We start from the raw sequence: 70,151 nt of genomic DNA on the forward strand, positions 1-70,151 counted from the left end.
AGCAGGACGCCAACCCTCTGGACCTCCAGCGGTGAAACGTGGTGAGAAACGCCTGATTTACATCTTTTAGTAGATCTATATATGTTGTTATGTTTTCCATCCGGCAGCCAAAGACTTCTGGGATGTTTTGGTGATCAACACTTCTTCAGACATTATGAAAAGTTTTATTTGGACTTTTGCTGCTTTTCACAATAAAATGTTACTTAACGTCTGCCCTTCTCAGAAGCAGCTTTTATCTTTTAACTGGTTTTAAGCAATAACAAAAATATTTTTTATTCTAAGATCAAATTAGTTGTAATAAGATATTTAAATATCAGATAATCTTATGAAAGTTTTGACCAGCAGCTCAGTTTGTTAAAGTTCCCTTTTTTAAACATTTTTAATCATAATTGTGATATTTTATTTAAGGCCTTCTATATAATTACCAGTTAATTATGAATTAATATTATTATAATGATATTAACTGGTTTAACGCCACCATAAAGTTAGATCGATGGTAAACAGCGCCCTCTGCTGGCCAGCGTGACTAACTGCATGTGTCATTTATTCTGTCATCTTTTGATTTTCTTGTTTTATTTTGAGTCTCATTTAATTTCTGTTCATTTTCAGCCGTCAGAGGAACAAAGTGTTTAACTGAAGTCATTTTTGAATGTTTATATGAGCTTTTATGAGAAGCTCCTTTAATGTTTCATCTTATTTTCAGAACATATTTAACAGAAATTAGAAGTTTCTGTTTACACACTGAGCTTATTCGGACCTGAAACTGTTTTTTTAACCTCAGATCTTCTTACAGTCATTTAATTTATTAACTTTTTAAAAGAAAACTTTGATTCAAAAGATTTCTGAGTCTAAAGAATGGAAACAGGAAGTTCAATGTCACAAATGAGGTGCTTTAAAGTCAAATCCATAGGTACGTTTACCCATAATGCAACTCCAAATAACCCCTGAAACTCTTCCTAGTTCCTCTAAAGATGCCTAAGTGGAACATTACAACCTTCAGTAGAATAAATGGGTATTAAGTCTAACAGCAGACTGAAGGAGATGTTTGTGCTCAAACTGCCTGAACTAGAAACTAGATGTTTTGCATGTTTTAAATAAAAACACTTCAGCTCTGCTGCTGCAGCTCCTGTTTTACATATTAATCCTGAAACTCTCCATAATTCTGAGCCAAGTGTATCTTTAAAAGACCGAATGTGGGTCATCTGCTGCTGTTAACAGGCTCTTGTAGATGACAATGCAGACATGCTCAGAGTGAGGCACAGCCTGTAGATCCACTGTGTTCAATCGACTTCAGAATATTTAGCAGGTTGCACGAGAGCAGGAGGTCTTATTTAAACACACTCGAGTCATAGCGTTTGGTCTCTGGAGCGCCGAGGAGTTAAGTGGCTGTAATGCATCTGAGGGCCGCTTAACCTGCAGCCTCAGCTTCATTCTTAGAAAGCGCTCGGAGGTGCTCACACCCGCTGGATTTATGGAGCTCGGTCACAACCGTCTGCAGCCGTCTCGGGCTCTGCTTCCATTTCCCTCCACGCTTCATCTCCATCCTCAGCTTCACGGGCCACAGTGATGCACTCGTCCTACATTTCTGAGCGTTGTGACTGAGGCAGAGGCTGCAGAGCTTCACCATCAGACCAGGGATCAGGTCTGATCTTCAGATTTAATCACGTCTTTCACCAACGTCCAAAAGCTGATCGTAAATATGCTTCACTACAGCTTACGTAACGTGTGTGTGTGTGCGTGTGTGTGTGTGTGTGTGTGTGTGTGTGTGTGTGTGTGTGTGTGTGTGTGTGTGTGTGTGTGTGTGTGTGTGTGGACCCCGGATGGGTCACTCTGAGGAACCTCAGCGCTTCTCTTCCTGTTTGGCTGAGCTGATGGCAACAAGCATAATGACCTCACCGTAGCTCACGGTCATTGGCCTGCAGACCCGAAGCGTCTCCACCAATCACACGCTACTCTGGTGACGTATGGCCCCAGCGGCTGTTCTGATTGGTGCATAGGAGCGTGTTTTAGGATTCCGTGTCGTCTCGCACTCCTCTGATTGGCTGAAGCTAGACTGAGCATGAGCACCGGGGATGTTTTTCTTTATTTTGTTGCTCCTGTTGAAGCCCAACCTGTGGATCAGAGCCTCAGACAGGAAACGGAGCGGTCACGACTCACCCCGAGGCTGCTTTAGAAATGCGCACTTTCCGACCTGAGTAACAGGTGTATTATTACCATGCTGTCACGTTCTAGTCCAGTCGTGTCCTTTCAGACGACAGACCCTCTAGAGGAACGGAGGAGAGGAGAGCGCGACAGACAGGCAGGCAGACAGGCAGAAAAGCTTTTTTATGCATAAAAGTCGCAGACTCACAGACCTCCCATTGGCCGCCGCAGCCTCGCTCTTCCAACAGCTGTTCTCTGTTTTCCCACACTGTGATTGGCTGCGCCTTCCTGTCCATCAAATTTACTTCGACGCGTAGCCCCGCCCCCGCCCGCGTATGGCTCAAGCCCATTGGCTACTGTACGCATTCTCCTCCGCTATTGGGCGCGTGAGCTGGTTGTCAAGGCTCCGGGGCTTCATTCACCATTTTGCGACTGTAGAGTAGAATGTACGGGCAGGAGTTTCTCCTCCTTTGAGTTGCTTCGGCGCAGAAACATGAGCGCTCGCTGACGGGCAGCCGCGGACCGCAGGCCCCCGTGCCCTACTTGACCCGGCGGAGGAGCAGCCGGGGGCAGCCGAGGAGCTCCGGTGAGTGGAAGGGTCCTCCTGCGGCGCTGCAGCGGGGCTTGTTGTGCTTCGGCTTCGTGCTGCTAGCTCTCCGTGTTTACCGTGGCCGGAGACCGAGTTAGCGGCCGGTCCGGTCCTGTCGGGTCTCCCGGCTTCACGCATAAAAAGTTTTCCACTTGACGTGCCCCGCTCCCGCCTGCTGGAGGAGCACGTTTCACGGCTGTCCGCGGGCCCGGCTGTTGACACTTTCTCCTCCTCTAACGCAGCTCGGGACAAACTTATAGCTCAGCTTTCAGGCGCGTGCCACTCTCGGATTAGCCCCAAAAACACTCGTTTCTCTTTGGGTTCGCCGAACCGGGAGTCTGGGCCCTGCTGGAGGGCGGTGGGGTCAGGATGTCCCGGGAAACCGGTTATTTCCCGGTAACCGTGAGGACAGGATTTCCAAGCGGCCTCGTTTATTTGCGGCCTGCTTGCCGCACGCCACGGCCTGCAGTGTTGTGGAGTACAACCGGTAGTAACTGCGGTACTACGAGGGCTTGACTCGGTACTATTCCAGCTGAAGGAGAGGTGACGACATCAGCGCTGGTTGTTTGCATGCTCTGGGCCTTGTCTAGATGAAGTTAACAGCTGTTATCTGTGGATTATGGGATGCACAGCCCTGTAGTAACCCTGCTGTAAAGTTGTCACGGAAAAGTTTCAGACAGCAGAAGTGGATTTAAAAGTCTCAGAAACACATTTCCTAAAGAGAGACCGGCTTCTGCTTCCGTCAACTTTTAAATTCTACAAATATTTTCGCTTCTCTGAAAGCAAAACAGAAAGAAAAGAGAACATTTGTGGTTTTGAAAGATTCCAGTGCAGACTAAACAAATTCAGGTGTAACCAACAGAAAGGTTAAAGCTGCAGCCAGTGGCTCATTAGGGTCGCTATGGTAACCACACACCCTCATCTCTGAGACCTAAAGAGCTCTGGCCGAAAAGTAAATCTCAAGACAAACCGCTTGGGGGGCAAAAGCTACAAGTCGTTTAAGGCTCTGATGGTCACGTGATGTCACTTCTGAAGAGAACATTAGAGGTCTAATCGACCTACAGCCTGTGGAAGCTCGGGGGAGAACGCGCTTCAGTCTGAGGGGACCTGAGAGCAAACAGGTTGTGGGACAGTTCAAAGGTTAGCGTGTGACACCATCACGCGCAGCTTATGAACGTGTTATTTTAAAAGAAAATCTTAATTTTTTAATCTGATTGTCTGAAATCCACCAAGCTCTGTTTTTCATGCGACCCATTTAAGCTCTGATTGGTGTTTTTAAGATGTGGAACACCAAAGGAGGCGGGGCTTTCTCCATCATAACACATCGTTATCGATGGGACAGATCGTGCCTTTATTTTACGAGTCTCGTCTACAACTGACCGCAGCCCGAACCGTCCTGGTGGAAACTAGATCTAACTTGGAGGTGCGGAGCACTCGTTTAATCAACGCGGTGGTCTCTAGTCGTGCTCGGGTGGCACAAAGCTCAGACGCACCCGTGACAGGAACTAGCAGTGACCCATATCAGAGGAGAGCTTATCGCGGCAGGGTTGGAACTCTTGGACATCTCTCCTCTGATTGGTTAACACCAACATGACTCTTCCACTGACTCCGCTTGCTGTGTTGATGCTTCATCTCCACAATTGGCCCAATTTTTTAAACATCATTCGAAAGTGACGAAGACCGCAAGCTTCTGATTGGTCAGGACGCCACTTTCTGTAAATATGTCAACAGCACCGTCAAAAATTAAAATGATATTTGGCGGTTGTTACGGCCACCGGCCTGGCCTCTAGTGCTCCAGGAGCCAGGGTTGTTACGGCGGCGGACACGGAGCATCACCGAAAACATCAGAAAATGCGTTTATTCACCCGTGACTGAAAGAGTACAGAGATACGGAGCAAAGCTTTTATTCGCGGGCGGAAATGGCGAGAAACGCGGGTTTAGACGTAGCGGCCACGTGAACGGGGAGGAGAATCTAGGACAAATTAATCCACCTGATAAAGTCTCTGAAGTACATAAACACGTTAGTAACTACAGAACCGTGGACCGGATACACGAGTGTAATGGTGGCAAGGTGCCACAGAGAAGCGTTACGCCCTCTGTTGTCCTAGCAGGGAATTGTTTCGGAGAAGTGCGGGAGCAAACGTCTCTGTCAGAGCTGATGGAGGATTATAAATCAGGCTTAATCCTAGTTTCACCGTCGGTTTTCTATCAGAAGCCACTGCAGCAGATAGGTGTAGGAGACTATTCTTATGTTCAGCCTGCATGAAACACTCAGAGTGAGCCGTTAGAGCCAGAGATAATCATTAAAACTAGGGCTGCATAATACATCGTAAATATATCGTTATCGCGATATCAGCATGCACGATATGCATATCGCAATGAACGGTCAGCTCAGATGTTTGCTACACATCACGCATTCTGTCAATCAAACGGGAGCATGATGTTTTTTTAACAAATCAAACAGAGCTCTTCACCCGTTTGGCCAATCGGGTGGGTTCTCATAGGTTCGATGCCCGCCCCCGAGGTGGGCGGCACTTCATTTTGATGGTTAGCGAACACCTGAGTTAGCTTAGTTCTGCTCTTTCTGCTGATTCTGCTTTTCCCGGGATCCACCGGTCGCCTTTCTTGTTCATTTTCTTTTTCCCTTTCCTCACAACTTTTGCTTTTCTCATTTTTATGATTTTTTAAATTTTTGATTTTGATTATTTTTGTTCCCGAGTTAAGTTTTTATTTATCGCAAGTAATATCGTCATCGCAATATTAATCACTGTTATCGAATATCGCAGGTTTTCCTAATATCGTGCAGCTCTAACTAAAACAGGATTTTTCACTGTTCCACACCTTTAATCTCCAGTTTTAAAGGTTTACCCAAACTGAATTATTCAGCCGTCGTGTTTCCCTCGTCTTGCATGACTGCCAGGAGCTTTCTGCTGCCTGTACGTTTGTCAGCTCATACAAGAACATAAGTGTTTTTCTTTAAATTAGATATGATTAATCTTGCGCTCCGCCAGATGACTGCCGGAACACTCCTGGCTCCACGTTTCACCCAGAGGAGTGTGTGTTGCATCAGTTTGCCTGTAGCTGTTATCGCCGGGCCCGTGGCTCTGACACCAGCTGTTGTACTCTGTACACTACTGCGTGAACACATGTAGCATACCTCCATCGTGACCAAGTAAGGCCAACTGCCAAATTATTTTATGACTTCAGCTCTACGGTCGTCTGTCCTAAATAGGGATTTACATGGAGCACAGCGATGGCTGCGAACTCGTCACGCGTGCACTATCACCACACAGATGTCTGCTGTGTGTGGCCTTGAGACGGCTGGGACGGCGATGTTTAAAGGCAGCAAAAGGGAACAGGGACAGGAGACGCGGGGACAGACATGTAGGTTGCCAGACACTCGCTGACGAGTCGAGAGGCTTAGTAGTTGATAGACAAGCAAACAGAAGCGCTCTGACGGGGAATATCAGCAGCAGTGAGCCGCTGGGCGAAGATGACGGAGCTGAAAGCTGCTCTGCTGTGATCCTCTCCTGTTTACATGTCACTAACATCTCAGTGCTGCCGTGGAAACGCGTGTTCAAAGAAACGAGGCAGAACATGCAGCAGCAGCTCCAACGACGAGTCCTGCATGCTTCAGCCTTACAGCAAACACTCTCATTAAATAACGAGTTCAACAAGTCATCAGATCAATGCTTTCCAGCGCCTAAACTGGGCCAGAACCGTGAATGAGAGTGGGAGATGTTCTGAATGACTCCTGCGTGCCTCAACCATTATTCCACCTTTCTGGACGATTGCAGCACAAAACGAAAATGGAGACTTAAGTGGAGGTGAGAGGTAAAAAATCGATATCTGCAGTCGGGGACTAGAAGGAAAGTGTAATAGTAGCAAAGAGAGAGGGAGGAATAAAGTAACGGGAAGTTAGGTAATGGTCTTCCACAGGAAATGGAGTTCGTAGGGGCGGATTGACTCCGCTTTGAAATACACAGATAAAGGTCGCCTTGGAGAGAGAGGCAGAGAGAAGAAAGGGAGGGTTTCAGTATGCGAGCGAAGGAGGAATTCCCCCGCCTCTACTGCCCCGGCCAAGAAATAGTGTGTGAGTAAGGAGTGCACGCACAGAGGCTTGTCTGGGCAAATCGCAAAGCACTCCTCACTATTTCCATGCTGCGTTGTAAGCCTGCAGTGTGTTTACCCGACAATATGGCCTCCTGTTCTCTGCGTGTACCTGCTATGGGTGCAGGCTTTGTGTAATGTGAGTAGGACCTGTTATATAACGACTTAAAGTGTAACGAGTAATCAGATTACTACTTCAGTTAATCTTTTAGAAGAACGTTTGCATCTTTTGGCTTCCTGTTCTGGATCCAGCTTTGTGTCCTTGTCTCCTGATGAGCCTGTTCATGTTGTATACAGTCATTAGGCTTTGTTTGTGTCTGAATGCCGAAGGAGGAGCCCACGCTGTCGCGTTCATTCTTTCTGTCTTGTTCTCTTTCAGAGTCTCAGGTGGGCAAGTGCCGAAGTCACGCAACCAAAGACGAGACAGGATGAGAAAGAGAGGCCCTGACAGAGGAAACACATAGACAGGACGCAGGGAAAACAAGGAACGCCAAGGAGATTCTCTGGGATAAATAAATAAAAACAGTTGTTTGGAGAAGAGGCAAGCCAGATAAAAAGATGAAGCCGATAAAAAAACAGGGCCGGCGCTCCCCTCAGTCCACCCGGACCAAAGGGGCGAAGCGTCGCGGAGCCGGGGATGCCTCCGATGGAGGAGAGAAAAGAGACTCGGGTGAGAACAGAGACAGAAGCAGATCCCCTCAAAACCGAACCCCCTTATCCTCGTTCTCCTCCGGTTCCCACTCAGAGTCATCTCAGGCTGGTTTGACGAGACTGCGGGACGCTTCAGACGGGGAAGGGCTGTCAGAGATGCCGATGTCGGTCATGATGGAGTCTGGGAAACTGTTGATGTCTCCTGATGAAAGGTCTGGGAGGACGGCTCTGAGCGGCAGCGGCAGCCACTGTGACAGCGGGGCTAGCAGCTGTAGCAACAGCAGCACACCGAGCGCCAACAGCAGTCCGAACCCCGCCTCCAGCCGGAAAACAGCCACCTTTAAGGCCCGCGTTCCTAAGAAGAAGTACACCTCTGAACACTATGCCTCGGCTACTGCCAGTAATCACAGCAACCCTCAGTCCACTACACCCCCTCCCAACCCTCTGAGCAGCAGCGACCTGAACCAGGGCTCAACGAGTTCAGGAGTCAATGCCAGCGTTTCACATCCTGATGGCAACGGTCAGAGCAGGAACCAGATGGAAGACTTCAGCAGCAGAACAACGAGGAGGGAGGAGCCTCGGGGCTCTCCAGGACCTCCCACACTGTTGCTCGGAGGCGAGAGGCCCCGAGGAGGTGAAAGGCCCACAGACGGAGAGCGAGTGTCCCCTAGTCCACTGCCTCGCTGTTCCTCAACAGACACCGCCAGTGAGCACTCGGCTGACCTGGAAGTGGTTGGCGACACGCCCATCATAGCACAGACATCATCTCGCTCAGCGCCCAGCCTGTCTGATGCTCTCTCGGACACTCTGGCCAGGGGGTTAAAAAACCAGCGCGTTCTCGCCCGTCAGTTCAGACGACAAAGTTCTGAAGGAGGAGGCGAACCAAGAGAGGAATGGAGGAGCTCAGATTCTGTGTTCCGAGCTGGAGTGGTCCGCAAGGTCAGCGATGAATTTGGATGTCTTGAGGTGCAACTGAATGGGGAGAAGACCCTGTGCCGTTACCCTTATCGACATGACAGCCCACCAGGAGTAGTGGAAATCATCCTGGATGCACCACCCCCTGGTGTCCACACAATACCTATTGGCACGCAAGTCTGTGTACCATTTGGCAATGAAGAGGGTAGCGAGGGCCAGTGGTACCGAGAAGGTCTGGTGACCGAGGTAGACACACACCCCGCCGTGGCGAATTGCTATCGTGTCCTGTTGTCAGAGGGAAGACATCGCTCTGTGAAGGAGGAAGACAGCAGAAGTGCCACCCAGGCTGTTTGGGTCTCTCGGCACACTCTCCGTCTGCTGGTGCCACCATGGGATCTTGATTTACCCTCTGGTGGGGGGCACGAAGAAGAAGAGGGTGTCAGAGATAAGGAGGAAAGGCGTGAAGACAGAGAAGACATAGACGTGGAGCAGGAGGTGTGTCGTCTGAGCAGACAAATGACCCCTGGCATGGGCTCAGTGTTTAGGAGGGACGTGTCGTATCCAGGCATGGTCCCTGTTCCCTCCACTGTAGGCCACAACATTACCTCACCAGTGACTCCAGCGTCGGTGCTCAGCTTGGCTCCTGGCCGAGAGTGGGAAATTGAAAAAGATTTGGAGCGGGAACTTGTGAGAAAACAGAACAGAGAAAGGGATGGCAATGCAAAGCAGCAGCACCACCCGTACATGCCCCTCACCCCTGAAGAAGACATGGAGGTGTCCCACTTCAACATGGTCCCAATGGGGGCGATCATACCCGGGGCCAAACCCATGACAGTTTCCCAACATTGTCAGATTGTCTCTAAGCCCCCGTCTGGCTACCTCAATCCTCATTTACCTGTAGTGAACATTGGGATCCCCCCCCACCTGGCCCTGAGTCACCCTCCTCCATCTAATGTCCGGTTAGGCCTTGATTCAACCAGTGCAGCAGCCAGTGCTGTCATCACTGCCCAGCAGATCCCTCCTCTCCCTCCCATCTCCTCCTCCACTACGTCTTCCAGAGTAGAGAAGACCCCTGGAGGAGGTTCTGCCAGTGGTGGAGGAGGGTCTGGATCTGGTTCAACGTCCTCGCGTTCCCGGACTCCACTTACAGCTGCCCAGCAAAAATACAAGAAGGGAGATGTAGTGTGCACGCCAACAGGCATACGAAAGAAGTTCAATGGGAAACAGTGGAGGAGGCTATGCTCTCGAGAGGGCTGTTCAAAAGAGTCTCAGCGACGAGGATACTGCTCCAGACACCTTTCAATGAGGACCAAGGAGATGGAGGCCAGTGGAGGTGGCCGAGAGCGCAGCGGAGCCAGCAGTACAGGAACCCTGACGCCGTCCGACCTGCGACTGGGCGGTGGGAGAGCCAGCTCGGAGTTCGACTGGGATGAGACATCGCGGGAAAGCAGTGAAGCCAGCAGTCGTGGAGGAGACTCTCGTCCACGCTTGGTCCTCCCCTCTCTGCTGCCCCAGGAATTCAACTTTGATGAATGTGAAGCAGCAACGATGCTGGTCTCCCTGGGGGGCTCCCACTCTGGCACGCCATCATTTTCCCCGGCCTCAAACCAGTCGCCATTCTCCCCTACCCCTTCACCCTCACCTTCCCCCTCGTTTTTTGGCTTCCGCCCTGCCAATTTTAGTCCCATCAACCCCTCTGCTACACGCCGCAACAGGCAGCTTAGTGGCACTAAGATGGGTACGCCAGGAACTGAGCGAGAGCGCCACCTTTCAGGGATTGTGCCATCATTTCAGACCAACCTGACCTTCACGGTCCCCATTAGCCCCAGCAAGAGGAAGCTGGAAACTCACCCGCCCCCTCCCTTGCCTGCAGTTCAGGACTACCAGGCCAAACAGGACCAACAGCAGCTGATGAGTGTAGGGGGCGCCATCATTGGAGACACAGCTGCCTTTAGAGTCCTCTCCCCTCAGAGTCAACCCACAACCCCTTCCTCACTTTCCTTCCCACATCCTCGCAGTGTCAGCAGGCCATCCTCCTCTGCTGCCTCTACACCTCCACCCATGCTGGTCTCCCCCACTCCTCCTTCCCCTCTGCCCCTGGAGCCCTCTCCACGCCGCATCGTTCCCCTCCGCGACTCCCCGGTTATTGTCCGCAACCCAGATGTCCCCCTTGCAAAGTTCTCTGACGGCCCGTTAGCGAGGAGAGAACGAAGTAGGTCGAGGGATCAGAACCAGCCTCAACACTCAGCCCCCCCAGGCCTGCAAGCCCCCGTCCCCATCAATGGAGCCACCACCAATGGGGCGGTTCTCCTGCGAAACCCCACCTCAACCCTTGTGCTGGTCACCTCCAGTTCGGTAAGAAATGATGTTTTAGTTTCAACGATGAAGCAAAACTGAAGACTAAATCCAGACTTCTCTTAGGAGCACAGCTGGTTTCGATAAAACTGTTGAATGTTTGCGATGATCTTTCTCTTCCTTTCCATGTTTAGTCAGGGTCCATCTGATTGCCCAAACCACCTGTGTGTCTGCCTGTCTGACTATTTGTCCATAATCCGATCGATAGATGTGTTTCTTAGCATGCGGTTGGATTTATTGGAACCCAGCGTGAACTTTGCTACGGTTTTTCATGAACAATGCTGTCTCACTCATTGATTGTGTTGTAAGACTTTAAAAACGCAGAGAGTGTTTAATGTCTGCTGATTTCAGGTCACTTTATGTTTTGTTCCAGTCCTTGACTCCAGGCACAGCTGGCCATCCCGCTCTCTCCAGCCCCTCTACTCCCAGATCTATATCTGCTCCGTCCGGCTCGGTCCTCTCCTTGTCTGGTTCTGGAGGCAGGGACAGGAAACCCGAGGGGCACCAGGACACCTCAGGGGGGGCGCTGCCGCAGCCAGTGGCCTGTCACCCCACCCCAACGGCCCTGCTGCCGCTAATACTGCCAGCCGAGTCACCTCACCCCGCACCGCGCAAGCAAATCATCATGGGACGCCCCGGCACCGGTAAGAGACTCCAAAGGGAGCGACGGAGCGCTGGGCTTGACCTTTGTGAAAGATTCTGCCGAGTCATAATCTAAAGAAGGAAAGGTGTTCAGGATGCATTTAGTGCACTCTTGTCTTTTTACAACTCACTTCAGTATCTCTCTTGGGTTGCAGCAGCGTCATCGGGGTGCTCTGGTAATGACTCATGTATATTTTACTACTGTTTGTAGTACAAGAAAGTAACCATTCACAAAGTATTAATAGTCCTTGTGTTTTGTGACTTTTCCTTTGGGCTGCTCTTCTTTTCTTAGAAATGCTTACATTTTACTCACAGAATGAGCGCACAGAGTTGTTGTGTGAAGCGCTGCTGTAGGGGGAGGGGCTGTTTTGGATCTGAGCTTAATGCAATCAGAAATACAAAGTTGTATTAAGTACAGATAAAATGCTGTTTTATTAGTCATCAGAGGTAAATTTGACCCAAACGTGTGTCTCTGCTGCAGATTTGTCTTTATTTTAGTGCTATGCGCTGTAATAGTTTGAATATTTAAGGTAACAGAAAAGCTGCTGAGGTCTGCAGGGCTGTTAGAGAGGAGCTTAATAATATTTAAAATACCAAATCTGTGTGATCTTAATTAAAGGTGGAAAGGCGGAGTTTCAGAAGGAAGTGGTGCACCCGCTGCTATGCCAGCGCTTGTGTACCAATAACTTATAATAGTAAAAAATTAGAATGTCAACATTTCCACGTAAAACACCGGATGTTTGTAAGGAAAGACACAAAGACGGATCTTTGAGGTTTTTGAAACCAAGTCCTTCATGTCTACCATAATTCATGAGCAAATTAGTACATTTCCAAAAGTTTTCTTCTATATAATTTTTTGAATTGTACAACAGTTTTACATTTTTTTATGTTTTCCTCTTCCACCAAACCGCTCCTCGGACTGAAGTGGTCATACTTTTTTGTGCGGTACGAACACATGATTGTCTCATGTTATTTTGGCCTCTGGGCAAATAATCTCCTTCGCTCTCCCTAAAATGTTTTTGTAAGCTCAGTGGAAGACGTTGATGTTTCATTTTATACATTATTTGCATGAGTTATATTTAACAAGATCGTTGACCTTAAAGAGCAAGTCACCCTCAAATCAACTTTTTTTTGTTGATAAACTATATAAATGAGTGTAATAGCTCTGTAGACGCGTTCAGTCAATAATTTGGCACTTTAGTTCATCTTAGTTAAAATTTAAGTAATCTGCCTAAAACTGTCAGCGATGCACCGTCGTCAGGCAAAAACTCGGCACTGCATTTGAATTTAAATCTGCCATCGCTATTGGCTAAGGTACACTATGATGTTAGATGGTACATTATGATGTCACAATGCCGTGTGTGTGTGTATTTGTTAGCGGCTCCGCCCTCTCGGTCCGCTAGGCAACAGCATGTGTTGTATTGTTCAAACAGGAAGTGGGAGTTGAGTAAGAATCTGGCAGGGGGTGACTTGCTCTTTAAGCAGATTAGATTTTAAAAATAGATGACTGGTATGCTCATAGAATCCTACATTATGTATTATTGTTATTGCTTTGTTTTGAAGATTAAATAACAGCTGTAAGGTGGCTTTATAAGTATTTCCCCACACCTCCATACAATAATTTAGCAGAGAAATGTTGCAGTTGGTTAGAAACTTCAACAAATAATCATGATAAAATCGCAGTTTCTTTAAAAAAAATCCAGATATGATATTTTTGCCAGATTGTGCACCCCCGCTGCTACGTGTTCGTCGTGTTTGTGGGCAGATTGTGCCGTTTCAAACAAGGTGAATGTTACAAATGATGTATAGCGCAGGAAAGAAAATGTGCTATAGGGAACTCCAGGTGCACGGGTTCATCGTGTCCTCTCTGCTTGTTTCCATGCCAACTTTGATACATGGCAGTACGTGCAAGCTCGGAAACGTGAGTTACAGAGATGGTTGAGTTTAACCGAAGGATTCTTGCGTCTGGATTTGTGCAGAAGTTGTGAGTTCGATGGCGCTGGAGGAGTAATTTATAGATGATCATAAACAAGTTGTGCGACTCAAAATTCTGACTTTAGCATTTCACCCGTTGTGCATGAATTAAACTTTATTTAAATTTGGATGAAACAATTAAAAATAAATGTTTTCTGAGGTGTGAAAATCACCAGTGATTATATACGTGTTGCTCGGCAACCATCCAAACCCGCTGCCGTGTGTAATTAGTGACTCAGTGTGTGTAGTGTCAGAGTTATCGAGAGTCTAGTGTGAGAGTGTGTGTGTGTGTGTGTGTGGGGGGGGGGGGGGGGGTCTGTGTGTGTGTGAGAGATAAGAGGTGCCTCACTAAAACTTTTAGAGTCTACGAGTATTGACATGTTTGGACTCGATGAGACTGCGAGGGCGAGGAGGAGGACACTCACGCCGCCTCCACTCTGATACAGACGCACTCATCTCCAGACAATCAGCAGCCTCAGACTGAGCGTTAAGGCCCGCTTCAGCGTGATGTGAATGTGTTTCAGCAGAAAAGGAGTAATCGTATTGCTGGTGTGTTGTCATGGATGCGCTGTTTCACTGCTAGAGTTAGTTCAGTAATCGTTCAGGCCTGAGCTGATTACCGGCGTGTGCTTTTCTTTCTTTCAGCCCGTCACACCCGTCGGCCTGCTGCTAATGGCGCCCTGCCCACGTAGCGTAATGTTTTCCTTACCGTGCATTTTAAAAACAGCTAGGCCTCCAGCATCTTCAGTCAACACCGGCTCCACGGCTGAAACCTCTCCTAAATATAACCCGGCTCGAGCACAGCTGCATTAGCATCACGCGTTTCATTACTGCTCCTTTTGCATGCATCTGCAGGCCTCGGTGGCAGAAAGCAGCACGAAGGCTCTGATGTGGCCCAGGGCACATCTTGTTTTAGGGGCTTTTTTACATTTCTGCACCAGCGTGCAGGATTATTAACATGGATTTGTGGACAGATGGTTTACAGTTTGTTCTCACTTCTTAGAGCAGGTGTATCTTTTAATGAGGTTTCCAGCTGTAGAACAATGAGCGTGTGATATTCTTAACCCTCTCAGGTTAAAAATAAGTTTTGATAAAAGGACGAACAACTAAGTCCTTCAGGGGTACTTCTGAGTTAATAATGCTCATGAAATACGTACATGGAGTAACCAGGTAGGAAGGTTTTAACGTTGCAAACCTGCAACGGCTGCCTCCAGAGGGTTAATGACAAACTTCTACTGTTAAATCTTTTACTTTACTGGTCCTTCTTTTCACTTCCTTGTGGTGTTAGCAGGAGCTAAAAAAGCTTCAGATTTTTATTTAGTTTTACTAACCAACCTTTATTCTGTTGTTTTGCTTTTTTAAATGACTTCACTTTTTAAAACATCCCCAAAATGTAGTAAAACAGAAAGCTAGTAAACAAATGTAAACATTAGCATCACAAATAATCCCTGATAATTCTGGAAACCCAGACCTATATTTTTCCTCATTTGCCATTTAAATTCTTGCACATAGCAGGATGTTATTCTTCTAACTAGAAATACTTTGGATATGTCAGCAGGCGTTGTGAGAAGGGTTTTAGAGTGTTTGAGCTGAATCCGTTCGTTACATCTTTCTGTTCAAGTAGGTTGTTTGTTAGCAAGTTTTATTTTTAAATCACAGTGAGAAGGGGTTACTCAAGTCTCTTGTTTCTGTTTTCAGCTGTTAGCAAGCAATGGATATTAGCGAGTGCTGGCTGTTAGCCAGTGTTAGCTGTTAGCAAGCATTAGATATTAGCGAGTGCTGGCTGTTAGCCAGTGTTAGCTGTTAGCAAGCATTAGATATTAGCAAGTGCAGGCTGTTAGCCAGTGTTAGCTGTTAGCAAGCATTAGATATTAGCAAGTGCTGGCTGTTAACCAGTGTTAGCTGTTAGCCAGTGTTAGCTATTAATGAGGTTTAGCAAGTCTCTTTAGCCGTGGCCCCCAAAAGGCCTGGAAACGGACCCGTCTGTGGGACTGAGCTTTGAAGCTGACTTGTATCAAATATATAAATATTACATACTTATAAATTATTACTTTATAAAGGTAAAAGCCTTCATGTCCTTTTCAAGTACAAGGCATTGCATTTTAGCTATAAGACCTGTTTATAGCAAGTCAGGTCTTAACATTACACACACACACACACACACACACACACACACACACACACACACACACACACACACACACACACACACACACACACACACACATCATGTTTGCACTCTATTGCACATGGTGACTCGTTTCTTAAAGTGCAGTTTACATGGAAGGGAAGTTAAGGTGGCACACACAGAAAGCAGCACGTTTGCAGAAAATTATCTTTGCATTCAGCACATGAAGAAAGGCAGATTATGTTGATGCTCATCTGTTCGGTAATGTTTTTGTATAAAATAACTACAGGAATAAAGAATACATGTTAGTATAAGATATACGAGGTACGAGCAGGAAGAGGATGAAGCTGTAAACCATAATCAGCTGACAGACTCTAGCCATGAAATCCCAGGAGAATTACCTACTCTACTCCACTCTACTCCACTCTACTCTACTCTACTCTACTCTACTCTACTCTACTCACACTTGGGCTCATTCTGACATTTTCCGAGTAGCTTAACCGCCGCTGTGGGTGGAGGCACCTTAAAGTGTTGAATTAGCGCTTCCACTGGGTCACATTTGGACTCTCGTGCATCTTCAAGAGTCCCGATAATAAAGGGCGGTGTTTATCCATAAATAACATCATAAATTACTTCCTGTTGAGATTGTTCTGTGAACTGTCATTAGTTGCAAACAGTAAAAAATACCTGGAAATGAATTTCCCAGAGAGATAAGGAAACACAGACTAGCTGTTTGTTGCAGTGGCGTTCGTGGAATCAGTTTATCACCTAAAAGCTTCTCAGTGAGTGAGTCCATTAGAAACCATAGGACAGCACTGTCCCATAAGATTATGTGTACGCAATAGATGACAGATATATTCAGGAATCCTTTCTGGGTTAAAATGTTAGGGTGCGTAGAGCATGAGCGCAAAGTCTGTAAATATTTATGTAACTTTGTTGATGCAGCAAATTCATAACATAAATGTGGCGCTAACTCAGACAAATTCATCTCAACAGAAGAGCTCTGTGGACCAAACAGAAGCATTTTATTTTGAAATATGTGTGATGAAGGGTAGATTGACTCCTTTGGCAACTTTTGAGGATGTTAGTTGTTTTGTAACACAACAAACAAACGATCACCAGTAGAGAAGCTAGCTCACCGTTTATCTAGACCAGCTGCCTCGGCTATCTGTGTCTGTTTGTTTATGTTGTGTAAAGATCTGTTGCCACGGTTATCAGATGCTCTCGTTCTGTTGTAAAACCTCAATCGGTCCAGCTGCTGATCCGTCCTCGACTCGTCAATGACGTCTTCAAGTTTAAAAGCTGCTAAAACAAAGCTGAATTTGACCTTTGACCCCACATGTGATCAGGAAATGCGTAATTTCCTTCACAATAAAAGGCGTGAGCAACGACGCTCGCTTAAAAAGCCCCAAACAAACCAATGTGTGTGAAGCATCAGAACCAGCTTCACTTCCTCAGCGGAACTTCCTCCTGGTGCCACGGCAACGCCGTCGTATCAGAACCAGAACACTTCTCTCATTTGCATTCTCCTCCGGCTCGGCCCGTGCTCCATAATGGCGCGCTATATTTAGATCCTTTAAATGTTTTATTAGCAGATTATTAGTGGAAGCTGGACGTTTTGGAGCTGCAGCTTCAGAGGCACCATGTGGACCTGCGTGTTCAGCACTTCATTCAGGCATGGAGGGGTAAATAAAAAGGTTTATGAACTCATCTGGTGACGCAGGGATCTTATGATGAGTTCAGAGGAACACTCAGCTGTCTGCAGGGCTGTTTTTGTTTATTGTTGGGTGGATTTGTTGTAGTCTGAAGTGAAGAACAGGTTGTGAAGGCCGCAGCACGTTTAGTTTCACGTCATCGTTTCAGAAGCTACACACAAGCTTCAAGAGGTCTTTCACTGAAAAAACATGACTTCTAATGCTGACGGGTCGCTCTGACTTTAACATGCAGGCTAGACGTGAAAATAGTCTCCTACGCCTATCTCCTGCATTAGCTTCTGATAGAAAATAGACGTCACTGTCACTAACAGGGATGTGTATTTTTGAAATTCTGGCGATACGATACATATCACTATACAGGGGAGACGATACAATATATCACGATATATTGCGATACATTCATTCAGATGTTATGTTCAATAAACAGTCCAAACTGATACGTAACATGTTTAACATGAGGTATCTGAACCATGATGGAGGGATTCACATTTCAGTGGTGGAAACAAAACCCGTTGCTCACTGCTGCCAACTAGCGGGTGGCGATTGAATTGCACAAAACGAAAAGAAAATACACAAAAGTTTGCATGTAAATTCTTTCAAGAATTAGATACACGGCTTTTGAATATTGATGTAATAATCGCAGGAAAAAATATCACGATATATTGCCTTACCGATATTTCCGGTACACGGCTTTTGAATATCGATATAATATTGTTAGAAAAAATATCACGATATATTGCCATATCGATATTTTCTTACATCCCTAGTCAATAACATTCATGGACTCACCCATCTTGGCTCACGATGGGGAAGGCTGTTGTTGGTTTAGCGTCCCGGAAACCGAAAACACAAACATTTTTCTTTGGGATAACTGAATTTTTACGAGCGAGGCTTTAGTTGAGTCACGTGGGGAGACGTCACGGCGTCAGACTTGTGGCTAAATTTACTCTTATTACATTAGTAACTTGTCCTCCAACTCTTCCAAAGGCTTCTGGAACTTTCTGACTCACAGAAACTGAGTTGAAAAGAATTTGGGATGAACTTTTTTTATCAAGCGAGGGCAGAGAAAGGCCCTGAGACTTGTGCAAGGAGTCAGGAACCTTATGAGACCTTTTGGAAACAACATGAAGTTGGTTTGCAATTTAATGTTCAACAATCACAGTTAAAGAGCAAGTCACCCCCTACCAGAGTATTACTCCACTCCCACTTCCTGTTTGAAAAATGCAACAAATGCACACACCCACTGGCTCACAACGACATTGTGACATCATATGGTACTAACGTCCTAGGGTACCTCTTAGCCAATAGCGGTGGCAGATTTAAATTAAAATGCAGTGCAGAGTTTTTACCTGACGACGGCACAACACTGACAGTTTTAGGCAGAACATTTAAATTTTAACTAAAATCCACTAAAGTGCAAAACTGTTGACGACACGTGTCTGCAGCACGATTAGACACACATTTATATAGTTTATCAGGAAAAAAATAAATTTGGGGGTGACTTGCTCTTTAAGAGAGAGGATGGTTTTAGGAAGAAGTGAAACCGACTTTTTGACCTGATGTTAGATCTTCAAGCCACAAGTTCATATTTGTAGATGTAGTTATTACATCTGTGGTAGCTGAAGAGCACACGAGTCTTGGCCGGGTGCACATCTGCAACTGGTTAGTGAAATTCAACATGGCCGACGCTGCTAGTCGTTCTGGTATTACTGGATTATCTCTGGTTACACAACTGTCAGGTTGAAGCTAAAGTCCCATTAGTCATCACACACAGGTGAAGTTACACCTCCACATGTGACCCGTCCCCGTGGGAAGTGGTGAGCTGCAGCTGTCGCCGCGCTCGGGAACGATGTGGTGGTTTAACCCCCCCCCCCCCCCCCCCCCCCCCCAATCCAACCCCTTAAAGCTGAGTGTCCCTTAAAGGGAGGCATTGGGTCCCGACCGGGACTCGAACCCCCATCTCCCAGACCCAGGGACAAGTCTCCACCACTAGGCCACTGAGCTTTCCAGAAATGATCAGCCTTTGATATTTTAAATGTAAGGAAAATGGGAGAAGCGGGAAGCGGATAAGAAAGACAGAGTTTTAGTTTGAAATCGTTCCCAAAGTTTAGTTCAGGCCCGAAAACGGAGAATCAATGCAGACAGAAAGTTCTCAGAAGTCTGGAGAAGGACCCAGTTCCTCCTCACGTCACAAACCACATGACCCTCATCCTGATGGTGTGTGTGTGCGTGCGTGTGCGTGTGTGTGTGTGTGTGTGTGCGTGTGTGTGTCCAGAGGGCAGAACTCTGCGCTCCGTCTCACTCCACACCCCTGAGGTGAATAAACACACTAATATTTCACCTTTTGTCTCCGTTTCTGACACTGTTCCTCCAGTTTGGACCAACGTGGAGCCGCGCTCCGTGCCAGTGTTCCCTTGGCATTCACTCATCCCTTTCCTGGAGCCCAGCCAATCAGGAGCAGCCGCCCCGCCTGCCGATGGCCAGCAGCTCGTCAACCAGAGCAAAGGTAGCGACGTGACCAAGCAGAACCACTACGGTTATCACCAGCCGGTTCCTGTCATGGATGAGTTTCCACTTGTGCTTTATTCCAGTAGCTCTGCTGATTTTCACCTGAGAGCAGGAGGTTACAGTCAGTCGTCCAATCAGGATTCAGATCTTCTCTTCATTCATACAGATTTATGCTTCTGCAGTTATCCATGTTTGTGGAAACAGAAACACCCACGCGGGATTTTTAAGCATTAAAACAACTTGGGGGTCTAGATGACGTGTGCTGATCGTGTTTTCAGCTCTAAGAGGGATTAAAGACCTTTTCTTGGGCTCGGAAAAGTCGAGAGAACCTTTAGTTTGGTTTGATGTTGAGATTTTATCAGATGAAAACTTCCAGCTACCGCGGTGACAGCTCCGCCGACCATGTTTGATGTTTTGTTCAGTTGGACGACTGCTCTCTGAAAGCTGAGGTGTGATTTTAAACGATGACACGGCGCTTTCCCCCCCACACAGAGCCTTGCTGTGGCGTCGCCCTAGTGAGCGAAGGCCGGACGGGACCCCAGGACTCGGACCGGAGCTCGCCGTCCTGCCCTCCCCCGACCAACGACAATCCTCCAGCAGACCGGGGCGGGGCGGACAGCGAGACGGAGAGCGACACCGACGACCCGTGAGTTTGTTGCATGTTTTTTTTTTTATTCACCAGAACATGTGGCCCGCTAAACGAGACGTGATTTAAGAAGCCCTCAGGGAAGCTGCAGCTAACAACCCGACAGGAGGAGAAGAGGCCGTGATTGAGTTTAGATCCTGCTGTGGAGCTGCTCCGTGCGCGCCACGCTGAAAAATGAGGCCATGGCTCCGGTCAGACAGTGGAAACTGGCTGCTGATGAGGAGAGTTGTTTACAAGTGCAGTGATTTATTTCTGCTGGCTGTTTACAAGCAGACGTGGGGATTTATGAGCGCTGGAAACCACACAGACGCCGTCACAACGGCCTCCCTAACTGCCTGGGTGCCAGCTCACTCACTCTGACACCTTCTGTAGGTGGTTCTACTAACGCAGGGTTGGTTCTTTCTGGCTAAAAGTGGAAGTGAAACCTGCTTTAAGATGTTATTTACAGTCGCGGTGAGTCCGTTTTAGGGTTTATGTTCCTCAGCCTGGAGCTGCGGATGTTTTATTAACCAGTCGTCGTCATGAGTCGGTTTGCTGCTCCGGAGCACGCAGCTGCGTGTTGACAGGAGGACGAAAGCCACCAGGAATCTCCTCGGAGAAGCTGCTGTTGCTTCCTGGTCATCAGGGAAGGGCCAGAGTTCAGCTCCCAAAGAAATAAACCCTGGAGCTCCATCTTCACCTCTATATCAGTTAGCAGGTCAAAGGTCATGACAGGACCTCTGTCTTAAACATCCTGGGGTCAGGTTGGTTAAGTTTCATCTGGAAGAACTACAGACTTCTGGATCAACGACCCAAAGATGAGCTGCTTACCCGTAATGCCCTGCAGTAGGGAGGTGGAAGGCTGATGGTTTGGGCTCCTCGTAGAGTCCACCAGGAACTCCTGGGGAACCATTTGTATGAACTCTGGACCAAAACGGGTCAGAACAACGCCAGACACGCCAGATCCCGACCGGAATGCTGGATCTCCAAAGAGCAGAACTCTCGGGAGGTTCTGTTGGGTCGTCAGGTTTTCACTCGCAGGTTTTTATTAAATCGTTGATTTGGTTAAACTGGTTTCAAAAACAAAATTTAAAAAACTAAAAATAAAGATTTTAGATGAAAACCCGAACTCCTGGCCTACGGGTGAAAGAAGCCGGCCTTTAGAGTGATGTCATGAATGTTTCCTCGTGATGATTCACTCGTTAGTTTGATTAAGGAACGCTGCAGCCCAGCCCTCCCCAGCAGGTTGGATGAACTCTCGTTGTTTTAATTTAACTTTATTGTTTTTGTTTGCTGAACGACGGCGGAGCGACAGCTGGCGTCAGCCTCGCCTGTCTTACTTCCTTTCTGCCGCTCTGCGTATGACTCATGAAGTGGGTGGCATCTGTGCTCAGACGCAGCTCGTCGTGGAGTTTCCAAACTCGAGGTTTGGATCAGGTGCTCTGAAACCCGCCCTCGCCTGCACATCTCTTTTGCATCAGCTGTTCGAGTCCGTCTGGCGGTAGTTGGTGTGTAGTTGGTTCGCTCCTCTCAGGCTGCAGCTGGCTGGCTGACTCAGACGGGTCGGCTGTCTGGTTTGAACGTTTCAGGGTCAGCGCGCTCTCCAAGGCTGCCGGCTCCACAGACACTCGCTGTTGCACCTGCTTTCTCCTCCTCCGCCTCTGCAGCACCAGCAGCTTTAACGAAAACACCGTCGCCACGTCGGTTAACCTTCAGCTCTTCTTTTTGTTTGTTAACGGAAGGAAACCAGAACGCCCCCGCGTTTAACGTTTAAAGCCCGTCTGACGTCGTTCTGATCATTCGGACCTTCTACCCTTCCAGCACGACCCACACCTGCACACCTTTCATATTTAACCATCTTTATTTAATAGGAATCTTCAGCAAAACATCTGGAATGAAGCTTAAAACCCCAAAAAGTTTTACACACAGTTGGTGAACTTTACTGTTTCATTTCCTGTTTGTCCTTAATGCTGCGTCATATCTGCTGGTTTTATTTTTGTTTACCTTTTTATGCACCAGTGTTTGTTTATTTATTTAACACCAGATGATGGTTGTTTGCTCGGCAGCACACCTTTTCCCAAAAAGCAGAGAGAAAACACTTCAGCAGAATCATGAGTCTGATTGAGTTTTAACTGCGAAGATGAATCTCGTGCACCTCTGAAGCCCCTGAGCCTCAGACAGGACCGTTGTCTCGCTGCGTCCCACCAAACCGACCCAGATCCTCTGAAACGACGCCTCCACTCTGAAAACAGCACAACCACAGCTTCATGCGTCTGAAGCAAACACCACGTCTGTGGCAGCGATCTGAAGCTGTCACTCAGAAGCTCCCTCTGGTTCTGGTTCTGTTGACAGAACCTGTAAGAACCAGACGAGAGTGACTTTGGATCATTTCCAACACTTTTCTTGCAGATGTTTTGCACCAAATATGTCTCTGACGCTTTCTGAGTTCAGGCTGGGGTTTGTAGCGTGATGTCATCAAGTAGAGGAGGAGGAGCAGCCACAGCTCCGCCCCTGCTCCCCCTCCCGTTCTGAAAGCCACGCCTCATACTGCACACTCATGTAGCCTTGTAGCGCTAACGGACAGGAAATGCTCGACAACGGGTCTGCAGGAGCTGCTGAGCAGGGAAACATCTAAAACCAGCTGGAATCTGACACCCGTGATGCTAGCACAACGCTAAAGCAGGCTAGCGATACGCTCCATTACATGAAGATAAATCCCTTTTCATCCCCCACCCTCCACAGTTAGCTCAACGCTTACAGCCTTAGCATTCAAGCTAGGCTGGTGCGCTAAGCTGACTGAGGCGCATGGATAAGCAGTTCTATTGGTTCTGCTGTAGAGGCGGGGGAGGGGCTGTAGAACGGGCTCAGATAGTCAGAGTTAAAACTACGTACATCAGAATAAATAAGAAACTTTTATTTGTTTATTTTAGAAGTGACTGATAAATCTGCACCAAATGGCAAAACTTGGAAAACCAGAATCAGCTCAGACTGAGAGACCATCTAAAGGCTCAGGAGCCTTTACAGATGTTCTGGATTCATCAGCTGATCAGTGTGTGACACTTGGAGTCTAGAGCTGTCTGATATTCTGAATGTGGGGTTTTCCTCAGCTGTTAGCCACAATCATCACTATTATTACAGATAAAGGCTGAAACATCTGGATTAGCATGGATTAAGTCGTCTCATAGATTAGCTTTACCTTCTGGGTTGGATAACCCACCTAAAAGAACTCTTGCTCCAGATTCTCACTTCTGTAGTTTCACCTAAATCTCATAACAAATCTGGGAGCGCTTTACTTACTACATGCTTGGAAACTCAGTCGTGATCCTTTCCCAGACTGAGGAATGTCCCTCGATTCCATCCCTGGTTTTACTTTCCTTTTCTGTGACGACGCAGGTTTTCTCCCGGTGTGGCCAACGACCCGTCTCCGTCCACCGGACCAATCAAGAGACGCACCCAGTCGCTCAGCGCGCTGCCCAAAGATGGAGACAGGAAGGTCAGTGAGTTTTCCATCACAGCAGGAGCAATGAGGTGCCTGAACGCCACAACAAACACATGTTTCTTCCTGAAACACAACCAGAGGGAAAAGGACCACATCCGCCGGCCCATGAACGCCTTCATGATCTTCAGTAAGCGCCACCGGGCGCTGGTGCACCAGCGACACCCCAACCAGGACAACCGGACCGTCAGTAAGATCCTGGGGGAGTGGTGGTACGCTCTGGGGCCCCACGAGAAGCAGCAGTACCATGACCTGGCCTTTCAGGTGACCCTAAAACCCGTCCCAGGTGTGAGCTGAAGGTCTGACAGCTTTTCTGAAGTCTTCTCCTCCTCCATCAGGTGAAGGAGGCCCACTTCAAAGCCCACCCAGACTGGAAGTGGTGCAACAAAGACCGCCGGAAGTCGCTGTGTGACGGCCGGGGAACTCCGAAGGAGCTGCGGGAGAGGAGCATGTCCGAGAGCATCGGTGTGTGAGAGGAAAGATCTGAGTAATGTTTTAGTTCAGCCTGATCGTTTTCATTTCATTCACTTATAAATCCCCTTCTGCGACCGATGCAGACGCCCACGGTGCTGAACACAACACAATAAAAACATAAAACCATCAGAATAAAATATAACAATCGTAAAACCAACATAAAATCAATTAAGAGAGTAAAAGCAAAAAATAAAATCCTGAACAAGATTATGAGGCCGGGGCGTCGAAACCGGGTAAAATTTGCTAATCCTGGAATGCCTCGACTAAAAAATGGGTCTTAAGGCAAGTCTTAAAAACCCCACTGAGGGTGACTGGCGCACCACCAAAGGCAGCTGGTTCCACAGTGCAGGTGCCAACACCGAGAACGCACGGTCCCCCCGTGACCTGCACTCAGTGCGTGGAAAGATGAGCAGCTCCCTGCCGGCTGAGCGAAGGGCCCGCGAGGGGGCGTGTCTACGCAACAGGTTGCCAAGATATGCTGGAGATGTTTCGTGTAAGGCCCTGTAGGCCAGCACCAAGACCTTGAATTGTGCCCTGGATTGCACAGGCAGCCAATGAAGGGATGCCAACACGGGGGTGGCATGTTCCCTGCGCCTAGTGCCGGTCACGAACCTAGCGGCTGAGTTTTGTACTAACTGCAAGCGTGCTACCGCACCCTGACTAAGGCCGGCATTCGGTGCACTGCAGTAGTCGAGCCTTGAAAGAACAAAAGCGTGTGTGACGGTCTGGACAGCAGGGGCTTAACTCTGGCTGGTCGGCGTAAGTTAAAAAAACACGATCGCACAACCTGGTTGATTTGCACGTCGAATTTAAGGACCGAGTCCAGTTTTAGTCTCAGGATTTAAGAAATTTATTATTTAGCTTTCTTATGTGATTTTGTTTAGTTTTGTTCATTTTTATTGAATCTTTAGTTTTTTTTATACGACTCAAACGAGAGAATCTTTGATGTTTTTCTGCTGCATGAATTTGGTTTGATTCTGATCGGATGAGATAAAATAATAAATATATTTTTAACGGTGATGATTCTTCTCTGATATCTTTTAGTTTGATTAATAAACGGATTTATGTCTTTTATATTATAGCAACAAAGGAAGTGAGGATTGTTCCACATGAACGCAGAATTATCGGAATAAATAAACCTGAAAAACACTAAAAATCTCATTAACGTGAAGGAAAAGCTGTGAACTGAGTTCAATCTTATTTCTAGAACTTTATGTATAAAGTCTGACTTTCCTTTAGTTTTATTCTGCCAGTTTTTGGAGCTGAAAACCCTAAAATGACCTTTTTCTGTTTTATACAAGCAGAAAGTTTTATTGATCTGAGGTTTCATTGATCCGTTCCACGAAGAGTCTTTCTTCTCCCCCCCAGACGCCCTGTCGGAGTCTCAGGTGCTGGACGGGAGAGGAGGAGGAGGCGGCGGCAGCTCCGGCTGGCCGGGGGGGTCGGAGCGTCGAGCGGGGGCTCTGGGGGGACAGCACCCCCGTCCTCGAGCCTTCTCCCAGAGTGCTGTGCACACCCTGGAGCAGAGGGAGAGAGACCAGGAGAAGGTAGGAGGCTGTTAATCTCTATCTCCGAGGCAGAGAAACGACTCTGGAGACCCAGGAGGAGCTCTGGCTGTCTGCTAAAGAACAAAACTGCCTTTATTCAGTAAAAAAGCTTCATTCATCAGCTGCATGTTTAGTTTTTAAACTAGTTTCGTTCTACAAAAGCATCTAAGAGCCTAAATAAAGGGACGAGCAGAACTAAACACACAGCAGACTGACTCACGAGCGTCCTTCACGCTGCAGAGACGTTTTGATTCAGCTGTTCAGAACGAGATCAAAAGGACTCGCTGGTGTCTTTGTGTGAGATCTGAAGCTGCTGCTGCTCCACTGGATGTTCTGCAGGGGAGCGAGCAGCCTCCAACTTCAGAGCTTTCTCTGCCGTTTGAAGCGAAGGCGAGGAGTTTCACGTACGAGAGCTCGCAGGCTGGCCTCGCGTGCTTCCCGGAGGGATTGGAGGTGACTAGAGGAGGTCATGAAACCTGGAGGAGGACAGCGGCCGTCTGGTTTTTTAAATGAATCTTCTAGATTTCTGAAGTCCTAAAAGTTTAACGGATCTTTTTAGCCGGTTTCTACTTTCTTTCTTTTTTTCATTCGTTGACAGAAGAGATGATTTTGTGTCTGAACGTTTTACCTAAACAAACTAAAAATAGGACCTTCTCTCTGCTCTGTCAGGAGGACAGATCGAGCTTGTTCCGAAACCGGCCGCCGTCGCTGTGCCAGGGCGGAGCCAGCGAGGATGTGACCAGCGACGAAGAGCGGATGGTCATCTGTGAGGAAGAGGGGGATGATGACGTGATGGGTGAGTCACGGTTGAACAGACTTCCTCATGACCACGAACGGTTTCAGTTCTGGTGACGGTCAGGAGCGTCGGTGTCAGCGATACGCTAAAACAATCAATCAAATCAATCAAAGCATTATTTATAAAGCGCCTTCCGCGAGAAGCCCAAGGCGCTGAACACAGAGAGAAACAGGTAAAAACATTAAAGAAGAAAAGCAAACGGGTAAAACGAGAGATAAAGAGAGCGATGACAGCAGGGAATTAAAATCAACATAAAAGAGGGCCAAATTCAAACACGTTCAAGGAACGCCAAGCGGAGGAGGTACGTTTTTAGGCAACTCTTAAAGACTGGCAGAGATGGGGACAGCCTGACTGAGGGTGGCAGCTGGTACCAGAGTGACGGTGCTAGGACTGAGAAAGCCCGGCCCCCGCGAGTACGACACCTAGAACGAGAGACGGCGAGCAGGCCTTGTTCAGAGGAGCGCAGAGCGTGTGATGGGGATTGTCTGTTCAGGAGTGTGGCCAGATAGGGGGGACCACCACCCTGGAAGAAATTAAAAACAAAGACGAGGAGTCTGAATTGTGAACAATAACAAACCGGAAGCCAGTGCAGGGAGGCCAGAACCGGACTGATGCGGTCCCGTTTCCTGGTCCCAGTCAGGAACCTGGCGGCGCTGTTCTGCACAACCTGTAGGCGACGCAGTGTTGACTGACACAACCCTGCATATAGAGAGCTGCAGTAGTCAAGCCTAGAAATTACAAAGGCATCCAGTACCCGCTCCAGGTGGGCTCTTGACAGCATATGCTTGATTTTAGCAAGGCGTCTCAGGTGAAAGAAACTGGACCGGATCACAGAGTTGATGTGAGCATCAAATTTAAGTCCTACATCAAGTTTCACCCCCAAACTGGTAACAACTGGTTTTGAGTATGGAGAAAGAGGCCCAAGATCAACATAAAGATCCACATTCCTGCTGTTGGGATGATAAACAACGAGCTCTGTCTTTCCCTCATTCAGATGCAGAAAGCTGGCCATTAGCCAAGACTTCACCTCATTAATACAGGACACAAAGGACTGAATAGAGTGACCTTTCTCCTGACACAATGGAGAGTAAATCTGGCAATCGTCAGCATAGAGATGGAATGATAGGCCATGTTTACGAAAGATTGACCCCAGAGGTAGCAGATAAATGGCAAACTAAAGAGGACCAAGGATCAATCCCTGCGGGACCCCCCAGCGGAGCCCCTCCCAAAAAGAAAAAACATCACCCAGTTTAACACAGAATGTCCTGTTGTGGAGATATGATCTAAACCAATCCAGAGCTGACCCTTTGATCCCAACCCATCGTTCCAAGCGATCGAGTAGAATCGCGTGGTCGACTGTGTCAAAGGCTGTCGTCAGATCTAACAACAGAAGCAGCACAGATGTTCCCTGATCTAGTGATAGATAGATGTCATTTAGGACCCTCAGTAGAGCAGACTCTGTGCTATGGCCAGACCTGAACCCTGATTGGAAAACCTCAAACAGATCAGAGTCAGCTAAATGTGAGACCAGCTGCTGATAAACGGCTTTCTCAAGCAGTTTAGATGTAAAGGGCAGGGTAGAGATAGGCCTGTAATTTTCTATCACAGAGACATCAGCACCAGGTTTCTTCAGGGTCGGCCGAATAACTGCTGCTTTCAAAGCTGCTGGGACCACACCTGTGCTGAGGCTCCCATTGATAATCTGACCAAGTGAAGGGCCAAGGCACGGAAAGGCAGCCTTCCAGAGACGAGGCGGCAGAACATCAAGTGGAGAGCCAGATGGCTTCTGCCTCGCAACAAGCTTACTCAGCTCAGAGTATGAAACTGTATGGAGGGAGCTCAGGGTGGGTGGTAATGGATGAACTGGAACAGGGTCAACAGAGTTACCAGAAATAGCTGCTCTAATGCCCGACACTTTATCAACAAAGAATCTGTGAAAAGCTTCAGAGTTTCCAGCAGCTGTAGGAGACATGAAGCTAGGCTCCTGATACACCAGAACAGAGTTCAGTGTTTTGTAGAGAATCCTGGGATTATTGGAGTTTGTCTCAATGATGTCTGCAAAATAGGCCATTCTGGCAGCCCTCACTGCATCCTGATAAGCAACCAGAGATGCTCTGAACAACTCACGCGAGACCTGTAGGCCATCCTTTTTCCACTTTCTCTCAGAGGATCTACACGCCCGCCTGCAAGCCCGTGTGACATCAGAGAGCCAAGGCTCCCTCTTAGGCTGAGACTTGCACAGTTTGAGAGGGGCAACCACGTCCAGGACCTGATTACAAAGTACATCAACGTGTTGTGAATAGTGATCAACGTTAGATGGATCTGGGTTAAAGGTCTCTAACCTTACAGACATACAGTCCACAAACTTTGCAACAGTTTCTGCATCCAGGGCTCTGAACCTAGTAGCTGGAGCTTCACACACAGGGACAGGACATGGCAACGTAACATCACAGAGTATAGGAGAGTGGTCAGAGAACACAGGAGGCAAAATCTCAAGGTTCATGACTGGGAGACCAAAAGAGAGAACCAGGTCCAGGGTGTGACTCCTGGCATGAGTTGGGGACGATACCCATTGAGTTAAATTGAATGAATCTAGCAAATTCAGAAAACCTTTAGCAAGCACATTGTCAGGACAGCAGATATGGATGTTAAAGTCCCCAAAAAATAGGACATAGTCATATTTTAGGATGCAGTCTGCCACAAGGTCACAGAAATCATTAAGGAAGTTAGAGTCAGTCTTTGGAGGCCGATAAATCAGCACGACGAGCAGGAAAACAGTCGAGCTGTCGCCTCGTGAGGCACAACTTCAGACGACATTTACAAAAACAAACGCGTGATTTAGTCCTCGCTGGTGGACGGGGAAGGAGTTTCTTTAAAATGTGTCAAACCTGACCTCAGATCAGTTTTGTTACACCTCATCATTTCATTAAAGACTCCAGAAACACTGAGTGAAAATCCTTACAGAGCAGAAGGTTAAAGGTCATGGCAACGCAAAGTTTTCATGAAAAGAAAACTTCTTTGTCGTTTTGTCTCATAAAGCCTGAAGACCTTTTGTATTTTTTGCAGTGTTTTATTTAAAATGAAGTTGCTGATTCTCGTGTTTCATCTGCAGAAGATTCGTGTCCAGAAAACGCCATCGACCTCAAGTGTAAAGAGAGAGTGACGGACAGCGATGAGGACGAGGCGGACGGCCCGGTTAGTGCTCATCGACCCGCATCGTCGTCATAGAAATATTTAATACTACTAATAATAAATCTTTTTTGTTATTAATATGTTTTCATAAAGATAATATTAATATGTGAAACATGCTTGGCTGCTCAGTCACCAGTAAGAACCAATAGGGACCAGTAGGAACCAGTAGAAACCAGCAGGAACAAGTAGGAACATGTATGAATCAGTAGGACCATGTAGGAACCGGTAGGAACAAGGAGGAACCGGAACCTGTAGAAACATGTAGGAACCTGTAGGAACATGTAGGAACCTGGAGTAACCAGGTGAAACCTGTAGGAACCGGTTGTAACCAGTAGGAACAAGTAGGAACCGGAACCTGTAGAAACATGTAGGAACCTGTAGGAAGATGTAGGAACCAGTAGGAACCGGAACCTGTACAAACAGTAGAAACCTGGAGTAACCAGGTGAAACCTGTAGGAACCGGTAGGAACAAGTAGGAACCGGAACCTGTAGAAACATGAAGGAACCTGTAGGAACATGTAGGAACCTGGAGTAACCAGGTGAAACCTGTAGGAACCGTTAGGAACAAGTAGTAACCCGGTACCTGTAGAAACATGTAGGAACCTGTAGGAACATGTAGGAACATGTGGGAACCAGTAGGAACCTGTAGGAACTTGTAGGCACCTGTAGGAACCGGTAGGAACATGTAGGAACAAGTAGGAGCATGTAGGAACCAATAGGAGAACGGGAAGGAACCGGTAGGAACTGGTAGGAACCTGCAGGAACCGGTAGGAACCAGTAGGAACGGGTAGGAACATGTAGGAACTGGTAGGAACAAGTAGGAACAGGAACCTGTAGAAACATGTAGGAACCTGTAGGAACATGTAGGAACCTGGAGTAACCAGGTGAAACCTGTAGGAACCGGTAGGAACCAGTAGGAACAGGTAGGAACAAGTAGGGACGAGTAGAAACATGTGGGAACCAGTAGGAACAAGTAGAACGGGAAGGAACCGGTAGGAACCGGTAGGAACTGGTAGGAACCTGCAGGAACCGGTAGGAACTAGTAGGAACAAGTAAGAACCAGTAGGAGTAGGAACGGGAAAGAACCGGTAGGAACAAGTAGGAACTGGTAAGAGCCTGTAGGAACAAGTAGGAACAAGTAGGAACCAGTAGGAGTAGGAACGGGAAGGAACCGGTAGGAGTAGGAACAGGAAGGAAATGGTAGGAACCATGAAGATCTGATGTTTTGTTGTTTCTGAGAATCCTGCTGGCACATTTTTTATTTTTGTTGAGTTGAAGAAACAAACCTTCTTTGATCTCTGCGTCTCTCTTCCCTCCAGCCTGAGTCCCACTCCTCCCTCCCCCCCGACTCCCCCTCAGTCAGAGGGAACAGGGAGGGGGGGGTCACTGAGATGACGAGGAGGAGAGGAGCGGATGGAGGCGAGAAGGAGAGCGAAGGAGGAACCAGAAGAGAGGAGACAGCAGCAGGTGGAGGAGGTGGGCAGAGTGTCACTCAGGTCCTGGGGGGGGTCCACGTGGCTCCCACGATGGTGACCAACGCGGTGCGCCCCGTCCCCATCGCCAGCAAACCAGCGGAGGGCGCCGCCACGCTCAGCTCCCTCCCGCAGGACAACAGAACCACGCTCCTCGGAGGAGGCGGAGCTCAGCACCTGCCAATCAGCGCAGGGGGTGGGTACCTGTCGTCCCCCTCCCCCACGGGTCTGGTCAGTCTAGCCCCAGTGGGGGGCAGCAGCCTGGTCACTAGCCTAGTTCTGGGGGGGTCATTTCCTGCTGCCCAAACCCTACAGCTCATCACCCCTCAACCCCAAACTCACCCCCCCGTCCTCCACCCCCAATTCCACCCAACTGCTGCCTCCTCCCTCACTCCTCCCGCCCTCCCCAAGCCGCTGACGCAGGTGCAGTACGTCCTCCCCACCGACAGCCCGTCCTCCCCCCAGCTCACCCACCAGCACATCCGCTCCCTGCCCACCAACCCCGCCCTGGCCAATGGCGTACAATCGGGGGCGGGGACCGGAGTCGGCCCCGGGACCAGAGGTGAGAGCGAAGGCGACGGTCGGGCGACAGAAAGTGGTTTCAGAGATCTGCAGGAACGTCTCGTTATTCTGTAAAAGTTTATTTTAATAAAACCTGGAGAATTATTCTAGAACGTGTGGGGGGCTCCGCCCACTCACCCCCACTAACCCTGACTCACCCACCCATCTCCGTCTCTCTTCACCTCCTCTCGTCTGCTCCTCACACTCACCTTTCCCTCTCTCTCTCCTCACTCATTAGTCCAAACCCAGTCACCGGTCCTGCAGAGTAAGATGCTGGTTCCCATGGCAACAGTGAGAACGGGGTCTACGCCTCCTCAGCCTGCCATTTCCCTGGTGGCTCCGCCTCTTCCTGTGCAGAACGGCCCAGCGACAGGAAACAAGGTGGGAATATCATCATGGTTAGCAGAACAGAAGGCCTCCTGTTAGGAGAGCTGTTCTGGCCCGGTCCGGTTTCTTTACATTTTCCTCCCAAGCTGCCTGATTGTATCACGATCCTTTAAAATGGTTCTGAGTCCTTTAACCCATTCTCAGAACGCTCCAGAACGCCAGAACCTTCAGGCTCTCTGTCGCAGCGGAGAAAATGGTTCCAGCTCCACTGAGATGATTTCGGGTTTCTCCTCCACAGATCATCCAGATCGCGCCCATGTCTGTGCTGCAGACCAGCGTACATCCCGCCACAGCTGCAGGCGTGCATCCCGGGAGTGCCTTTCCTGTTTCTGTTGCCACGGTGATGGCTCCCGGTGCTGCCCCCCCTCAGACGGTTCTTCTGACCTCCCCACCCACAAGGTCACTAACACACAGTCCATCTTCTTCTCAGTGTTTTCATGATGAACCTTCCCAGTTGCTGGTCTGTGGTTCCAGTCCTGCTGCGTGACCCCTGCAGCATCTCACAGCTGTGGCTAAACTTTCACTCTCCAACTAGAGCAGACAAGTGAAAATCCGCCTTACTTATGCGTCTCGTCTTCCTTAGAATCACCTACGTCCAGTCCAACCCAGGCGTTTCCACGGCAACGCCCCTGCAGGGTGCTCAGCCTCCAGGTCCCGCGTATCTCCCGTCACACCTTACAGCTCTGGGCTTCACCGCCATCTCCGCGTCCGGACCGACGCTGGTTCAGCCCATCGCCGGTCAGCCGCCACTGCTGGCTCCGCCCCTCAGCGGGCAATGCCAGACTCCTCCGGGCCCGACCGCGGCGTCCGCCGGCCATCAGGTAAAGAAAATAAAAGCCACTGACACGTAGTTCCCATGATTCAGCTCAGGTGAACTCACCTGTATGTTCTTCCATGTTTGAGTCATAAATAATCAGGATGTTTTCGCCGTCAGGTGCTAACTGCCGTCTATCCTGCTCAAACCGTTGCTGTGGCGACTGGTGTGGTCTCGGTGCCGGCCTTTCCAGCTCAGGACCGGTTAGACCCGCCCTCCCCGCCGGCCACAGGGTCAGCGGCGGCGACCTCTCAGCCCGGAGCAGCGATGGAGGTGGAGGTGAAACAGGAGAACCAGCTGGACGCTCAGACTGACGGGTCGTGGAGCTCCAGTACAAACTTCTCGATGATCACCTGTGGAGCGACAGGTAAGGCTGCTGAAATCCAATCTGATCCAAAACGTGTCAACGAGCTTTGTGACCCAAAAGACCCTAAATGGAGTCCGTTCAGAACCTGAAAACCAATCAAATAAACAAACACCAGTTATAAACATGTTAATATATTCAATTAATTTCACTTCGGTTTATTTATAAAGCGCCAAATCAGGACATGAGTCGTCTCAAGGCTCTTCACTTTAATAAACGTTCCAACACAGGTCAGGTCATTAAGCCAATCAGTAACAAGTTTCCTATATAAGGAACCCAGCAGGTCGCATCGAGTCACTGACTAGTGTCAGAGTCTTTACAGCAATCCTCATACTAAGCAAGCATGCAGCGACGGTGGAGAGGAAAACTCCCTTTTAACAGGAAGAAACCTCTAGAGAATCCTGGCTCATTATAAGCAGACACACACAACACACACACACAACACACACACACACACACACACACACACACACACACACACACACACACACACACACACACACACACACATTCGTATTTATCCTAGTGGATCTATAATTAAACGGGTAAACTAGTAGTAGCACATTCAACATCAAGGAAAGTAAAAAGTTATTATCAGGAGAGGGAGAATGTTTAAGTGGTTAGCAGCAGTGTGCTAGACGATGGCCCCCTCCATGAGGCCACCACAGCTCAGCAGAACATCGTTGTAGCTTCTTCTGGGGAGAAAAACACTTAGAGAGAAAATAAAGTTAACAGCTGAAATAGCAGGAAATAATACAGTTAAAGAGCAGACTGTAGAAGAAAGCAGTAGAGTGTGAGAAGTGGTCAGTGTATCCTCCAGCAGTCTAAGCCTATAGCAGCATAACTACAGAGATAACTCTGGATAATCTATCCTATTTAGATGGAGGCATGTTGGAGGCAGGGCAAGGGAGAGCCGTCTTTACCGACTGTACACTCCACCTCCCTCTACTCCCCCACTTGTCCAGATTTAGGCTAACATCAGATTTTAATCTGTGTTCATCAGAGATTATTACTTATTTCACATTATCTGCTCGTTTCATTCTAGTTTAGTTTTACTGAGATTTGCTGAAATTATCCCCCAAAAAATGATAAAAAATGTGTTTGTGTAAAATACATGACATAATTATATTACACTGTTATAAATATTAGATTCATGTTATTCAGTTACATCATGTTAGGAATTCTCCAAAACCGTTTAAGATTGCTGTTTAATTTAGCTTCATATGTCCAAGAACCCCTACGAGCATCCATCATCGTCTCTACCTGCTTATCCTCGCAGGGATGCTGGGAACCCAATCGGTTTCTTTTGTAAGGCCCAAAGCGAGCGGGTTGCTGCAGCACCAGAACTTTTCTTGCTAGTTTGTTTAGAGTAAAATATAAAAGGAAATCATTTTTTTCCCAAAAAACGAGTGAAACTAAACAATCTAAATGTTTTCTTTTTGAGGAATAAATGTAAAGTTTTTGTTTTTTGGAGTCCGGTAAGTGCCGGTTCTGAAGAGGAAACGGGAACCTGCAGCGGCTAATGTGACCCGAACAAAAGCTCTGGTTCTGTTTCTGCATAAACAAACACGGATCTTCTGTGTTTCAGTCAAAAAGGAGGAGGACATGGATCTGAGCATCAAAGTAGAAAACATGGGGGAGAAGTACGGCGAGACGGATGAAGAGCGAGACCGAGCGAGAACCAAAGAGACGGAGAAAGACCAGAACCTGGGAGGCAGCAAAGAGGTGACGTCTCCGTCGTCAGCACACTCGCTGGTATTATTCAGGCCTAGTTCACACGTAGCCGGGATTTTTAAAAACGAATATCCACCCAACCAAAAGCTTGCATCCACACCACCTCGTTTAAAAAAAACAAAACTCTGTCACACGTACCCGGATAAATACGTTGTTAAGGACATGCCAGACCTGTAGGCGGCAGTACTTCCCCCGTTCTTAACCTCGTCCTTCGTCTGTGGTCTTCCGCAAGGAGCAGTAATTCCTCTTGCAAAAACAAACAAGCAGAAAGCGCTTGGACAATTGATAAAGCGAGCGCAGCTCTGAGGGCATCCATGATGCCGGCTAGTGTAAACACAGGTCGCACACGTGATGTCAGCATTTTTTTGTCGTGGAAAGTGACGTTGCGGACCTTAAAACTCCAGTTTTGTCTGTCCACACACAGACACCCAAAACGGAGAAAACGCAGATCTTCACTTTGGCCGGAGTTTTTAAAAAGATCCGTTTTCGTGTGAAAAAACTCCGTTTTCGTGTGGATGACGGGCCAAAACGTAGACAAATATCTAGGTTTTGGCAGATCCCCGGCTACGTGTGGACAGGGCCTGAGAGTGTTCCTGGGTGAGGAAGACGTTTCCTCACCCAGGAACCATCCACATGTTGCTCAAGCCTCCCAGTGCAGCTCGCTGAATCCCAGAATCTCCCCCCAGGCTGGACCTCGATCCCCACCTCCTCCACCCTCAGGTTTGGACCCGCCCCCTCCTCCACCAGCAGAAAGAGAAGCCCCCTCATCCTCCAGGAAAAACAAGTTTCGACCCCCCCCACTGAAAAAGACCCCCGAGCCTCATGATAAGTGAGTACGGCGGGTTCTCCTGCTGGTTTAGGCAGAAGGAACTCGTTTGTGTTCATGTTGATTATTTTGGGTCATTTTGGCACGAAGCAGCTCCCATCTGTTAGCTCTATTAACAAATGCAGCGCAGCGTCTCAGAGGCTTTTCAGAACCAACTTCTAGCTTCATCAGGTCACGGTGGGAACTCTGTTTACCGAGTGTGAGTGGGCAGAGTGCCGCAGCCTTCTTTATTTAGACAGAAGCCACGCAGAGGAGGAACCTGCAGCCTGGAGGAGGGAGAAGCACTTCCCTCTGACGGTAAACCACAGCGCCAGTCTGATGCGGCCGACGTGTTCTTGTGCGTGCAGGGTCCTGTCAGAAACGTACTTCGAGGAACGCTTTGCTGAACTTCCAGAGTTTAATCCAGAAGAGGTCCTTCCCTCTCCGACGCTGCAGAGCCTGGCTACCTCACCGAGAGCCATCCTGGGAAGCTACCGCAGGAAGAGACGCAACTCCACGGGTGAGGCGGGAGCACTGGGCGTGTTCTAACATCAAAGCAAAAACTCCTGCTTTAGTTTTGTCTTCTGCTGCAGAAACATGTCTGCGAAGGTTCTCAGTCATCCAGGTCATTGTAGTCTAATGAGCTTTGAAAGAAAAGCGTCTGGACTTCTTTGAGTTGCTTGAAGACGTTTCGCATGGCACAACATAGAAGAGCCACCTCCACGGGACAGGACTCAGCAGTTCATTTGCATCTAAAGGACAAAGGTCACTCTTTCGAGGATGCCAACGTTCACATTTTGGACAGAGAGGACAGATGGTTTGAAATTTATGTCCACTGTGAGCAACCATCTTTGAACAGAGGCGGTGGTTTACGACACCAACTGTCTGCCACCTATAATCCAGTTTTGAGATCCCTTCCCAGATGCCTCAACGCCCACGCATATCCTGGGCCATCTGACCTCAGGAATTCACATGATAGGGTGGGGCCAGGCTTCACAATGAGCTCACCAGAAACTGGCTGAATAGGACCCACACCCACCCTCACACCTTGGCTCATAGAAGATCATCAGGGGGTCTTTTGTTCCCTCTTCGGGGGGGACTCCCACTGGGTTTAAATCTGGGACTCTCCACCATTTGACCTCAGAACTGAAGAAGCCTCTCGGATGAGAGGTGAAACGTCTTCAAGCAACTCAAAGAAGTCCAGACGCTTTCAAAGCTCATTAGCCTGCTGCAGAAACATAATAAACCTTTGCAACCCCGCTGGATCCAAAGATAGCAACACGCTTCTCCACTCTTTCTAGTAAAGTTCATCCACGCAGGCGTTTTAAATGAGCTCAGGTGATCCCAGCCGATGCTAGCTGCCTTGTAACCCACATTTTTCATCGTTCTCCGTCTTCATGCTCCGGTTCGCTCCAGACCTCGACGCGCCCGCTGACGAGCCCGGCTCACCGCGGAGAAAGACTCGCCGTCTCTCCAGCTGCAGCTCAGAGCCCAACACCCCCAAGAGCGCCGCCAAGTGCGAGGGAGACATCTTTACCTTTGACAGAGCAGGTGAGGTTCCACAGGTGCGCCATCAGCACCAGGGGCCAGAGATCTGAGCAGGTATCACCAGTTATCACCGCATCCGTCTCTCTAAGCAGGTCCAGAAGGAGACGTCCCTCCGGGAGACCTGGACAGGGGTCCTTACTCCTCTCTGCGTAGGACACTGGATCAGCGTCGAGCGCTGGTCATGCAGCTGTTTCAGGAACACGGCTTCTTTCCTTCAGGTAGATTCGACCCAGAAACAGCTGGTGGTGATTTTTGTCTGCTCTGATTTATGTTCCGATCCAGAACTTTTAGATGTGATTGGACACCCTAAAAACCCTTTAGATGCTGAAATACGAAATATAAATAATGATTAAATTGAGTTTTAAAAAATACACCTTTAGTGTGACCACAACAAAACAATATGTTTTATAGTGTATAACAGTCGCAGTAAAACCGAGGTAAAAGTGGCCCTGCCACCTGTAGATCCTCCACCAGGGGGCAGCAGACACATATAGGACTACAGCCGGTTACTGATGAAGGTACTAATCCTGATGCTCCAGCTGGAGGATTTAAAGAGCAAGTCACCCCCCGTTACGTCCCCGACTGGTGTAAAAATGTGAAGGATGGGGGTAACATAAGAACTGGCGGAGGAGTTTAAAATGGGTTTATTTGTAACAAAAAGGTATTAAAAACACAAGCAAACAGATCTCTCTAAAAGGTCAACATTACACAGCAAATTATATAACACCTGGTTAAAACTTGTATTAAAAGCTTAACCGAACAGGTGTTGTAAAATCCTGAAGTTGATAAAAGTTCCAAAACAATCCACTGACTAAAAACAGCTGGTAAAAACTTATTTTAAAAGCTTCACTACAACGAAAGGTGTTTCAAACCGAGGTCAGTAAAATTGCCACAAACAAAGTTAACCTTAAAACCAAACAGCCAAAAGATCCCACTGGATCATCCCAAAACTTCCCACTTCAGAGTTCAAAACTAAACCAAAGTTTAAAACTCATCCACATAAATCTAAACGAAAGGGGTCCGGTCCAAACCAAACCAAACCAAACCCCAGGAGGACAGCAGAACCCCTGCACTGCTGCCTCCCAGACTGCTGAAGGCACAGCCTTTTTATACAGGTGTTGGCAACCGAGGAAGATGCGGCTCAGCTGTGCTCCTCAGCAGCCCGGGAGAGAGGAGGAGGAGGGGCGGCGTCAGGCTGTTTCACCAGAGCTGGGTGATCCTGGCTCCTGCTCTTCCCTGGCCAGACTGTAACACCCCCAAATCACCTTTTTTTTGCTGATAAACAATAAACGAGTGTCTAATCGTGCTGCAGACACATGTCGTCAATAGTTCGGCACTCATATTTAAACAGGGAAACATTCTGCACTGTATTTGAATTTAAATCTGGCACCGCTATTGGCTAAGAGGTATGCTATGATGTTAGCTTGTACATTATGATGTCACAATGTCGTTGTGAGCCTGTGTGTGTGTTTGTTAGCGGCTCTGCCCTCTCGGTCTGCTAGGCAACAGCATTTGTTGCATTTTTCAAACAGGAAGTGGGAGCGGAGTAAGACTCTGCTAGGGGGTGACTTGCTCTTTGAGACCAGAAAGGGTTTGATGGGAATTTTCAGCAATAATCTACAAGATAATAGTAAAATAAAATAATGACTCAGCAAATTTCTGCACATAGAAACTCCTTATCAGACTTTGCATCAAATGAACAGTTTAACCCTTTGATGCATAATGGTCACTACAGTGGACAGGTACTCAAAATTGTTATTTATTTGTTTTTGCTATTAAGCACAGCTGTTGAAGACTTTATTGTATTTGAGCCCCTCCATTTGGACTTCAGTAAGTCAAGCCAACATATTTCATGTTCAGAATGCACGTGGTCCACTAAGGTGGACCTGTAATAAATTATTTGTAAATTATAAAATGTTACAAAAAATATTTGTTGAAATTTGTTTCATTCACACCTAAAGACGAATGAAAAAAATTGTTTAAAAAATCATGGCTGAAGATTTCATAATTCATGCATCAAAGGGTTAAAAGTTAGTTTCTGTAACGTGTCAGGTTGGGGGGGGGGGTACTGCTTCCCTCGTCCTGACGATGACTAAATTCAAACAACACATAAACGGATTTAGAATTTAAATAATAAGACAATTTAAAATATTCAAAAGACAAAGAAAGAAATTCTGTTATAAGCACATAGTAGCTCCCTACACCCTCTGGATACTCGCTCGTGTACTTTTGTTCTACTTATATCACTTCCATCACCTTCTGTGTCCTTACCTCTTCAGCTCAGGACACGGCTGCCTTCCAGGCTCGCCACTCGGACACTTTCCCCACCAAGGTGTGTCTGCAGCTCAAGATACGCGAGGTTCGTCAGAAGATCATGCAGACGGCCACACCTGGGACCCTGGAGCTGGGAGGGTTATCCGAAGCCAGCCCCGCCCCCAGCCACTGCTCCTCCTCTAATCAATCAACGCGAGAGGACGGAGGGCCGGAGCATCAAACCGAGAGAGGCCAGAGCCCGGAGGAGCCGAAACACGAAGGATCGTAAACCGACGAGGATCACGAATCGGAAAATTCAAAAACGAAGCAAATAAAAGAGAGAAGAGTGTGTGAACCAGTACGACAGATCTCCATCAGACAACAACACAGAATATTCACAGGAATCAAGACGTGCTTCGATGGTCTCATCAGACCTTTAGGTGTTCAGATCACGTGCAAGCCCTGATCAGTTAAGTGCTTCTTCTAGTTCATGTTCTCCAAAAATCCTGAATGTTTTACGGAAATTTTTACCCAAGTCTGCTCTCAGCACGTCACCGAGTCAGACCCTCTGTGGTACACACACTCTGTCCCTCTGCCACTCACACACCTGATGCATTTGTAATCTCCGGTGTGATCCCACACACACGTTTTACCAAATCAGACTGTTACTCTTGGTTGTCCGTGTCCAGGAGCTGCAACCACGGACCAGGACACACAGAGGCACTTTGTCACTTATGGTGCAGATGCAGTTTGCTGTTGCCAGCCAGTTACCCCTCAGACGCCATCGACCTCCTCCTCCTCCTCGCCCTTCCACTCCTTAGCACCGTGGTTGGGCCACTAACACAACCCCAACGACCTCCACTGCTACTCCACAGCCCCTCGATGCTGCAGGACAGACGGCGCACGCACGCGCACGCTCAGCGTGAGCGCTCACACTCGGAAACAGTCAACCCTGGTGTGACAAAGCCATCGGCCTGCACACTTTCTAGTGATTGTAGTGAGGAGAGAAAGACGAAAGCGTGAACCGGGATGCAGTGTGACCAATCTTTGCACCTTCAGTTTTTGCCGCTTCGGCAGACTCGGACCGACCGGGCAGGAGCGGATTATCTGTGTCTGTGCGTCGGAAACAAACTGTGTGAACGTCACCGTGAAGAGATTGTGTATAGACACTCGTGGTTGCAAGGCTTTGAAGAGCTAATCTCAGAGAAAAGACGAAGGACGAAACTGGACGGTGCAGGAGTCCAACAACACCACGAGCTCTCCAGCCCGGAGAACTTCCCCCTCCCGGATGGACATGACGTTGCTTTCTCTTGTTGTTGTTGCCGTGGAAATAACCAGTTTTACCGTGGCCTGTTCTTCTCTCTTGTGGCTCTATTGTGTTTCTTCTCCAGCATAAACAAATCACAACAATGACAAATAATAATTAAAAAAAGAGACTTTGGAAAAAGAAGGGGACAAAAATCAGCCTGCACCCTCCCCCATCCCTCCCTTCTCCCCCCTCCTCTACGGTTTCTCACGCGACGCAGGAGTCGGGGGGGGCAGGGGCATTTTGTAAAACGTTGAAATCAGGTGTTTGCACAATTCTTGTTGGGGATCGCCACAAGTGAAATCAGGAAAGTATTGTTTTTAGAGCTTGTTTTAGTAGTTCCTTACGTTATCAACCACATTTCTCTCTCTTCCACTCACCCCCCTCCCCCTTTCGCCTCCTCCTCCTTCCTCTCGGACTCTCCTCACCCCTCCGTGTTGTTGAAAGTGCCCTTAAGCACTGGTCCCGGGTCAAGCTCAGGATGGTTCTGGTTAGGGTTAGTTCAGGGAAAGCAGATCCTAGACCAGCCCTGGAGGGCAGTCTCCAGATCTGGAGCCCTCCCCTCTTCCCTCTCGTCTCGACACTTTATCCTTTCCCATCAGATGGTGCAATAGGACATTTATTTTTTGGAAGTGGGTCGGCTGTTCGGTTTATGTTTTAGGGGAGCGAGGCTTTGTGCCATAGACATTAAAACTCAGTGCAGTCGCAGTGAGAGGAGTGAGCTGTTGTGATCTTTTACTCTGGTTTAAAAAAACAAAATGAGTAAAACATCAAAAAAAAAAAAGAATCACAAACGTCGACGTTGAAGAGAGATAGAGAGTGTAACTTACTAAAAGTCGGAGACATTTTGAATAGCACTTTTAAGGCTCTTTGCTTCTTGGGTGAAGAGTGGGGGTAGTTATTATGATTCTGGGTATCGCTTTTATTTCTCTGTATACAGTTGGATGTGTGATAAAATATATATACAGGTATTTCCATATTTGTGCATTTAGGTCTGTGTTTGGGTGTGTGTATGTTTTGGCACATGCAGGCAGTTTGTTAACACTACCAACCTCTTCTTTCACCACTCAGCAACATTATCCATAGTATATTTTTCATCCATCTCGAGAGACAGTATTTTTATAGTCAGCGTGACTATTTTTTCAGCCATCTAGACTGTTAATAAAGCCAGTTTATTCAGGACTATTCAGGATGCACAGAGTAACATGAACACAGGTGACCGAAGACTATCAATCCGCATCGCTCTGGGGTTCTTTAGGGCTGTTAGGTGTCAATCTGCATGCATGTGCAATCACATGCACACTTGCACACGCCCACACAGACATATGTGCATACACACACATGTATGCGTGTACACTGTATGATTGTGCTTATAAAAAACTGTCCTTACTTTGGAGAAGGAATTTTAGGATGAGCGAGGTGAGTGTTATCTCATAAAGCAGGCATGTTGACCATGTGCAATATTTCTAAACAACAGAAAAACTAAATATTGAAAATATTAAAGATCTAACACAATGCCTTTTGTTGTTGGCTTGTTTTTTTTTCTTCCTGTGATATATGTGAATGCAGTTTCCAGACCAGCATCTTCCCTGTTTGTAGTCTCACAAGAGATAGATGAGGTGATGAGAGATATTTCAAATAAATTTGACCACTTTTCACCGTTAAATCCCTGGAATACACAACTTCTGCTTCTCCAACTGGCTCTCGTGTGGAATATCAAGTGTTAAGAGTGCTTACTGGATTAGAGCAGCCTTCACATTCAGGTGTAAAGTGAGATGACCTGGACAAAGAGCCCTGGATACTCTACAGCCTCCTCATAAATCCAAGATAAACTCAATTGCCTTGATCAGCTGGGATTTAGGTGTATTGTATTCCAGTAGATGAATTAAACTGACAATAGTACATTTAATTACGGTAAAAACTTCCTGAAGAGCATTATGGAGAAGCTTGCATTAATTTCATCAGATTCAAACCAAAGTCAATGTATGTTAAAGAAATTAAGTTATAGCAGATTGGGTCAGTTTTCTGTGGTGGTGGCCACTTAAACTAGTTTAATCTTAAAGAGCAAGTCACCCCCTACCAGATTCTTACTCAACTCCCACTTCCTGTTTGAAAAATGCAACAAATGCTGTTGCCTAGCAGACCAAGAGGACGAAGCCGCGAACTCACACACAGACTCACAACGACATTGTGACATCATATGGTACCAGCTAACGTCCTAGGGTACCTCTTAGCCAATAGCCATGGCAGATTTAAATTCAAATACAGTGCAGAGTTTTTACCCGACAACGGCACAACACTAACAGTTTTAGGCAGAAAATTAAAATTTTAACTAAAATGCACTAAAGTGCTAAACTATTGACTTGACGTGTCTGCAGCACGATTAGACACACATTTATAAGTTTATCAGGAAAAAAGTTGATTTGGGGGGGACTTGCTCTTTAAATTAGGTTAATCTTAAAGAGCAAGTCATCCCCTACCAGAGTCTTACTCCACTCCCACTTCCTGTTTGAAAAATGCAACAAATGCTGTTGCCTAGCAGACTGAGAGGGTGGAGTCACAAACAAATACACACACACACAGGCTCACAGCAACATTGTGACATCATGCTGTACCAGCTAACCTCATGTATCACTTAGCCAATAGCGATGGCAGATTTAAATTCAAATGCAGTGCAGAGTTTTTACCTGAAGATGGCACAACACTGACAGTGTTATACAGAACATTTTAATTAGAACTAAAATGCCAGATTATTTACTAAGCGTGTCTACAGCACGATTAGACACTCATTTGTATAGTTTATCAGCAAAAGAAGTTGATTTGGGGGCGACTTGCTCTTTAAGATTATTGGCTGAGTTTGGACTGAAGTATGTGTTGAGGAGGGTGACATTTTACAACTAGCATACCAAATGTTAACTCAGAATCTGTAAAATATGTAAAAATATTGTGGTCTCCATCTTGAATTGGGTTGACTCAAAAAGTAATTAGTTGAAGGAGTGGAAACTATGACTAATTAAAAAACAATCGAATATTTCATGGATTCATTTTAATCAATATGTTTAGACAACTCTTTTCAGCTTACGAGGACTGTTAGTGATCTAAAAATTGTAGTTGTCTTGATTTCTAAGTTCCAGAGAACAAGCGCGAGCAACTGCTTTTCCAAACTCCATTTCCCATGTGGCATTGCGAGGTTTCTGTTTCTAGGTGTCTCGTAGCAGCTTTGAGCCCAGACAGCCGGCGGCAGCGGGACCACTGTTTTTCCGCGAGTCTTTACAAGATAATTCGCGACCGAGTATTCATATTAATTGGTAGTGAGGCTGAAAACAGTGGAGGAAACAACCCGGACCCTTGCTCAGAGATATGAGCGGCAGCGGGCGGCCCAGGACCAGCTCGTTTGCTGAGCCGCCAGGTATTCCAGGAGCCGTAGCAGCGCCCGCCGGATCAGCCGCTGCCGTGGGGAGCAGCACAGGAAAGTCCGGGGTCCCGCAGGCCTCCGGCAGCAGCTCGTCAGGATGCTCGAACCTCAAGCTTACCAGTAAGTTATTCGCTGTGACTGGCTCTTTGTTGAAACGTCTGTATTTGTTTACCTTAATTGTGTGTTTTCCGCCTTAAAATGACCGACAGTTTTATGTTTTTAAACCCGCTGGAAAGTGGTTGTTCCCGTCTTGTCGCTAACGAGCAACCCAGCATCTTGTGTTCTAGTTTCTGCGCGACCGATGGGTTAAAGCAGCCCGCCTGTAGTAAAAGCAGCTCACTGGGCGCTATTTTAACCCAACATTAGGTAAATAGTATGAAATTTAAATCTTGAGTCGGTAGTTGATGATCGGGGTCAGTTTGACTGAGTGAGCAGGAACCGGTTGTTCCTTGTGGCCGAGAACTTGCATGGAGGACTCTTGTGGTTCGTATTAGCATTAGCCGTCAGTCCGGCTCGCTTGAGGTTGGGTCAGGGTGGGACTAAGCCCGTCCACCAAGGTCACCTGTGGGGTGCAACCTTGGCAGCAGGTGACCAACACCTGGATGATGCAAGTGATGCTGACCCAGCCACCAAACTCAGGACCAAAGAGCTTGTTTCCCCAACAGAAATTGATCTACGGAACCTGCATTTATCACACGGGTGGATGCAGATGTCTTGTTCTGTGCAGAAGTTATGTTCATTTTCAGACACCGATGTGTCTCCTAATGGAGGTCAGCTCCAGTCAAAGCTGTGGGACCACCAGTCTTCTCCAGAGAGAGACTCTCTCTGTCTTCTCCAGAGAGAGACTGTCTTCTCCAGAGTCTAGGGTTGTCATGGTGTGAAAATTTAACCTCACGGTTATTGTGACCAAAATTATCACGGTTTTCGGTATTATCGTGGTATTTTTTTAAACGTGCTACATTTTCACACAATTAAATAAACCCTGTATATCAGGAAAATATTGTCCTCAGTTTGTGTCTAAATTTTGCCTAAAGTGTGTTATTTTGTAATTATGTTGTTTATTTGTTTACATTTTTCCCCTTTAGTCTTTAAAATACCAATATTTGCCCATAACTTCTTAATTTTTGTCTGTTTGATGTCATCATTTTAAAAATATTAGATCAGATGATACTCAGTACTCAAGTAGCCTTCTAATCAGATACTTTTTTACCCTTACTTGAGTAATAAACCCTATATCAGGAAAATATTGTCCTCGGTTTGTGTCCTTCCAGTGAGCTTTGCAGATGTGGGAAAATGTCATCAGGCAGTAATCGTTGTTAAATTCATAATTATTCTCGGAGAGAGACCAACTCTTATCTGCCCCTGGGAGCCCCGTAATGCATAGCGTCATTTCAACATGGCGGTGTCCGCGACACGGTTTATATGCAGGTAGCGGCGCTGCGGCTGCTTTATATAGCGACTCGTTGCATTCTCCCTCAACCCAAATCCTCGGATCACGCATTTTAGCTAAAACGCTAACGTTAGCTTGCCTTGCGTTGACTTTAGAGTTGTGGGTAATGCGTCTTCTCCCATGACTCCCCCTGTCTTCTCCCATGACTCCCCGTGTCTTCTCCAGAGACTCCTCCTGTCTTTTCCCATGACTCCCCGTGTCTTCTCCCATGACTCTTCCTGTCTTCTCCAGAGACTCCTCCTGTCTTCTCCAGAGACTCCTCCTGTCTTCTCCCATGACTCCCCCAGTCTTCTCCAGAGACTCCCCCTGTCTTCTCCCATGACTCCCCGTATCTTCTCCAGAGACTCCTCCTGTCTTTTCCCATGACTCCCCGTGTCTTCTCCCATGACTCTTCCTGTCTTCTCCAGAGACTCCTCCTGTCTTCTCCCATGACCCCCCCTGTCTTCTCCAGAGACTCTCCCTGTCTTCTCCAGAGACTCCCCCCATCTTCTCCCATGACTCTTCCTGTCTTCTCAAGAGACTCTCCCTGTCTTCTCCAGAGACTCCCCCCATCTTCTCCCATGACTCTTCCTGTCTTCTCCAGAGACTCCCCCATCTTCTCCCATGACTCTCCCTGCCTTCTCCAGAGACTCCCCCCATCTTCTCCCATGACTCTTCCTGTCTTCTCCAGAGACTCCCCCCATCTTCTCCCATGACCCCCCCGTCTTCTCCAGAGACTCTCCCTGTCTTCTCCAGAGACTCCCCCTGTCTTCTCCAGAGACTCTCCCTGTCTTCTCCAGAGACTCCCCCCATCTTCTCCCATGACCCCCCCGTCTTCTCCAGAGACTCTCCCTGTCTTCTCCAGAGACTCCCCCTGTCTTCTCCAGAGACTCTCCCTGTCTTCTCCAGAGACTCCCCCTGTCTTCTCCAGAGACTCCCCCCATCTTCTCCCATGACCCCCCCGTCTTCTCCAGAGACTCTCCCTGTCTTCTCCAGAGACTCCCCCTGTCTTCTCCAGAGACTCTTCCTGTCTTCTCCAGAGACTCCCCCCATCTTCTCCCATGACTCTTCCTGTCTTCTCCAGAGACTCTCCCTGTCTTCTCCAGAGACTCCCCCCATCTTCTCCCATGACTCTTCCTGTCTTCTCCAGAGACTCCCCCCATCTTCTCCCATGACTCTTCCTGTCTTCTCCAGAGACTCCCCCCATCTTCTCCCATGACCCCCCCTGTCTTCTCCAGAGACTCCCCCTGTCTTCTCCAGAGACTCCTCCTGTCTTCTCCCATGACTCCCCCTGTCTTCTCCAGAGACTCTCCCTGTCTTCTCCAGAGACTCTCCCTGTCTTCTCCAGAGACTCCCCCATCTTCTCCCATGACCCCCCCCCCCCCCCCCCCGTCTTCTCCAGAGACTCTCCCTGTCTTCTCCAGAGACTCCTCCTGTCTTCTCCAGAGACTCTGTTTGAGGCTCTTTAACCCTCCCACTGTCTTTGTGGGTTACCCCCGCGAGGAAAGTTGACCATTGAGCAGGATTGATGGTTTACCCCTTGAGGTCCACGTGGCAGGGGTGAGGTGCTGCTCACTCCTCACCCCTGCCCCGTGGACCTCAAGGGGTAAACCATCTTTCCTCGCAGGGTCACACCCTGAGAACAGTGGGAGGGTTAAATTCAGGTCTTTCCTTTGGCCTTACATGATCTCACTTCTGACACGTCACTGATTTAGTTTCTTTGTTGGAGGACAAGAGACATTTTCAAGAGACAGGACTAAACTATTTGACCACAAAGTGTTTTGAGCAAGAATTGAAATATCTGGTAAAATAAAGGACGTTGTGCTACCATTGGATCTGGTTAAAAGCAGTGTGGTTAATTTTATACCTAAACCTGTTTTTGTTAAGAACGAATCACTCGAGTCGACGCCTTTAGCAGAAACATGTTTTTAAATGAACTGATAGATAAACTAAATGATAATCTGCAGATTTAGAAAGTTTAGTTTTTCTGCATTCATCAGCCTGTTGGACCGTGCCATAAGAGGAGCTGACGTACCTTCTGCTGCAAGGATTATGCCCTGAGGAGGTCAAAGTTCACTCCTTTTTGTTTCCTCTGAAGTTTCAAGTCTGTTGGTTTGATGAAACTAGGAGATACCCTGAAGTCATGCTTCCTTGTTTCGATAAAATAAATTTGATATATCTATTTTTCTAGAAATGAAAATGAGGCTGATTGGTATAAATCAGACTTTTATTAACAACATTGTTGTTTAATTAACATCATTCACCGTCAGTGGAGGAGCTCCAGGATCTGTTTCTGGGCGATAACCTCACCGTTGCTGCTGACGGACGCTTCAAGTAAAGAGAGCACAAGATGCTTCTGTTTACCTGGAGTTTGTGCTGAGTCGTGGTTCAGTGCTGAGTCGTGGTTCAGTGGGACACAGACGGCAGAGACAATAAGACATCATGTTCTGTCACGTTGGACGTTTTTACTGCTGCCACATAAAAACACTAAAGATCTGGTTTTGTAATAAAAACCATTTAAATGCAGATGTGTGACATTATTCAACATCTGCTTCTAGGAAATATTAATATTCAGATTTTTATTTTTAGACCAGCACTTCCTGTTTCAGTAGGAACGTTTTACCGGGTGTTTTATTTAAATCGGTTTACCCCTCTGTACGTCAGTCACAAAGATGCTCCTTCTTTTAAACTCCTCACCAGGTTACACCCTGTTGATTCTGCTTTGTTGTTTAAAGTAAAACATCTCACATTCTGTAGAATCGGCCTGCTTCTAAACTCCTTCAAATCCCAAATTTATCTTTAAATTTTTAAGATTCAAAACTATTTAGAGAAAAACGATTGAATCTTTCCCTCGCTGCCAAACAACAGAAAGCTTAATGCCTTCCACGCCTCGTGTTTGGTGACACAGTGATAGAAGAACCACGGTAAGGTGTGTGTGTGTGTGTGTGTGTGTGTGGGGGGGGGGGGGGGGGTATTGTTTGTAACAGCTGACGTGTGAAGAGTTTGATTTTTGTCTAAAAGAAACAAGTCCTGCTGATGAGGGTTCTGTTGGCTTCTTGTTTACGTGACTTGTTCTACTCGTGAAGCCGGGCCAGAGCTGTGGCTGAGATGAACGTAGAAAATGTGTTTAAAGACGATATTTCCTGGGAGATTAGATGGAAGAGCCGACATGAGGACTCGGGTCCATGAAGGAGCTCTGACTGGTCTGTGCTGGGAAGGGAAGGGTTAAGGAGATGTTAACCTGTTGGCGTAAACGGCCGTCCGGAGGATGAACTCGTGACTCGGTCACTCACGGTTCCAGCTGAAACCGATACCAGCAGCCTGCCTGTTGGGTAACTCCGCACTCTGGTGACCCAGACCTGGACATGCTGCTCCATCTGCAACTGCCTGTCTGGTCTGGTTAAAGCACCGAGTATGTGGAGACGCTGCTGCAGCTAGGCGGTGAAAGGAGGCTCTGCTCCTAAGTGACCAGCGGTTGGGATGAACCAGAACTAATGTTGGACCTGCTGCTCTAACGTTCAGGTGAGCTTTCATTTCCACGTCGTCGCTAACAGAACTGCTGCAGGATTTTATCTACTGAAGCACTGAAGTAGAACAGGACAGGAAGTGGTCGTGGTCCGCTGTTGGATTAAACTCTGGACATCAAATTAGGATTATTTATTCCTAATTACACGTGTTTGCCATAGTTGTTCCGCGGCGTTCCTAACACGGGCCCACAGCGCTAACTGCTCGTCTGCTTTGTTGTGTTTCTATTATTGATTGTGGGACAGCAGCAGCTTAGCAGGCAGGGGGGTGTCCAGTAATCAGAAGGTTGCAGGTTCGATCCTGGCTCCGACCAGAGAATGCTGCTTTTGTGTCCTTGGGCAAGACGCTTAACCCACCTTGCCTGCTGGTGGTGGTCGGAGGGATCGGTGGTGCCAGTGCTCGGCAGCCTCGCCTCTTGTCAGCTCACCCCAGGGCAGCTGTGGCTACATTGTAGCTCATCCCCACCAGAGTGTGAATGGGTGAATGACGGTGTCGGTACAAGATCGGCTCGGGGTCCTTCGACTGCCGATGACGTCAAAGTACGGCAAACCCACTCGGACAAAATACACTACACATCTATACTGTTGGAAAGAATTTAGCAGTTTCGTTATTAAAATAATGTTTCTTAAGACGTAAGTTTGTGTTTATAATGGTATTTGTAAAATAGAACACTATTTTATTCATAATGTTGAACTCCTCTTTGAGCACATCCCTTGAAGGATCATAGGTATTAGCGACACCTGTGAAATTGTATTTGCAGGAAAGAAGTGTGTCCCGTTTATTGAAGTATTTTGTGTTTAGAGTTTTTGACGTCTTGTCCATGCGTAGTTCAGGTACGCTCATAGCTGCTAGCATAAACTCTGGAGTTAAAAGTTTTCTGGCTTTACTAAAATACCTGTCTGTACTTATTTGACTGATGGTAGTTTTACTTTCTATTAGACTCCAAATGTAATCATTTAGCACGTTTCTAATTCATAATTTGTAAGAATGTAATCGGTGATATTAGCATTAGCATTCCTATGGGTTTTTCCATGTATATTAGCATTGCGCTAACCACTCGCTGCCAAATTGCAGCCTTTGCGATTAGAAATTCTCCTTTTGTCACATCGCAATTTAATTGCACATGCAGTTAATCGTTCAGCCCTAATATACATGCAGCTCTATGCTAAAAGTGTATTTTCAAAGAGGTAATGATGGATTTCTTTGTAAAAGTTGTCCATCTTTCCAACAGAAAGATTTGCCTGGACCAACGTAACGTGATTACGTATTTCCATAAGGTTCATGTTCAGCCAATCAACTACTTAGACGCCATCGGCAGTCGACGGACCCCGAGCCGATCTTGTACCGACAACGGGTTGTGTTGTGAAGCGCCGTGGGGGGTTGTAGAACCCCACCTGGTCTCACCTCTGGCAGGAGCAGCAGGAGTTAATTATGACCCAAGCTGGTTTTGGTTAGGAAACATAAATCGTCATTAAATCTAATGACATTTAGCTGAAGTGAATAATGAGTGAAAACTCCCCATTTAGTGGTGAATGGACAGCTGGGTGGATCCAGAGCTGTTGAATACATAATTAGCAGAAATAATCCCCTTGAAGGATAAATGAGCCCAATCCCACAGAGTTGTCGGTGCGATTCTCGTGTCGGTGTGTGACGGCGTAATCCGTTTAAGGGCGGGCTCGGCCTATTTCTGTGATTTTCTCTTTAATTAGTCACAGTCGTGGACATGAAGTCTCCTGCTGCTGCTGCTTCGTCGGAGGCCTCTGTAGAAGCGACGTCGGTTCTCTGGGCTGGCCCAGATGTTCCGGCTGGTTCCGACTTCATTTCTTAGACCACGCTTTAAAATCCTTTAGAGCAGTAAAACTAAGTCCTGCTTTGCCTTTCTGACTGGTTATCCCTGCTTGTTGCCTAGGAGACAGCGGGAAGGTGACGACTGTTGTAGCTACACCGGGTCAGGGACCGGACCGCCCACAGGAAGTCTCCTACAGCGACATCAAGGTGAGAGTCCAACCAACAGCTGACCGCCAGCGTCCTCGTGAGCTTTAATCAGAAACACGGCTGACCTTCTTTAAATGCAGGTTTTTACGTTTGAACTGACTTTTCCTTTCTAAAGGGTTCGGTTGGTGCTTCATGACTATTTTCCTTTATGTTTTTAATAATTGTGATGCAAGTAATTCATAATTCTGTTGAGGATCCAGTCGCACTGATCGCAGGTGTTTTCTCTACAGCTGTAAGTGTTTGCTTGTGTCACCTGGGTGCTGGTTTCTCTGCAGGTTATTGGTAACGGGTCATTTGGGGTTGTGTACCAGGCCCGGCTCATCGACACTCAGGAGATGGTGGCCATCAAAAAGGTTCTGCAGGATAAAAGGTTTAAGGTGCGGCTCTGATTTATTAGGACCTATCTGAACCTTAGAGATCAGAGACTCCTCCCCTTTTGTGTTTCCTAATATGGAAAGCGTTTTTTTTATTTCTAGAATCGGGAACTGCAGATCATGAGGAAACTGGACCACTGCAACATCGTACGGCTGCGTTACTTCTTCTACTCCAGCGGAGAGAAGGTACCAGGATGACATAATTATAAACAGCATCGCCCTTGAAGGCAGGAGAAGGGAGGAGGACAATCAGGGACCCATGATGGGGTCTAAAGCTTCACATGTATACTCTTTGACTTCAGTTTGATGAATCTTTATTACAAGTGATGTAAATAAATTCACACATAGCCGGAGTCTAACATACCCAAAGCTAGAATCAGATCGCCAGCTCTGATGTTGGTTTTAAACCTGAATCTGGATTTAATTCCTCTCATTTCTGTGCAGAAGGATGAAGTGTACCTGAACCTGGTGCTGGACTTTGTCCCTGAGACGGTCTACAGGGTAGCCAGACATTTTAACAAGGCCAAGAGCATCATTCCTGTCATCTATGTGAAGGTACCGTCCCTGAGACGCTCCTCAGTCCTTCAGGTGCTCTTTAAACAAGCCTGTTGTCGGTTCTTTAAAAAACGTCTTCTTCCTGTGTTTGCCCTCCCCAGGTGTACATGTACCAGCTGTTCCGCAGTCTGGCTTACATTCATTCCCAGGGCGTGTGTCACCGAGACATCAAGCCCCAGAACCTGCTCGTTGACCCAGAAACCGCCATCCTGAAGCTGTGTGACTTCGGCAGGTAAGCTTTGCCCACGGATAACTCGCACATGTGTGTGTGTGTGTGTGTGTGTGTGTGTGTGTGTGTGTGTGTGATCAGTTCTAACTATAGATTTTATTTCTACTGCAGTAAAATGTGTTTTTTGTTCCTTGATCGTCACGTTTAACTTCGAGACACTTTCTGTGTTTCCTGTAGCGCCAAACAGCTGGTCCGCGGTGAGCCCAACGTGTCGTATATCTGCTCTCGGTATTATCGCGCCCCTGAGCTCATTTTCGGTGCCACAGACTACACGGCAAACATCGACATCTGGTCAGCCGGCTGCGTTCTGGCTGAGCTGCTCCTCGGCCAGCCCATATTCCCCGGTGACAGCGGTGTCGACCAGCTAGTAGAGATCATCAAGGTGGTCATCCGACAACAAGGAATCATTTAGTTTTCTAAAATATAACAGTGGTTTTATTAAAACTTCTCCATTATTTTTCATTCCTTTTTTTGGTTTCAGGTTTTGGGAACTCCGACGAGGGAACAAATACGAGAGATGAATCCAAACTACACAGAGTTCAAGTTCCCACAGATCAAAGCTCATCCATGGACCAAGGTAAAATAAACTTATGTCTGACTCTGGTTCTGCTGCTTCTGTCTGACTCTGGTTCTGCTCCTTATGTCTGACTCTGGTTCTGCAGCTTCTGTCTGACTCTGGTTCTGCTGCTTCTGTCTGACTCTGGTTCTGCTCCTTATGTCTGACTCTGGTTCTGCAGCTTCTGTCTGACTCTGGTTCTGCTGCTTCTGTCTGACTCTGGTTCTGCTGCTTCTGTCTGACTCTGGTTCTGCTGCTTCTGTCTGACTGGTTCTGCAGCTTCTGTCTGACTCTGGTTCTGCAGCTTCTGTCTGACTCTGGTTCTGCTGCTTCTGTCTGACTCTGGTTCTGCTGCTTCTGTCTGACTCTGGTTCTGCTGCTTCTGTCTGACTCTGGTTCTGCTGCTTCTGTCTGACTCTGGTTCTGCTGCTTCTGTCTGACTCTGGTTCTGCTGCTTCTGTCTGACTCTGGTTCTGCTGCTTCTGTCTGACTCTGGTTCTGCTCCTTCTGTCTGTCTCTGGTTCTGCTGCTTCTGTCTGACTCTGGTTTTGCTGCTTCTGTCTGACTCTGGTTCTGCAGCTTCTGTCTGACTCTGGTTCTGCTGCTTCTGTCTGACTCTGGTTCTGCTGCTTCTGTCTGACTCTGGTTCTGCAGCTTCTGTCTGACTCTGGTTCTGCTGCTTCTGTCTGACTGGTTCTGCTGCTTCTGTCTGACTCTGGTTCTGCAGCTTCTGTCTGACTCTGGTTCTGCTGCTTCTGTCTGACTGGTTCTGCTGCTTCTGTCTGACTCTGGTTCTGCTGCTTCTGTCTGACTCTGGTTCTGCAGCTTCTGTCTGACTCTGGTTCTGCAGCTTCTGTCTGACTCTGGTTCTGCTGCTTCTGTCTGACTCTGGTTCTGCTGCTTCTGTCTGACTCTGGTTCTGTTCTCCAGGTGTTTAAACCTCGGACCCCGCCTGAGGCCATCGCCCTCTGCTCACGGCTGCTGGAGTACACGCCTGTCTCACGCCTTTCGCCGTTGGAGGCCTGCGCTCACGCCTTTTTCGACGAGCTTCGCCAGCCGAACACGCGACTGCCCAGCGGACGAGATCTGCCGATGCTCTTCAACTTCAGCACCACAGGTAGAACCCAACAGTCAGGTTGTTGATCCGGGTTTGGGTCAGATGTTGTAGTTGAAACTGGTTGGATGATTTAATCATGACTCATCACTTTATTGTTCTGCAGAGCTCTCCATCCAACCTCAGCTGAACTCAATACTCATCCCTCTTCACGCTCGATCACACGCTTCCGTCCACGGTGGGAAAATATTATTGTTATAACTGTTTAGTTCAGGTCTGTAAACGGTTGTCTGAAGGGGAAATGTTGTGTTTTGTCTTAGCGAGAGTCAGAGAAATGTCTCCTGGGTGGATTTAAAGAGCAAATTGCAGGTTAAAAAAGTTTTTCTAATTCATATCAAATGCTGTCCAAAAATACTATTTAAAAAGCTTATTGTGAATATTTGGTTTTAAAGTACATAACAGCAGAGTTTTCTAGTAGAACCGGGCCTTTCTCAGCAAAGCTTGTTTCTAAATGTGAACCTCTGACGTAACCAAAGGGAGTTAGAAGCTGGCGCTGCCTCAGCTCGGTGTGGAGAGCGGCTAGTTTTAGGGTAGAGAGGTCATGTGATCCAGTCAGTGTGTGTTACTAGTGTTGGGTTGTGTTCATGTTGATAAACTAGAGTGTGTGAAGGCGGTACCGACTCCAGCCTGTCTGGACATCGAGTCCACGGGCTTCCAGACAAGAGAAACAGCGCCTCTATCTCCGTGCCTCAGGGCGTTTCTGCAGCTGAAAGACGGACTTCTGTAGCCCGCATCGGTCGGTACCGGGCCAGGGAGGTCCGCGCTGGGCTCCGGAGACCCGTGGCGAGGTTTAAAAAACTAAATGTGGATTTCTGGAGCTCAGATCACCGTCAGAACCAGGTCAGAACCGACCACTAGAAGAGACGCACGGCTCAGCGGACCAGCTGGTTTCTGGGTCGGAACCGGATCAGAACCGCCGCACCAGGAGAGGATGCACGGCTTTTAAAAATACCAGTTCGACTGTCTCGCTCTTGTTTGGGTCGGATTCTGCTCACAGAAGCCCGCATGAGCTCCAGAACCGGATCACAGGCGCCTCCCTCTCTCTAAGAGCTAAAGTAGGTTAGGTGAACGGATGTTAGCGAGCATGAGACCGCTGGCAGACGCTCATTAGTATTAATATGATATTAACTGACTGATACTACCTTGTATGGTACATAATAGTAATCTGTACTATATTGTGATGTTAGCACACAAGTTTAAGCTAACATGGTTTACTCACCAGACCCCCCCCCCCATCTCTCTGCTTTGGCCGATGGTCTCTCCCTCTGGTTTGTTTCTGCCCTCTGGGGCGAGCAGCAGACTCATAACTTTATGGTTCTGGTCCATCACGAGTATAACTGTAAACATTTAAAGTTTCCACGGTGTCGGAGCCGCATTATAATCTATATTTTTCACTGGATTAATCTAACAGGACTCCCTCAGCTGACGTCACTTGGTTTGGCCCAAAAAAAAACTTTCTCACAAAAATGACTCTAAAAGCCTAAATAATTTATGTTTGTGTAAAAAAATGTTTAAAACCGAGTTTCTGTTACGTTTCTCCAAACGTCGGTTCATGGGAGTCTCTAAGCTGCAACTTGCTCTTTAAGCTTCTGTGGTCAGATCGGTGTAATGGCTGTTGTCTGCCACCAGATGGCAGCATTTCACAGAAAAACAGACCGATGTTCATCTCCTCTCTCTGTTCTTCCTCAGATGGCACCGTCTCAGATTCATCCCAACATAGTTCAGTATCTGGATCTCTCAGCAGCATCTGAAGTTCTCTGTGCTCCTGCAAGCTCGACCTCCACACACACACACACACACACACACACACACACACACACACACACACACACACACACACACACACACACACACACACACACACACACACACACACACACACACACACACACACACACACACACACACACACACACACACACAGCTTTCTTTCATGCTGCTTGCTGTCCTGTTAATCTGTGTGTAGGGTCAAACCTGTCGGGGTGGGAGTGTTGGCGCACTGGGAGGAACGGGGCTGGTCCTCTGATGTAACTTTTAATCTGAAGTTTGTATTTATTTATTTGTCTCTAATGGAAATAATCATGTGATCACAACGTTGTCCCTTCTTTAATTTTCACCCTAGATATTATAATTATTTTTATTCGTTGGTGTTAAAAGACAGACGCTGCCTGGCCAGAACCTCGGCTCAGTTCTGTTGAATAAACTCGGATCAGTTTTCCTGCTGCTGATCCGTCACAGCTTTATTGACGCGGGTGGAGATAATCCGCTGCCAGCTAATCTGTGAATCCAGAACCCACTCAGTCTCCCACGGAGTCGATGGGTCAAAGAACCAAACGTTCCTCTGATCAGCCCACTGGTCCCAAACTCACCCGGATAAACGGATCTGCTCTTTAAACGATGCCCACAGAGGGGCTGGAACAAAGGCTGACAGATGGCCGTCCTCCTCGTGATCAGGCGGCCGCGAACATGTAGGCTCAGAGCATCAGAGGGAAAACTCAGCAGGACTTTGTTTTGGAATGAAGGTAAAACTCCCCAAAATAAAAAAAATATATTAATTTGATCATTTTTAACTTAAATTCACCGTTAATCAGCTGTTCACTGTGGAAAAAGTGCTTTTTCCTCCATGTTTTCCCGTGCTTTTAGGGAGTTTCTGAACATTTTCCTCAAGTCTGTTTTAAAGTTTGGACCGAAACAAAAACCGTTTAGTGTCATTTCTCTCCTCCGTTGTTGTTTTTTAAACCAGAGCAGAATAAATCCGACGGCTGAGCGCCGCAGACGGACTTGGGTCGGTGTTTATTTACGGACACGAGCTGAAACAGTCGCTTGTATAAATGTAGACCTTCTAAATCAGTGTTAGCACTTTTCTACACCTGGAATCCGTGTTTGGAGGCGGAGTTTGAGCGAGGAGCTGACATCAGGGGGTGCGGTACCTGCAACGTGCCGGCGTCTCCGATTTCATTTTACTGTTAGTGTTTCAGGACAGGATCAGGAGCCTGTTGAAGGTTATGTTCGGAGCGCAGAGAATGTATTTGTGTGTGTGTGTGTGTGTGTGTGTGTGTGTGTGTGTGTGTGTGTGTTTTAGGGTTCCTGGCAGCCAATAATCCCGACGTTAGTCAGCGGTACACTTGAAGGTTTGTGGTAGATTTGTTACGTTTCCTCCACCTGCTGTCTTTAGTCGTCAAACCTTTTTTTTATCTGACCTCTGATATTTTATTACGAGGAACTTCTCTGCATCAATCCGCCTCCTGGTTTCTGACCCTCGAGGTTACTGCCGCCCACGTTTTGCTTTCCTCACAGCGTCGAGTCCAATCCGAGGGATAGGTCGTCTCCACGGGGTTCCGTGGCGTTCACGCTCAGAGCCGTCAGACTTCCTGTAGCAATGAAACGGCGTGAAAATAAAGGAAATCCCGCAGAGAGGAACCGCTCTGGGCTGATTCTCAGAAGTCGTTTTTTCTTATGGCACATGTAAATATCACTGATTTTTATTTTCCTCCCGTTTGTGTTTTCTTACAGAGTTTCTACCTGAGCTCCATCCCTCTGTCGGTGAAACACGTCTTAGTTTGTGCATTTTTATAAATAAGTTTCTTTTTTCACATGTCAAAATGTAAATACTGGAAAAAAAAAGAAAAAAGCCACTCTTCATGTTTGTGGGTGAGCTCTCTCTCTCTCTCTCTCTCTCGTTAAAACTGTGAAGCTGGGCGAGTTTCCTCCTTCCTGTCGGTCCTCCGTAGACCTGAAACGTTCCGTCTGTACGTGACCGACTAGACCAGGACACGTCTGTGTTTGGGATTTTTACTCGGTTGAGTGTTTATTTGTACTGAAGGGAATCGTCTCCCTGCTCTTCCTGTACGAACAGACTTTTTCTGAACTTTCAGTTGTTTTAACGCAAAAGAAAAATCTGGTTCCCTGTCAGGTGAGACAGGACAGACGTTTAACCCCTTGGATCAAGTTAACAGAATCCTTTATTTTTTAATTACGCTTCCAGCACAACTACATGGGTTGGCTGAATTACCCACAATGCAAAACAACCTTAATCTGATATTTGAACCACAGATTGAGTTGGAGTGTCTGAGCTTCTCTCTTATAACAGCAGTTTTCTGACCCGTCTCACTGGAGCTAGCGGTTCAATAAGCTACAACCAAACGCAAACATTTCACTTTTCTCCCTTTCAGAGTGTTTTTGTTTCTTTTAACTATTTCTGTTCAGTATTGAGAGAAAAGTCTTCAGTCCGTAAACCCGTAAATGTTCTGTCCTGGAGAAGTGACGCGTCGGGGGGGAGGGAGGGAGAGAGAGAAAACACAAACCTGTCTCTGTTCTGTGTACTTATATTTACTGTAATAAAGTGGTGAAACTGTGTTTGAAGCTTCCGTGTGAATTATTTCCTTTGTAAACAGAATTTATTTTGTTTTTAATCATAAAAGAACATAACCCTCTGCAGACTGTTGCGTAAAGTTCAAGATTTGTTTTTAGTTTGGATTTCACTTGGAAGTTACTATTACACAAAAAGTAAAATTAAGATTTTGTTTGCTTTTGTTCAGAATAATAAACCAAAACTCAACAGGGCAAATGGGTCGTAAAACAAAGGAGATAAACTATAAAAGAGACTAGTGTCAATGATGAAGTCTAGACATGTTATTTAAACTATCGCATTTAAAACAACTGGGTGAATAGATGGAAATGTTCTAAACAATTATGTTTATAATTTAAAATAATAAAAAAAATAACTTGACAAGTGAAATACCAGAATAAACCCCTTAAAATGCGGAATATTCGGCTTTAAATAATCCATAAAATAAATGTATTCATCAAATTAGTGCCTTTATTTTTCTTTGTAGTTCCTCTTTCGTCCAGCTGGAGGCGCTGTGCGACGGTTTCCACTTTAAAACGAAGCCAACTTCCGGTTAGCTTAGCTTTGTGAAAACGAACACGCTAGGACAACGGAGTCGGTTCTGGAAGGTAAACTCCCTTAAAAATAAAACCCATCCTCGTTGAACGTAGTAAACTTTTGGTGATTTAATTATAAACGATTATGTGCTCTAAATATTGAATCGTTGTTGACGAGGAAGCGTCGCATCTTTTAGCGAGATTAGCGTCTCTTAGCTAAAACTTAGCAAGGCGTCGCCGTATGAAGCGAGCCTTATTTAGATTAGAAAATGTTTCGTTGAACAAGTTGGATTTTATTCATTTTTTACTTGGGAAATCATAAATATTCAGTGTTTGTAATTACAATGTGCTTTTTGCGTACGTAGGCTTCTTCAGCTATTGCTAGCTGGTGTTTGTGTTTTGACATTAAGCTAAAAGTAAAATAAAATAAGTATTTCTAAACAAACTGCATTTACAAACTCTTAAAGAAAACAAATAGTTGGGTTTATACTGCTGGAGTAAATTCTAGAGTGTCCCAAACTATAAAATCTAAACATTTAACTCTAAAATAACAGATTTTAGAACACATCTCATGTTAATTTCATGTATTGACAGTGTTTTTTTACATCAGCTTTTAAAAATAATTTTTAGATCCTGGCTTTTTGCTGAGCTCTTTTTACTATTCTGTCCTTTTTAGTGTTAGTGATTCTGATAAACGGTCCACATTTAGTGCAGAACTGTAATTGTAGCTTGAAATTAACCTTAAATTACCAAAGGTGTTTACACTTCTGAATAAAAAAGTCTTGTTTTACGAGTTTTCTCAGCTCAAGCTCAGGCTTCTTATGTGTGTTTGAATATCTTTGAACTTTTATTTGATCTTTTTGAATCATGGAGATAAATAAATTTAATTTCTGAGTAGACAAAATAGTCTCTAAGTAACAAATAGTTGTTGTATTGTCCAAATGTGGTCAGATATGTGATGTGATGCAACAACAAGTCACCGTTCTTCAGTCAGTAGGTAGAAACCAAAGGGCTCTGGGCAGGTGTGGCCCAGATACCACGTGATGTAAATATCAGATACTGGGTGGGTAGGAGACTCGGCATAATTAGAAGCTGACTGTAATAAAAAAAAAATCAGGAGTTTAACAGAATTTTTTCAGTTTGCTACAAAACTCATTTTTGCTCAGTAACTAGTCTCGTACTGAAAGGAAAAGCTGAATCGTCACAGCGGTTTATGTGAGACTGGTTTAATTACATGGTTTAATTACATTAATCCCAAAAATGTATTTGTATAAATCACTTAAATAACCTTTTTGTTCATCAGAATAAACAATGGGATGTCTGCAGAAGACGTGACGGTTTGTTTAGCAGTTTCATTTATAAGATGTGAATTCTCCCTTCTCAACTTTTATGCACTTCCTTCATTTTATGTATTGAAATATATACACGTGACCCAGGTTGAGTTGTGTGTGTTTAATTTTGGTTTTGGAGAGTTTGGACACATTTCTGTGGATATGATCCTTTTATTTTGACAGATTTTCAGGCTTTAGCTCGCCTTTCTTCCTCCTGCAGGTCGAAGCTGAGGGCCATGGCTCGTGGGCAGCAGAAGATCCAGTCCCAGCAGAAGAATGCCAAGAAGGCAGCAGAGAAGAAGAAAGGCCAGGGCGCTGACCAGAAGACTGCCGCCAAGGCCGCGCTCGTCCACACCTGCCCTGTGTGCCGGGTTAGTCAGGAATCTGCTTTATTTTCTGATTGTAACATGATGGAAGTGGTTACGCAATAAGATGTGATATTCCATATAAATATGAATTATCAATCTTATTGGTATTTGAATATTTGATACAATATTACCTGCAGGTAAATGCACAATAACTCAGTCGGGATGTATTTTATAAAATGAATTTACTATATTTCTAAACTAATGATGATGCAGAAGAACATGTTGTGATGAGTGATGGTTGAAGCAGATAACTGAGACAATGAATGGAATGATGGAACATGAGTGTCAGAAACTTATGATGTCTGGGTTGAAACATCAGTCTGACTTCATGGTTTAACAAACTAGATTATTCATAAAACCGTCCAACGCCCGTGTGCATGGTCTATGGACCCTTGTGGTGAAGGTCCTCGTGTGATCCCAGAGGTCAGAGAGGTCGGTACGGACAGACTGCCGGTGGCGTTGACCTCTGAGGTGCTGGAGCTGTAGCTCCGCCCCACATACGAACCCGTCTGCTCTGAGATAGGTTCCGGGGGACGGCAGGAAGCTGGCGTATCTATCTAGCATCTGATGCAGCTTGCAAAGAACCTTTACAGTATGTTCTGATGGGAAACCAGCTTCAACACAAACAGTTGTTTTCCGCTTGGTCCTAGAGCTCAACCAGTGTCAATTTAATATAGAGTAATGTTGTTTTTGGATGGTAAAAAGTGCAGGGGTCCAAACTTGACTTTGGAAAAAGTGGGGGGGACATGCCCCCCCCCCCCCAAAATTACGTCCATGACCCTGATGTCAGCGTGGTCTGACCGTATGAGTGTGAGCTGTTAGTTAAAAAGGTGAAATACGTGGCCTTTGGTACCTTACACACATCTTCCATCAGGCAGAAATAACACGAATTATTGAGACCATGTGACGTTTCTAATCTTTTATTGTCAGAAAACATCTGCAAGTGAACAGATTCATCCATGAGGAAATCACATCAATAAAGCATCAAGCTTCAGACTTTTAGTGACTCTGTTGTAACCTTGAGATGACATCACTTACTTTTCTGGTGTTTTTAGACACAAATGCCCGACCCGAAGACCTTCAAGCAGCACTTTGAGAGCAAACATCCCAAGTGCCCGATGCCCCCCGAGCTGGCCGACGTTCAGGCGTAAACACTCCGGTCTGGGTGAGTAGCGTCTACTCTGGACTTAACCGGGCCTTTTTGTCCTTCCACAGAAATCACAAACAACTTCATACTGCTTTTATTAAACAGTGTTTAATATAGCACCTCCCAGGCTTCTACAAACCCCCCAAGGCACTTTACAACACTGTCATAAAGCTATTTGGATCATCGGTGAATCGGATGAAACGGGAACATTTCTTCTCCTTCCTGTACTTTGCATGCTGTCGCCTACATATGTCCATAATTAAGCTATGACCAGTAAAATTTTATGTATTTCATTATGTTACTGGAAATGTTAACATTTAATTTCTACCGCTAAAAATGTAATGGTGACATTATGTTCACAGATAGACGTGTTTGTGATTTACATGCTACAGTGACTTGCCGTAATCCTGCTGCAGGGTTTAGCATACAGCTAAGAAGTTTAGATATTCTTAGTTTCACAGCCGTCTAGGGTTGTCACGGTGTGAAAATTTAACCTCACGGTTATTGTGACCAACATTACCACGGTTTTCAGTATTATCGTGGTATTTTTTTTAAACGTGTTACATTTTCACACAATTAAATAAACCCTGTATGTTAGGAAAATATTGTCCTCAGTTTGTGTCTAAATTTAGCCTAAAATGTGTTATTTTGTAATTATGTTGTTTATTTGTTTACATTTTTCCCCTTTAGTCTTTAAAATACCAATATTTGCCCATAACTTCTTATTTTTTGTCTGTTTGATGTCATCATTTTAAAAATATTAGACCAGATGATACTCAGTACTCAAGTAGCCTTCTAATCAGATACTTTTTTACCCTTACTTGAGTAATAAACCCTATATCAGGAAAATATTGTCCTCGGTTTGTGTTCTTCCAATGAGCTTTGCAGATGTGGGAAAATGTCATCAGGCAGTAATCGTTGTTAAATTCATAATTATTCTCGGAGAGAGACCAGCTCTTATCTGCCCCTGGGAGCCCCGTAATGCATAGCGTCATTTCAACATGGCGGTGTCCGCGACACGGTTTATATGCAGGTAGCGGCGCTGCGGCTGCTTTATATAGCGACTCGTTGCATTCTCCCTCAACCCAAATCCTCGGATCACGCACTTTAGCTAAAACGCTAACTTTAGCTTGCCTTGCGTTGACTGTAGAGTTGTGGGTGATGGTCACGCAGATGTGTCATGAGATTTGAAGCGTTGCTGCCTTTCACAGACACTTTTTCTGCACGTGCTGCAAACAGGATAGCCGTCTTCTATCAACTGTCCCTCGTCATTCTTCAGATATCCAAAAGATGCCCGTACTTCCCACTTTGTCTTCTTTGAGGGATAATAAATGTCCTGAGCGCTGCCGTCTCCTCCTTTGGCCGTTATTTCAGCTTTAGCTTCAAGAAAGTTTTGGTTGTAAATAGAGCTGAAACAACTAATCGATTTAATCGTTTATAATCGATTATTAAAATAGTTAACAACTTTTTTAGTCATCGATTAGTTGTTTAATAATCATATTTTACCGCATAAAGTCTATTTTTTACCACAATCTGACATCGGTTACAATCTGTTAAATTTGCCGCCAGTGTGTGGCAGTAATGAGCCACTGATCTACCAGTGGGGCCGTAGAAGAAGAAATTAGCCAATAAGTGCCCTCGGTTTTCATGACGTATCACGTTAATGACGCGCATCTTGCTGTGAGAGATGGCGGATCAACAACAAATACGGAAGAAAAATAGAAGCGACAAAACAAGAGAAACCCCGGACAAAAACCTCACGAGTATGGGAGCACTTCACTAGATGCCTTGAAAAGACCGGTGACCTACAAAATATGCAAAAACCATGGCACGACGGAAGCACGACGTCCCTAAGTGAACATTTGAGACGAAAACGTGGGGGCTGATGCAGCAGAGGAATGTCCGGTAAGTAACAGAAAATAAACAAGCTAACGCAGATCACATTTGGGACTTAGTGTTAGCTGAGTTCGTTATAGTGGATGTTAAACATGTTTTTTTTTTTTTTTTTTGCCGCGTCAGTTTACGGTGTTCTACTTCTGATTGACTAGATGCAATCGTGAATCTCCTCCGTGTTGTGAATCATGCGCTTGCCAAATTTAGCACGTCTGTTTATAAGAATGTTCTCGTTAAGAGAAAAACGGCACAAACCCATAACTATGTTCCTCATTCAAAAAAGGACAACTCCGCGGAGAAAAATATACAGACGAGCTGTGTCCAGGTGAATATAATGCGGCATAGTTGTACACTTTCAATTTTTAAATACAGGAGAAATTCAGAAAGTCCTTTTTTTAACTATTAAAAGGCTGTTTTACTATCTAACGCTGTAAAACGCCTCACAACACATTTTTGTCAAAATAAATGATCACTGTATATTGTTAATTAATTCAAATAATGTAATATTGATTTAGTGTTGTAGTGTGTGTGCTGCTTTATTTTATATGTGTACTTAATTCAGGTTATTTGTGTTTCTTATGCAGAAAAAAACAAGCAACGATGGACAACTACATGGGGAACAAGACACTCACCCCCAGCAATGCATACCACTTACAAACTCTATTCCAGATTCTACATTATTTTTTATGGAATTTACCTCTTATATTTTGATGCCAAAAAATTATTCTGGACTGATATTTTGCACTGTTTAGCTCATTTTACACTGCTGACTGTGGTCATGTGCAATAAAATAGATTGCAGTCAACTGCACAATTCTCTTATGTTTTTCTTTTTCTTAACTGAAATGTATTCATCTCTTGTATAGGTTAAATAGCTAAACAATAACAAACCGATTAATCGAAAAAATAATCGACAGATTAATCGATTATGAAAATAATCGTTAGTTGCAGCCCTAGTTGTAAACAACAAAGTGCGCATGTGCCGCCGGCAACTTCAGCAGATGATACGGTGGCTGGTAAGGGTCACCGCACCTACACCGCAGCCACGGTAATCCACCGAGATAATATAGTTTTAAAAACAAGACGATTATTATTATTGTCAACTTTTCTACCAGGGTTTACCGCTACACCGGTTACCGTGACAACCCTACAGCCGTCGTGAGCCTGCTACCCGCTAGCATTAGCTCATGTCGTTCCTCATCACAACACCGGCTTTCTCTCTCGTTCTGATCTGCTCGGTTGCCTCCTACACATGACTTGTGGCTGTTTTCTTCACATGAATAATCTTGTTAAACTGTTAGGATATCTGTTATTTCACTCTGCTGGTGGTAGCACTAGGGTGCTAATGCTAGCCGTGTTGCTTTAAAACACCCGCGTATTTTAGCGACAAATAGGTCCTCTGGTACCGTGAGGAAGCTAACGGCTACTAGCGGAGCTAACTGTTCAGTGGGTTTGTCAGTGTTGTATGGGATATGAGAGCTGACATCACTCAGAACTACGGAAGCCCAAAGGTGGAAAAAAGACATCTTAAGTCAAATCTCCCAGCTTCACTGTTTATCTGCAGGAGATGTTTGTAAAACTTGTTCAGAACGTGCGGCCATATTTGTTTTAACTGAAGTTTTCGTACATTTAGTTATCGGCTCTTCACAAATACTCAGGATTACCGTGACTGAGCCCTTTTTATGTGCATTCTGCGACAGACTAATTATTATCTAACTTATGACTTCTCTTGCTTGCAGGTTCACGGATTAGACGCTACGTTTCAGCCCATGAAGAATGCTGACGTGCACTAGGACCTGTTGGTACTCGAGCGTGTCCGTATTAGTGTGTGTGTACGTGGAAACGGGGCAGATGCACACCAGCAGCCTTTTTAACATTTATCGTACACTTTCCTTTCTTCGGGTAAAAAGGTGAAGTTTATTAAGAAGTGTCATCTGCTGATTAAAGTTATTTGCGACTAGAGAGGCTGGAAGGACTTCCTCACTCACACACGTGACTCTGCTGTTTGGCTCCTTTTGGCAAATTTAAACACGGTGCAAAGCTGTTCTGATTTCACTTAACCAATGAAATGGAGTAAAAGTGTTGGTGTCCAGTTTACAACTTTACCTCACATTTAACCACAGCGACTGACTTGGGTCCAAAAGCTTGTTGTCCTCGTCTGTAGATTAAAGAGATGCTTTGTAACCCAGAGGGTAAGTTATTAAGTACTGAGTGACCACGGTCAAATTTACTAGCTGGCAGAAACCAAACTTGCTGTACTGTTTTTTTTTTAAAGCATTTTCAAAAATAAAATGAACAATTTATTTGAAATGACTTCTTGTCCTTGTTAATTGTGTTAACATGTATATAAAAACCTTTATACCCGCTTGTCCATGCAGTGTGTGGGGAGGCTGGTGACATCAGAAGCCTCTTCAGCTACATCTGTCGGCTGAAGCAGATCAAACACGCACGGGAAGAAGAGGAGGAACAGCTACGTAGAAGAGGAGACGACTGGACGCTGAAAAAATGGCAACATTACATCCTCCGTACGTAGTGTAACAAGCAGGAAAGGACGGAATGATTTCCTACATCATAAAGCAAAGAGTTGAGAGTTTGTTTGACGCAGAGGCATTGGAATTTACACCTCCCATTTCTGCAGAACAAATGATTGCTGCTGAAACCCAGGCCGGGGAAAAACAAAAACAATGCAACAGGCAGCCATAACAACCAACCTCACCAATGCTACTCTTTCAAGTCCACCTGATGTAAATGAACTAAAGCATTACTATGGACCAGGAACAAACAACAAAGCCTGTCTGCTTTACCAAAAAGAGAAATCCCTGATTTGGATGGAAATTCACTACAATATTCATCTATATAGCCTTTGAGAATGGAGTTTAGTGCAATACAAAAGGCCACGCAATGGAATTAGTAAGTAGCTGCCAACAAATGAACTCTGATCATGGCTGAAGGAGCACTATGGCAACAAACCAAAGATCACAGCTGCATTTAAGGACAAAGCCTCTCGTGGCCTCCGATGAAGTAAAAGCCCTCCAGATGCTGCAGTGTGATGGAGGAGGAGCAGTATCTGCGTGATTTGGATATGCCCACAAATAACGCTTACTTAGGGGTTAGGCAGTGATCTGACCACACCACTCTATCTTTATTCTGCTCTCCCCACCTGTTTCAGGATCCACTGATTTCCCTCTTTCCTGTTCACTCTCTTAACATTTTTAATCTCGTTTGCCTATTTTTTTGCTCATTTTAAATATATTTTTAAACATTTTCTAAATGCTTTTTGATATTTTTACATTTTTTGTGAAGCGCCTCATGATTTTTATCTTGAGAGGCGCTATAGAAGTGATACTTTCTTCTTCTTCTGGAGGTCTGCAGGGTACTTGAAACTTTCCAAACATGCTGAATGTGGGACTTGTTTCCCTGCTCAGTTAATCACCGGTGAGGGAAAAACAAATCAAAGGGACTCACAGAGAGCTGAGGGTTTCTCACGTACACACAATGAAGGGTGACTAGAGCCGAGGTGAGGACAGTGTGGTGGCATGAAGACTGATCAACACAGGCAAGCAGGTACTGACATCAAGTAGAGTTGCATAGCTTACCCGGTTGACAATCTGCCTTCCGTTTTTTTTTCTGCTCACATGTTGTTCAGGATCAAAGAAGGGATTTATGTTTATGTTTATGTATTTAGCAGACGCTTTTGTCCAAAGCGACTTACATTTCTAGAGCTGATTCACAGCAGCTAAGTTGTAGCAGCAGGTCTGAGCTGGTAGAGCTGAGGTGAGTTGCAGCAGGTGCTCAGTGTAGCAGCTGACACCTATTAGGTTGAGTTGCAGCAGGAGCTCACCAGTGGTAGCATACCCACACTCAAAGGTGAATGTCCTTGTGTTCAGATGAAGCTACTCCATTGGATGAGACACCTGGGCTACAATGGTGAATATTATTAAAAAAAACTTCCATATAAATTCAGAGACCGATGGAAGAGCCACACCTGTGAACTGCAAGAAAGACATCACAGAAGACATACTATACAATGTGTCCTGAAAATGTGTAAAAAAACATAGTACAGTATGAGTCCTGAAAATGTATAAAAATAAACATGCTAGAGTATGTGTCCTGATACTGTACAAAAAACAACAGTATGTGTCCAGAAAAGGTGCAAAAAACAACAGTAGGAGTCTAGAAAAGAAGCAAAAATAATAAACATACTATACTATGTGTCCTGAAAATGTGTAGAAAAACATACTATAGTATGTATCTTAAAATGTAGAAAAACATACTGTAGTATGTGTCTTTAAAATGTATTAAAAAACAACATACTATAATATGGGTCTTGAAAATGTATAAAGAACAACATACAAAAGTATGTGACTTAAAAATGCATATGAAGCCAAGCTATAGTATGTGTCATGAAAATGTGTAAAAAAAACATACAATAGTATGTGTCTTAAAATGTATTTTAAAAACATACTATAGGATGTGTCCTGAAAAAGTATAAAAAAAAAACAACATACTATAGTATGTGTCATGAAAATGTATAAAAAGCCAAGCTATAGTATGTTTCCTGAAAATGTGTAAAAAAAAACAACATACTATAGTTTGTATCTTGAAAATGTAGAGAAAAAACATACTGTAGTATTTGCCCTGAAATAGTATAAAAAACAACAAACTTTAAATGGTAAAAATGGTAAATGGCCTGTATTTGATATAGCGCCTTCTAGAGTCCTGGAACCCCCCAAGGCGCTTTACAACACAATCAGTCATTCACCCATTCACACACACATTCACACACTGGTGGTGATGAGCTACAATGTAACCACAGCTGCCCTGGGGCGCACTGACAGAGGCGAGGCTGCCGAGCACTGGCGCCACCGGTCCCTCCGACCACCAACAGCAGGCAATGTGGGTTAAGTGTCTTGCCCAAGGACACAACAACAGCGACAGACTGAGCGGGTCTCGAACCTGCGACCTTCCGATTGCGAGACGAGCACTTAACTCCTGTGCCACCGTCGCCACAACAAACTTTAGTATGTGTCCTGAAAAAGGGGAAAAAACATACTTTAGTATGTGTCCTGAAAATGTATAAAAATACTATAGTATGTGTCCTGAAAAAGTATAAAAAACTAAATACTATAGTATGTGTCTTGAAAATGTATTTAAAAAACATACTGCTGTATGTGTCCTGAAAATGTATAAAAAACAACATACTATAGTATGTGTCCTGAAAATTTGTATAAAACAACAACAACATACTACAGCAAGTGTCCTGTTTATGTATAAAAATAAACATACTGTAGCATGTGTCCTGAAAAAGTATAAAAAACAATATACTATAGTATGTGTCATGAAAATGTATAAAAAGCCAAGCTATAGTATGTTTCCTGAAAATGTATAAAAAAACAACATACTATAGTATGTATCTTGAAAATGTAGAGAAAAAACATTCTATAGTATTTGCCCTGAAAAAGTATAAAAACAATATACTTTAGTATGTGTCCTGAAAATGTGTTAAAAAACATACTGTAGTATGTGTCCTGAAAATGTGTAAAAAACATACTGTAGTATGTGTCCTGAAAATGTATAAAAATACTATAGTATGTGTCCTGAAAAAGTATAAAAAACTAATTACTTTAGTATGTGTCCTGAAAATGTATAAAAATACTGTAGTATGTGTCCTGAAAAAGAATAAAAATAAACATACTATAGTATGTGCCTTGAAAATGTATTAAGTAACATACTGTAGTATGTGTCCTGAAAAAGTATAAAAACTATACTATAGTATGTGTCATGAAAATGTATTAAGTAACATACTGTAGTATGTCTCCTGAAAAAGTATAAAAAACAATATACTATAGTATGTATCTTGAAAATGTAGAGAAAAAATTACTGTAGTATTTGCCCTGAAATAGTATAAAAAACAACATACTATAGTATGTGTCTTGAAAATGTGTAAAAAACATATTTTAGTATGTTTCCTGAAAATGTATAAAAATACTATAGTATGTGTCCTGAAAAAGTATAAAAAACTAAATACTTTAGTATGTGTCCTGAAAATGTATAAAAATACTATAGTATGTGTCCTGAAAAATTATAAAAATAAACATAATATAGTATGTGTCTTGAAAATGTATTAAGTAACATACTGTAGTATGTGTTCTGAAAAAGTATAAAAAACAACATACTATAGTATGTGTCATGAAAATGTATAAAAAGCCAAGCTATAGTATGTTTCCTGAAAAT

The 70,151-nt window shown here is 45.8% G+C and overlaps 3 protein-coding genes and 1 long non-coding RNA gene across 8 annotated transcripts; all 4 read left to right on the forward strand.

Moving 5' to 3' along the window:
* Window positions 1-2,591: 2,591 nt before the first annotated feature.
* cica (capicua transcriptional repressor a) lies at window positions 2,592-40,325 on the forward strand. Of its 5 annotated transcripts, none has more exons than XM_015974039.3 (23): window positions 2,592-2,728; window positions 7,221-10,762; window positions 11,136-11,406; window positions 19,596-19,727; window positions 20,222-20,375; window positions 23,748-23,847; window positions 23,932-24,114; window positions 24,189-24,315; window positions 25,693-25,871; window positions 26,211-26,324; window positions 26,541-26,667; window positions 29,780-29,862; window positions 31,179-31,893; window positions 32,131-32,273; window positions 32,518-32,678; window positions 32,863-33,100; window positions 33,214-33,460; window positions 35,046-35,182; window positions 35,878-36,020; window positions 36,365-36,516; window positions 37,413-37,547; window positions 37,637-37,762; window positions 39,824-40,325. In XM_015974039.3, the coding sequence occupies exons 2-23, from the start codon at window positions 7,400-7,402 to the stop codon at window positions 40,084-40,086; spliced, it is 7,293 nt and encodes a 2,430-aa protein (XP_015829525.1). In that variant the 5' UTR covers window positions 2,592-2,728; window positions 7,221-7,399; the 3' UTR covers window positions 40,087-40,325. The 5 variants fall into 5 exon arrangements, with proteins under 5 accessions (XP_015829525.1, XP_015829529.1, XP_054601361.1 ...); XM_015974043.3 differs by having other exon boundaries at window positions 31,179-31,527; XM_054745386.2 differs by having other exon boundaries at window positions 31,179-31,335.
* A 3,996-nt stretch (window positions 40,326-44,321) lies between these two features.
* gsk3aa (glycogen synthase kinase 3 alpha a) lies at window positions 44,322-56,156 on the forward strand. The gene is made up of 11 exons (XM_054745388.2): window positions 44,322-44,638; window positions 51,382-51,467; window positions 51,743-51,844; window positions 51,944-52,027; window positions 52,286-52,396; window positions 52,498-52,628; window positions 52,803-53,007; window positions 53,107-53,202; window positions 54,112-54,298; window positions 54,402-54,473; window positions 55,985-56,156. The coding sequence occupies exons 1-11, from the start codon at window positions 44,464-44,466 to the stop codon at window positions 56,044-56,046; spliced, it is 1,311 nt and encodes a 436-aa protein (XP_054601363.1). The 5' UTR covers window positions 44,322-44,463; the 3' UTR covers window positions 56,047-56,156.
* A 2,995-nt stretch (window positions 56,157-59,151) lies between these two features.
* zgc:91910 (Zinc finger protein 706-like) lies at window positions 59,152-66,230 on the forward strand. Its single transcript, XM_015974046.3, has 4 exons — window positions 59,152-59,251; window positions 60,731-60,881; window positions 61,934-62,043; window positions 65,657-66,230. The coding sequence occupies exons 2-3, from the start codon at window positions 60,747-60,749 to the stop codon at window positions 62,027-62,029; spliced, it is 231 nt and encodes a 76-aa protein (XP_015829532.1). The 5' UTR covers window positions 59,152-59,251; window positions 60,731-60,746; the 3' UTR covers window positions 62,030-62,043; window positions 65,657-66,230.
* Window positions 66,231-66,316: 86 nt separating this feature from the next.
* On the forward strand, window positions 66,317-66,727 carry LOC139064240 (uncharacterized). Its single transcript, XR_011517320.1, has 2 exons — window positions 66,317-66,442; window positions 66,556-66,727. It is a non-coding gene; the product is annotated as an uncharacterized lncRNA (long non-coding RNA).
* The last annotated feature ends 3,424 nt before the right edge of the window (window positions 66,728-70,151 follow it).

The sequence above is a fragment of the Nothobranchius furzeri genome, chromosome 19 (assembly GCF_043380555.1).
Source record: "Nothobranchius furzeri strain GRZ-AD chromosome 19, NfurGRZ-RIMD1, whole genome shotgun sequence".
In the NCBI taxonomy this organism is placed as follows: Eukaryota; Metazoa; Chordata; class Actinopteri; order Cyprinodontiformes; family Nothobranchiidae; genus Nothobranchius; species Nothobranchius furzeri.

What these genes read in the sequence shown, in the direction of transcription:
- cica (XM_015974039.3), top strand. Translation starts at nt 7,400, where the DNA reads ATGAAGCCGATAAAAAAACAGGGCCGGCGCTCCCCTCAGTCCACCCGG. An exon ending in GGGAGAGAGACCAGGAGAAG is followed by an intron (nt 25,872 to 26,210) that starts GTAGGAGGCTGT and finishes GATGTTCTGCAG; the next exon opens with GGGAGCGAGCAGCCTCCAAC. An exon ending in AGGACGAGGCGGACGGCCCG is followed by an intron (nt 29,863 to 31,178) that starts GTTAGTGCTCAT and finishes TCTTCCCTCCAG; the next exon opens with CCTGAGTCCCACTCCTCCCT.
- gsk3aa (XM_054745388.2), top strand. Translation starts at nt 44,464, where the DNA reads ATGAGCGGCAGCGGGCGGCCCAGGACCAGCTCGTTTGCTGAGCCGCCA. An exon ending in TGCAGGATAAAAGGTTTAAG is followed by an intron (nt 51,845 to 51,943) that starts GTGCGGCTCTGA and finishes TTTTATTTCTAG; the next exon opens with AATCGGGAACTGCAGATCAT. An exon ending in ATCACACGCTTCCGTCCACG is followed by an intron (nt 54,474 to 55,984) that starts GTGGGAAAATAT and finishes GTTCTTCCTCAG; the next exon opens with ATGGCACCGTCTCAGATTCA.
- zgc:91910 (XM_015974046.3), top strand. Translation starts at nt 60,747, where the DNA reads ATGGCTCGTGGGCAGCAGAAGATCCAGTCCCAGCAGAAGAATGCCAAG. An exon ending in ACACCTGCCCTGTGTGCCGG is followed by an intron (nt 60,882 to 61,933) that starts GTTAGTCAGGAA and finishes TGGTGTTTTTAG; the next exon opens with ACACAAATGCCCGACCCGAA.